The sequence below is a fragment of the Mesoplodon bidens genome, assembly GCF_964165515.1.
Source record: "Mesoplodon bidens genome assembly, chromosome: X".
Taxonomy (NCBI): domain Eukaryota; kingdom Metazoa; phylum Chordata; class Mammalia; order Artiodactyla; family Ziphiidae; genus Mesoplodon; species Mesoplodon bidens.
This window is the reverse complement of record NC_138163.1, coordinates 53,111,943-53,184,031: the sequence shown is the minus strand read 5'-3', so window position 1 is coordinate 53,184,031 and position 72,089 is coordinate 53,111,943. Positions and strand designations below refer to the sequence as shown.

The window sequence follows — 72,089 nt, the reverse complement described above, 5'->3', positions numbered from 1 at the left end:
CTTTCTATTCCCAGTTAGCTAAGTGTTATTTTTCTTGTTGTTTAATCTTGATTGGTTGTTGAATTTTATTGCATGCATTTTTTTTCTGGAATCTTTGTGATAATCATCCTTTTCTTGCTCCTTTATCGTATGAATGTGTTGAACTACGTTATGAATCTCCTAATGTTAAACCAACATTGCAAGTTTGGTATAAACACAACTTTGCCCTGATGTACTATCTGTTTTAGCCATTGCTGGATTAAGTTTGTCTTTATCTTATTTCTATTTTTTGCATTTTTATAACTAATTAAGGTTGACCAGTAATTTTGCCTTCTCATGCATGAAATGTCAAGAATAAGCTGAATATTTTGTTTCCCCAATATAATGTTCTTTTGTCTAGAAATTACCCATTCAGTGTTAATTTTCAAATTATCAGCATATCTTTTCCATAATATTATCTTTTAAAGCTTTACTGTAAATACAAGCAAGACACCTTCTTCGAAAGTGGCTTATCTGTGCCTTCTAATTTTCTTGACCCATACTGCCAAAGGTTTCCTTATTTTTTTATATTTTGAAAGCACTAACATCTAGCATTTGTATTCAACTCATCCATATCTGTTATCAATTTCATTAACTTGTGCTCTTATTTTTTTTTCTTGCCAATATGGAAATGCATGAGATGATTTTTATCAAGTATGTGACAAATCCACAGTCTTTTCATCTACCATCACGTTTTCTTTTATAATTGCTGTCCTCGAATAGCATGGATATCCAAATATCCAGTACATTTAATTACTTGGAAAAGACCTGTGGCTTACCAATGTGGGGGGTTTAACTAAATCCACTGTTGAAATATCAGATGATTAAGGGAGATGGAACTGCAGCATTGAAGCAAAAGAACTTCTATGATAAGTACATACGAACTTCACTGAAGAGGACAGCATACAATATAGAAAGGAGTAGGAACAGAAAGAGCGCGGATTTTGAAATCTTATATCCAGAATGTGCCCAGTCACTTACTGCGTATGTGATTTTACGCGAATATTTTACCTCTCTGAGCCTCAGTTCTATCATGCGGTAGTGCTGTTTGCCATGTGTTTCCATTTGTCCCTGTTCCGGGGACCTGGAAGAGCTGTACTTCTTCACCTCCTTGGTTTGGACAGGGCTGTGTATGTGACGGGTTCTGGCTAATGGGTTGTGAGTGACATGTGCTATTTCTGGGCCAGAACATATGGTTGTTGGATTGAGACCTTGCAGGGTCCTCTTCACCTCAGGCACAGGGACTGACAACTATCTAGATGATGGCTGCTCTGTCAGTTTGGGTCTCCAAGTCATTCCAGTAAGAATGGCTCAGACCCCCAAAGTCCACCATCCTGTGAGGGGCATGCGCCTGCCATGGACATGTCGTCGAAGTGAGGAATAAGCCCCTGAGATATGGGGACTGTCTATTACCACAGCATAATCTAGCCTATCTTGATTCTTGTATCTTATCTGTAAATTAAAATAACATCCTCTCAGGATTTTTCTGAGGTTTAAATGAGAAAACTGGTATGACAAGGTTGCCACAGTGCTTGATATATAACAGGAACTCAAAAATGGCAGCTATAATGATTAAATAATAATAGAAAACTAGTTTTGAAAAAGTGTGGAAAATTGCTATAAAATGAGAGCTATTTCATCCACTCCTCCTTACGGGTAAGTTGTATCTTCTTTTCAAGAGTGGGGCATTTTATTTTATTTTTAAGACTTCCTAATGACTAGCACTTATGCACTTATTTCTTGCCATCATGATATCAGAAACATAAATTGAGGTTATATGCAAAGAATGAAAAAGTGGAAAGATTAAGCAAAAGAGAGAATGACTAATGGCATAAGATAAAATGAGTTAGCAATAAGTAGTTTCTCAATGAGGAGAACAGATTATAATTATTAGTAAGCATACATTCTACTTAGTAAACAAAGGTACAAGGTATTAATGCGGCAGAAGAGATTTAGTTTGAACAGGCTTTCCCAAGATGTTTTCTGAGGAACACTAGTACTTCCAGTGGACTGTGGGAAAATGTTCCATCCCCATATAGCTTGAGGAAACTACCTACTACAGACTGACTGTTTACGTACCAACCTAGGCTCCAAGGTGACAGTATTTGCAGTTTGAGTCACTGGTAGGTGATTAGGTCATGAGGGAGGTGCCTTCATGAATGGGATTAGGGCCTTTATAAAAGAGGACCCAGAGAGCTCCCTTGCCCTTTCTGCCACGTGAAGACAGCCCTTTATGAACCAGGAAGCAGACTCTCACCAGACACTCAACCTGCTCGTGCCTTGATTTTGGACTTCACAGACTCCAGAACTGGGAAAAATAAACTCTTGTAAGTTACAAGCCACCCGGTCTATGGTGTTCTACTACAGCAGCCTGAACAAGCTAAGACACTACCCTTCTATTTGAGATTCAAGTGGTATATTATCTTAAAAATATGACATATAGAAATCCTTTTTACCTTCATTTTTGTATGTCCCATATTTCTTCAATGAATAAAAGCATTTTTGTTGTTGCTGTCTCTCAGACATAGTGTGTTGTAGAACAAACCTGCAAGTGCTGAAATGAGAGGAAAGAAATGGCTATTATATAATAAAAAAGTCACCCCTTTAACCATCTCTCAAACAATCTTTAAATCCCTCACAAATGTAAACACCATCTTTTACTTGCTGCATTTTACTCATTAAGAACCATCTACGTGATTTTTATGATATGTATCATCTATAATTTTACTTAATATGGTTTTCTTAAATAAATTCAATGTTTTTTCCCACATGAAGGAAAGGGGAGAACTTTCAAGGAATGTAACAAGGAATGGTTAGAAAATCAAGAGGAAAATCAGAAGCCAATAGTGGCTGGCTGGACTAATTTAAGCCGTTCAGAGAGTCCAAGCAGGAAAAGATTATGGCATCCCACCCCACACACACTTTGAAAAACTACTAATCGGCAAAGCATATACAGAAAACAAATTCTGAACCTGTTATAACGTGCTGGCTACTTTCACACTTTTACTGGAGAACTATCAAATTTAAAAAAAGTCTCTCTCCACAGAACAAATTAAGAGACAGAAACTCAGATCAGATTTGAAATCATCGATACGAACTGGCATCAAGGAGTTCTCTGCTGTTCCTAATAACAAACGTGGTCAGAGGAGCGCAGAGGACACCATCACATGGCAGGTACTGAATATGGATACGAAACAGAGATAAGCAGGAGTAGGGCTTTAATGTGGGGGTTGGGAAGGAAGAGGGAAGAGAGGGGTCCACCCAGTTTCCCGAGCCTAGCTGCCGAGAGCAGCCCATGAACGCCTGCCGCCCGCTGTTCCGCCGATTCTGAGTGAACCTCTAGTACTGGAGGGCGCCCCTCCTACCCGACTACTGCCTACCGTGTCAAAATATGAATGTCGATGGAAAGCTTGGCATCAGAGCCAGAGCCTCATCAAGTTCCCCCTCAGCCAGGACAAGTACCTTAAGTCTAAAGGTCTTCTTCACCTCTCGGTCTGACTCCTCAGAAGGCTAAGCCGAGCTACCCACCGTTCGGCAGGCTCTCCGCACGCTATAACGGCGCCTCCCTAGGTCACGACCTTACGGCGTCACGTGACTGCGGGAGCTACGTAACGTAACGCGCCGCTGTGGGGCCCTACCTGACTTCCAGGGGCTTGGCTGGCGGAGGCCACAGAGTAGAAGGATGCATGTGACGTCAGGATTCAGGAGCCCTCAATCGTGAAATGTGACTGAGAGAACTGAGCCTCAGGAGACCACAGCATGTCCCATGACCATAGAATATACACGACCAACAGCCGAAGGGAAGGTGCGGTGTTCACATGACGGCAGGCGCTTTGCCTGCCATGTGATGGTAGAGGCCACATTCCTGTTGACTCAGGGATCTGAAGATTCTGGTAGGCAGCAATCTTCACGAGATTAGAGATGGCTGAGCCTGATGTGTGACCAAGGGGGATATGTGACGGACCATAGCATCCATATGACTCTCAGAAGCAGGTCACCTTTGTGACTTGGAGGGCTGAGGCTGCCACATGCCACTAGCTCCTGAGGGCCACATGACAGGATGAATCCACATGATGGGCAGGTTTTAGGAGTCTGCCATGCTCTAGCGACTTGAAAAGCTGGATCTACCACATGATCATAGTGGCAATAGGTCCAGAGAGACTACACGAGCTCAGGGTTTAAGGGCTCATGGTGCTGACATGGCCAGTAGGTCTGGGCTTGCCACATAACTGTCTGGGCCTGCCACTTGATGGCCGCATCCGCGTGAACATAGCCATAGGAGCCCACGGTGCTCAAAAGCTGCGTCAGCCTCCTGAGTGTAGCATAGTGACAGTAGGGTTCTCCCGGCTGCGTGTTTCAGGAGGCCGTTCTCTTCACGGGAGCTGGAGATCTGAGATTGTCCACATTCCTGGGCTTCCCGTTGATGGTGGTGCCTCCGGACGTTCTTCCTCAGAACACAAGCTGGCTTCACCTGCCCCAACCCCTTTTTAATGTGCTAATGTGATTCGTTCGTGTGCTATTTTTTTTCCTAATAACACGTGAAATTTAATGCATAAATTAACACATAGCAATGGACTAGGTCCTCCCTAAATCCATAACCTTTACGATATTTTAGAGTCTACTTCAAAAACCTAAGCAGTGGGTACAGATAAGCTTTGTTGCCATAATTTCATGCAAGTCTAAGAGAAATTAAAGCAAACACAGTAAGTGAATTTTAGCTGCTAATTTGAAGAAAATGTATATAATGATTACTATGTGTCAGGCACGTTAAAACGTCAGCTCCTTTAATAGTGGCAATTCTATCAACTAGGTGTTACGATTATTATTCCAGTTTTCACATATGAGAAAGTGGAAGCGCAGATGTGTTAAGTCACTTGCCTAAGTGGTAACTGAACCTATAGGTGCCAAACCAGGGTTTACTCCCAGGCACCCTGGCTCCAGACTTTGTGTTTGGATCACCCACAAGAGCCTCCAAAGAAAAGTAAGAATAATTCAGTCTTCCTTATTCAGACTAAGCGGAAAGGCATCCGCAGTTACTGAAAAGATGAGATCATAGAGGACCTCTTTAAAGTGCCATTTAAATAATTTCCAGTACTACCAGTAATTAGAACTAATCGTAGCTGAAGCCAGTTAAGGCCCTTGGATTCTTTTTAAGGTATAAATATAAACTTATCCTTAATAAGTGAAGTATATGTGTATATAAAAGGTGGTATAAAATGCTAGACTTTAGTTGAAAACGTTTCCTTCTTTTATTTTTAAACACTCTAAAGAGAAATACTGCAGACTTTATGGCTCTTTTTCTCTAAAGAGAAATATTGCAGACTTTAAGGCTCTTTACACAGTTCCAAAAGTTAAAAGTAAGCATAATCTGAAATAGATATTACTGCACTTATATTTTGTTTGCATCTGCCTAGAAAGGACAGAGAAAGGGAAAGGAGAATATAAAATATAGTTTTGGTTTTTTTTTAATCGCAGTTTTACAAACACCTCTTCTGCTGATTTGTGTGGAAAAGTGAATATCTGTCTGTATATCCAAAAGAGATTTGAAGTGAACTTGCGTGTTTGCTGGCTTAGGCAAACTTAATGCTATACAAGCAGTGGGATTATTTTGCTGGCACCCTGCATCGTGGCATGGCTACATAAATAACCTGAAGAAACTATAACAGACCAAATTTTGCACCATGGTTAAATATGAATATACTAGTAAGGATAACAGACTGTTTGTAGTTGTAAGCCTATTGAAAGAAGTAGTGATTTTTTGGAGTGACTCTGTTTGGGCACATTGGTGTTACTTAGATAATTTTGGAAAATTATTTATGGGACAAATGTAAATGCAGGGTATGAAAATGGAGCCACGTGTTTACAATAGAGCCTATTATGAAACCTCAAGATGGAATTAGGAAGCATCTGTATACAATCACTGGATGGAATCCGCCATCAAGACCTGATGTCTGTCCCAACTGAAGCTTCTGTAATGGACAAATCCACTAATGGTGATTGAGGTCAACTTCTTTCACCAAAAGGCAAACCCTGGAGTTCTAATTATAATTTTCTTGCGAAAGGTTAGATATTCTCCTGTCAGAACTAATGGTCGTATCATTTATTCTTGCCCTGCGATGATTACCAGGAGCTATTTTAGGATTAAAAAATATATTTAGTTACACCAGTGGGTGCCTGTCAGGTCTTTCTTACATACATTGGGGAAGGGACGCTAAGGCTATGGATAAACACCTATATGAACACAGCTTATGGGAGCTAGGCAGTTTAGGCACTGCACGTATCAGTTTTTGTTTCTGTTTAGGTGAGGCAGGCTGATAAGCTATTCTTGAATGTTGTTTGGCAAGGTTTACTGGGAACAACTTTTACTTCTTTTATATTTCTCTTTTGGGGTGAACGTTTTGGAGGTCAGTGCTAGTGGCTTTGTTTAACACAGAGAAATGGGAAAGGAGAAGAGCAGACATTTGTGTTGCTGCTAAATTAAACACAAATACTCAAATGCTTTTGGTTCAAACACAAATATATACAACTCAAGTAGAGGTCCTAAGTGAATTTACTTTCACAAAGTAAAACTGACTTAATCTGGTAACATTATCCAAGAGAACTTATCAGATATTGCTGTACCTTTATAGAAATGGTAATCGAAACATGTTTTTCTTTGTTCCTTTAAGAAGCTCGTTAATTAACTAGAAGTGACTTTACTGTCAGTGTCAAGCAATGGGAAAGAAGAGAAACAATTGTCGATAGTGCTCCCTGTCAGAGTACTCAGTGTGCTTCCTTCCCCCAGCACAGTGTAAATTTTAACAGCTCTAGGTGATGAGCTCATTCTTGGGGACTACCACAGCGAGGAAACAAAAAATTACATCCACAGTGAAAACTTCTTTTGAGGCCAAAGGATGGAAAGGGTCGAGAAGGCAGGGATTCCTTTCACGGTTTTTGCTCATAAACTATGTCATTTGTGATGGTATGATTCTCTGGTACAGTTTGAAAATCCCTTCTGGGTGAAGACCATTTAAAAATGAAATAAGTGTGTTTCAAGGCTTTAAAAGTTATTAGACAGGGAGAATTGAAGTGGTCCTAGCTTGGCTCTTGTTATCCACTCATTGTAACTATTTTTTTGCCACAACCCCCAAGTAATTCTAAGTATAGTCTTTGAAAGTATTGTGATATGTGTTTTTACGTAAACAGCCACATTGTTTTCTTGTTACGATGTCACACTGCCATCTACTGCTGGTTGATATGTTCCCATATGATGTAAATGAGTGACATTTGCCAGCTTTCTTTAGGATAGAAGCAGGCTTTGAGGACTAAGTCATATCAATGAACTCTGCATTTTTATCACATCACCAGATGGTGTTTTAATTATCTAATTCATGTAGCCTGTTTGGATCCAAATATCATCTAAAATGTACATGATGCTCTACCTTTTTTCCCCCACAAAATCTGGAAAAACCTGGCATATCCTGTGCTCTCTAAAAACTGACAGGCACTTGCGATAGGTAACTATCACTGGATTCTGAAATTCTACTTTAGTCTAGTGTATCTGTTTTTATATGGGACACGTTGATGCAATTCAAAGTCTCCCAAATAGGGAGGAGTATCAAGATGGTGCAGTAGAAGGATGTGGAGCTCACCTCTCCCCACAAACACATTAAAAATACCCCTACATGTGAGGCAGTTCTCACAGAAAACCAACTGGAAACTGGCAGAAGATCTCCTACACAACCAAAGCTGCAAGGAATATCTCTACATATCCAGGAAGGACAGAAAAAATTTTAAAGGCATGAGGACGGTCCTGGCACTGCTGGGAGAGATCTGTAAAGGAGAAAAGGTACACATAGGCAGACCCTTGCCCCGGGGAGCCCCCTTGCCTGCTGGAAAAGACGCTGGGATAGATGGAGGGGCTGGAAAAGCCTAAATTCTGCTCACAAGGAGTGCATGCATGCTGGCTTGCTAACAATCAGGGCAGAGAGAGACTGGCACTGGCGGCTGCTGCCTTGCTGCACTTCCCAATCCAAAGCACACACAAGGTGGTGGGGCCACAGATGCCCACAGCAGCTGAGCATTGAATCTTAGGTAGACCGGTCCAGGGAGAGGACCTGATCTAGATGTGTGGATACAGACCACATGGCCTGGGGTATGGTCTGGGCCAAACCAAGGAGCCCATTGTCAGCCTGCACATAGTGGGGGCAGGTCCTGCCACAGTGCCCATTGTCAGTGTGCACACAGTGGGGGCAGGTCTGGCCATGGTGGACTTTGCCAACACGTGCGCCAGATGGCACCACGGAGGGCACAGCAGCTTGGCACTGCATCTCGGTTGGATGGGCACAGGGCAAGGGTATGCAGTTGTTCATTTCACGGTGGGAGCACACTGGCCCCGCTCACTCTACACCATAGCTAGGAGCCAGATCTGGAGCAGACAGGTCCTGGGAGAGGTCTGACACAGAGGCAGCCCAGGTTCCAGGCAGTGGCACAACCACCTCAATTCCTGCAGCCACAGGGCTCTAGCCCCCAGCACCAGCCTACTGCACACCACATCCCAGCACTAGGTCTGGGGTGAACACAACAGAGAAAGAGATGCAACCATGGGCTGCTTCTGGGCAGAGTCATGGATGCCTGCACTGGAGGCACATAGGTTTGCAGTGACCACACGGACCTCATTAGCTTCAGTGGTCACCTCCTTTGCATCAGGGCATGGGCTCAGGGGCAGTGGAACCTGACTGAACCTGACCCTCAGGGCTTCTACTCCAACAGCTGGGAATCAGACTCCAGCCCCAACAGGGCTGTGACAGCCATAATGCAAAGAGGAGGCCCCAGCCAACAACCAGTGCAGCCTCTGGTCAACACAACTACAAGCACACACCCTATCAAGGGAGCAAGGGCCAGCACACTTTAAGGAAATACGTGGCAAGCACCCACACCAAAACCAGCCCTTGCACCAAAACTATTGGACTCATACCGTCTACAGAGGGATCCTCCAACATAAAATCACCCCTTCAAGAACACAGTAGATTCATGCCTGTCCTAAATTCAGAGATGAAGAAAGTTAAGTAGAATGAAAAACAGTGGAAGTATTCCCAAAAAACAGAACAAGAGAAATCCCCTGAAGGAACAAATAATGAAGGAGACCTCACCAGTCTACTAGACCCCAGATTCAGAAAGGAGGTAGGGAAAAGGCTAAAGAAATTAAGGAAGATTATTGATAGAAATGCAGATCACTGCAACAAGGAAATAGAAACTATAAAGAGAAATCAATCAAAACTAGACAATTCAATTGCTGAGATAATAAACAAAATAAAAGCAATAAATAGCAGACTAACCAAAGCAGAAGAATAAATAAGTGATCTGGAAGACAGAATAATGGAAACCACCAAATCAGAACAGCAGACAGAAAGACAAATTTTTTAAAATGAAGAATACATATGAGATCTATAGGATAATATAAAGCATGCGTAATATGCATAATCATATGCATAATGGGCACAGTCATATGCATAATAGGGGTACCAGAAGAAGAGGAGAGAGAAAAGGGGATAGAAAATGTATTTGAAGAAATTATGGCTGAAAACTTCCCAAACCTAAAGAAGAAAACCGATATCCAGGTACAGGAAGCACAGAGGGTCCCACACAAGAAGAACCCAAATAGAGTGACAGCAAGACGTAGCATAATTAAAATGGCAAAAGTGAAAGATATAGAGAACTACAAAGTCAACTGGAAAACAGGGTTTAAAATGGCAGCAAGTACATACTTATCAATAATTACTTTAAATATCAGTGGACTAAATGCTCCCATCAAAAGACAGAGTAGCTGAATGGATAAAAAAAAAACACCAAGAACCTACAATATGCTGCCTATAAGAGACTACTTCAGGGCACAAGACACAGACAGATTGAAAGTGAGGAGATGGAAAGCTATTTCATGCAAATGGAAACAACAAGAAAGCAGGGTTAGCAATACACATATCAGAAAAAATAGACTTAAAACAAAGTCCATAAAGACAAAGAAGGACATTATGTAATGATAAAGGGATCAATAAAGAAGAGGATATTACACTTGTTAGCATATATACACCCAGTAGAGGAGCACCTAAATATATAAAACAGATACTTACAGACGTAAAGGGAGAAATTAACAGGAATGCTATAATACTAGGAGACTTTAACACCTCACTGACATCAATGGACACATCTTCCAGACAGAAAATCAGTACGGCAACAGAGGCCCTAAATGACACAATAGACCACTTGGACTTAATTTTTACCTACAGGACACTACATCCCCCAAATAAACAGAATACACATTCTTTTCAAGCTTGCAAGGCACGTTCTCTAGGAGAGGCCACATACTAGGACAGAAAACAAACCTCAACACATTTAAGAGGATAGAAATGACTTCAAGCATCATTTATTACCACAATGTTATGAAACTAGAAATCAAGCACAGAAAGAAAAATGGGGAAAGAACGAATACATGGAGACTGAACAACATGCTACCAAAAAACCAGTGGGTCAATGATGAAATCAAAGAAGAAATCAGGAAATACTTCAAGACAAATGACAATGAAAACACAACCTTCCAAAATCTATGTGATGCAGCAAAAGCAATTCTCAGAGGGAAGTAAAAAGCGATTCAGGCCTTCCTCAAGGAACAAGAAAAATCTCAAATAAACAAAAAGAGAAAAAGAATTCGAAAAAAAGAACGAAAAAATTCCCAAAGTCAGTTCTTTGGGAAAGATCAGATGGAAATAAATAAAATAGAGGTAAAAATAGAAAAGATCAATAAAACCAAGGGCTAGATTTTTGGAAAGACACACAAAATTGACAAACTTCTAGCCAGGCTCACCAAGAAAAAAAGAGAAAGGGCCCAAATAAGCAAAATAAGAAATGAAACAGAAGCAACAACTAATACCACAAAAATACAAAAAAATAAACTCACAAAAACCAAAACACATAAGAGAATACTATGAACAGTTATATGCCAGAAAATTAGACAACCAAGAAGAAATGGACAAGTTCCTAGAAATAAACAGCCTGCCAAATTTGAGTCAAGAAGAAACAGATAATGTGAACAGACCAATCACTGGAAGTGAAATAGAATCTGTAATTAAAACAAAACAAAAAAACCTCCCTGCAAACAAAAGTCCAGTACCAGACAGCTCTACCAGTGAATTGTACCAAACATACATAGAACTTATACCTATACTTCTCAAACTCTCCCAAAAGTTTGAAGAGGAGGGAACAGTCCCAAATTCATTCTATGAAGCCACCATCACCCTGATACCAGAAGCAGACAAAGACACTATCAAAAAAGATAATTACAGGCCAATGTCTGTGAAGAATATAGATGCAAAAATCCTCAACCACATATTAGCAAACCGAATCCAACGCTACATTAAACAGGATCATACACCGTGATCCAGCTGGATTCATTCCAGTTGCCCTGATAGCCTTATGGGAGTTCCCCTGTATGTTATTTGTTGCTTTTCCCTCGCTGCTTTTAATATTCTCTCTTTATCTTTAATTTTTGCCATTCTAACTCCAGTGTGTCTTGGTGTGGTCTCCTTTGGCTTGACCCTGTTTGGGACTCTCTGTGCTTACTAAACCTGGATATCTCTTTCCTTTCCCAGGTTAGGGATGTTTTCAGCTATCATGTCTTCACATATGTTCTCTGCCCCTTTCTCTTTCTCTTCTCCTTCTCAGACCCCTATAAATGCAAATGTTAGTACACTTGCTGTTGTCCCAGAGGTCTCTTAAACTGACCTATTTCTTTTTCTCTTTTTTCTTTCTTCTATTCTGCTTCAGTTATTTCTTCTACACCATCTTCCAGCTTGCTCGTCCATTCCTCTGCATCATTTCATTTACTGTTGATTCCATGTAGTTTATTTTTCATTTCCGATAGTGTTCTTCTCTGTGTGGTTCTTCCTCATATTTTCGAAATCTTTGTTAAAAACTTCTCACTCTGTTCATCCAATCTTCTCCTGAGTTCTTTGAACATCTTTATGTTCATTACCCTGAACTCTTTATCAGGTAGATCTCCTATCTCCATTTCACTTTGTTCTTCTTCTGGGGTTTTATCGTGTTCCTTTGTTTGGAATAGATTCCTCTGTTGCCTCATTTTGTCCAATTTTCTAATTTATTTCTCTGTATCTGGTAGGTTGGCTATATTTCCCAACCGTAGAGAAGTGGCTTTTTGTTGGAGACGTCCTTTGTGTCCCAGCCGAGCTCTCCCCTCTGGTCACCAGAGCTACATGCTCTAAGGGAGTCCCCTGTTAGGGCTGCGTGTGTCCTTCTGTTGTGAACGGCACACTACTGTGCATGGTGTGGTATGTGTGGCTGGCCCCTGTTCCACTGGGTTGCTAGGCCCTGCCTTGTGCAGTGGCTGGTGGCCACTGGTGAGTGAGGCTGGTTCATGAGGCTACTGGCTGCAGTGCATCAAGAAGTCCCAGGATTAGCGCTGGCCCACTGGTGGGTGGTTCTAGTCTATGCAGTGTGTGGTGGTGGGGCTAGAGGTCCTGTATGTAGTGTCAGCCTGCTGGTGGGCAGGGCCAGTTCCACATGGCTGGCTGCCGGGTTTTGGGGTGTCCAAAAGCTGGTGATGGCCCACTGTTGAGTGGGGCTGGATCCCAGGGCAGCTAGATGTGGGGACCAAGGTGTCTTGGAACTAGTGTTGGCCTGCTGGTGGGTGGGGCTGTGGCCCAGAGAGTCCTGGAGCTAGTGCTCGCTCGCTGGTGGGCACAGCCAGGTTCCTGGTCTACGGACTACTGGGCCTCGGAGTCCTGAATCTAGTGTCAATTTGTTGGTGTGTGGGGCCAGTTCCTGACATAGCTGGGTATGGGGTCTGGGGTGTCCCAAGGCTGGCTTCATCCCACTGGTGAGTGGGGCCAGATCAAGGAGCAGCTGGTTGAGGGGCCCAATGTGTCCCAGAGATTGTGCCAGCCTGTTGGTGTATGGGCTGGGTCCTGGTATGCCAGGCGGCAGGGCTGTGGTGGTTCTTGGGCTAGTATTCCGAGAGGAATATTCCTTTTTACATATTTACAAATATGTACACTAACAGAAGATGTTCTTTAATTTTATTACATTTTTATAAGACTGAATTTCTTCTAAAAGCTTGAAGATTTTTTTTCTTTTTTTCTTTTTTTGAGGTATGTGGGCCTCTCACTGTTGTGACCTCTCCTGTTGCGGAGCACAGGCTTCGGACGCGCAGGCTCAGTGGCCATGACTCACGCGCCCAGCCTCTCCGCGGCATGCGGCATCTTCCTTGACCCGGGCACGATACCATGCCCGTGCACCAGCAGGTGGACTCTCAACCACTGCACCACCAGGGAAGCCCAGCTTGAAGCATTTAAAGATATTCCATATTGAAATTTAATGGTGCTCTTTAAAGAAAATTGTTGCTGATCATAAATGTTGACAATTTTCTTGCTTCTCATCTTTCATATCTTTATGAACTCTGTGTTGTATACTACAGAATGGTAATACTTGATAAAATTGTAACTATAAAGAATCCATTCCCTTCTAGTCAAACTATCCTGACACAATAATATCAAGGTACGATAGTAAAGAAAAAGCTTTGACAAAAATTTGAGAAAGAAAATGAGATTTAAGTACGCTACCATGGATGACTTTGTGGTTCTTCCTAAACTTACTGCAGGGGTGAGAGCTCTAGTGCTTTCTAACTACCCATTCACTAATTCAATGTAGGTATTTCCTGAATAGAAGTATTTGTTACCTGGAAAGACATAGTAGTTGAAAGCCATTTGAGCTTGAGTACTGTGTGTATTATGCTCATATTGATAATTGTGCTTTCAAATGGTGCCTGAAGGTGACATTTTTGTTTACCTACGCAATATACACTCCTCATCTTCCTAACTGGTCTCAAATTTTCATTAGTGCATTTCCTCCCTCATACAGTCACATGTTTGGGGGGAATTTGACTGCTAGTTCCAAGGGTGAGACCAGAGTTACTCTAGATCTCACGCAATAATCCTATGTCCCTAGCCAGAGTCATTGGTTCAAGGTTGGGCCTGAGTCTTTATATCTTTGAGCCACTGGATCAACTAATCTAAAGTTTCCTTTACCTCTGGGCTCTCAGTTATATAAGCAAGTGTATTTCCTTATGGTATACACAAAAGTGGATTTTACTTTCTGTTACTTGTAACTTTGTTACTTACTGCTATATCCGTTTTTGAAGATATGTTATTAGGTGAATGTAAGTTCAGAATTTGTAATCTTAATACATTTTCTTTTATGGTTTGATAGCAACCTTCTTTGTTGCAATTGCTTGATGTCTATTTTGCCTGATAGTAATACAAATTAACCACGTTCCTTTCAGTTTTACTGATCATTGGTATTTTTTACCATCACTTTATTTTCATCCTTTCTGACAGTCTACTCTACCTGCTTCATAACCTACTGAAACATGTTCATAATGTCTGTATTAGACTGTGCACACTGTGACACAAAAATACCACAGACAAAGTGGCTTAACAACAGAAATTTGTTTCTCACAGTTCTGGAGGCTGGAAGTACAAGATCAAGGTGTGAGCAGGGTGATTTCTTCTAAGGCCTCTCTCCTTGGCTTGAAGATGGCCATCTTCTTGCTTCTTTTTCACGTGGTTGTCCCTCTGTGTATACACACTTCTGCTGTCTCTCTGTGTGTCCTAAACTCCTCTTCTTATAAGCACACCAGTCAGATGGGATTAAGGTATCCCCTAACAGCCTTAAATTAACTTAATCCCCTTTTAAAGGCCCTATCTCCAAATCCAGTCACGTTCTGAGGCACTGGTAATTAGGGCTTCAGGATATGAATTTTGGAAGAACACACTTCAGTCAATAACAAAACCTAATGTTAAGATGACGTTACCATAGAAAACAAGAGAGCAGAGGCAGGAGCAATGATGCGGAGCAGGCAGGAGGATGGCATGTTAGGCTTTCATTTTCCTGTAGCTTCTCCAGTTCCTACAATTCTCTAATGGCCAATGAATCCCAGGCCTTTGACTGGGAAACTTGCATTGCTACTACCTCAGCCTGGACCTAAAGGATGGGAACTAGTCATCCACACTAGTTAAGAGCTCACAGCTTAAAATCTAACACTTTCCTATTATCAGTAGATCTGCTGTTTTCTTCCAAGATACTTGACCCTTCTTAACCTCAGCTTATTAATTAGACACAGAGACAAAATAATTAGTCATACAACTCCAACTGTGAGAATTAAATGAAATTGAGATCTACTTCTGCACATCATCAGGGCTGTTTGCTGGGTGGAAGGTTTGGAAAGCTGTTTCCTCAGCCATTTATGCACAGCATGTTCAGGCTCATTCTATTCTAACAGCTCTATATTCTAGGTCATGCCACAGCATTGTCCATGAGACATGCAGAAGGGGAAGAGTTGCATCTGTACACTGGGGTTAGACCTTTTGGGGGCCCAATTATCTCAGCAAATACCTCCCTTACTATTTAGCAACCAGAGCCACTTGCAGTTCTCTATTTCGACTCCTAAACTTCAGGAAGACAGAGACATTGTCTGAATTTTTTCATGGTCCTATCTTCCCTTCTTAGCACAGAGCTTGACATGTGCTAGGTGCATGAATGAATGAATAGGTGGGTGAATGATAGTTATATTCCAGACATACATGTTCCTTCTCTGACACTTAGTAGCCCCTGGCAGGCCAGAGCCTTAGCCTTATAGCTAAGTCCAGTTGATAGGACTTGGTGCTCTCACTGCAAGGGGCCCATGTTCGATCCCCGGTTGGGGAAATAGGATCCTGCAAGCCGTGCAGAACAGCGAAAAAAAAATAAAAAGATGGATGCATTCTGTTGAAGGTAAATTATAACTCAGTGAAGTAGGTTTTTAATATGTCGTTGTATCCCTTCCAGAATCTAGACCTGCATCATGCTCATATGTGGAATCAACCTGTATTTTCAGATTGAACTGTACAGTTGGGTTTTTCGTTTGTTTTCTTGCATGCTTGTTCTTTTGTTTTATTTTGTTTGTTTTTTGTTTTTTTTGTTTTTGCCACAGCCAAGAATATTCTCATGATCTCCTGACTTATACATCCACCCACATGCTCCCCACCCAGATTTTTCACAGGCTCCTCAAATGACATGGTCAAAACAGAGCTGTCAGTTTCCTAGCATTGCACCGAAGCTGGTCCTCCGTTCATTTCCCCATCGAAGAAAACCGCCCTAACCCAGCTGCCAAAACCCACATTCCAAGAGACACACTTACTTCATCTCTATCCCTTACCACAAACATGGACTTCATCAACAAGTTCAGTACTTCCAAGATACATGTCATTTCAAACCCCATCTCACCCCTTCCATTGCTACGACTGTGGTCTACGTGACTGTAACTCTCACTCTCATGTGTATCGTAGCCTCCTAATCTTGTCTCTTGATCTTACAGTTGCTCTAGTTCAGTCTGTCCTCCAAGGAACATTTAGAATGAGCTTTAATAAAGTAGATTATAAAAATAATTTCCCTTCCTTTCAGAAAGCACCCAATGGCTCCATCATAATAAGATCAAAAGCCAGAGTTCTTACCATGGCCCACAGGACCTTCTGTTATTGGGCCCCTCCTACCATTCTCACCTCATTTTCTAACGCTGTCCTCCCAATACACACTGGCATACAAGCTGTTCCCTAAAACTGCCAAGCTTGCCCATATCTTAGGGCCGTTCGTCTTTCTCTTCCCTCTGCCTCGAGGGCTCAGCTCCGATATCTTCCCACTGCTGACTGTGTACTTCTTGTTATTTGAATATTAAATCTAAGTTACGCCTTCAGAAAATCCTTCCTTGCCTTCCCCACCCTAGTCATTCTCTGTCACATTTTCCCATATTATTTTCTTAATGGCTTTTAAATCTTGAGTGAATGAACCCCTGTAGAATGTGAGCTCCATGAGAACCATGACCCTGTCTGTCAGGTTCTCTGATTTATCTTCAGTGCCTATTACAGTGCTTCACATATCATTGGTAACCAATAAATATTTGTCGAATGAATGGATGAGTGAGTGAATGACGTAGATAAAGCACGCTAAGTTGTGAGGACTCAGGCATAGTCTGGGACATGGGATTTGGGCGGATGGGAGAGGGACCTCAGGTGTCTCTGAAGCAGCAGTTTTGTTTGAACCCATGAAAACTGTGGTTGGAAAACTGGGTAGAAAGGACATGATAATTGAGGTAGTGCTTCTAGCTGCCTTGGGTATGAAAGTGTAGCATATGTTCTATACCAATTCTCCTTCTTTCTTAATAAAAGAATCCCACATTTATTTGGTACAGTAATGTTTCCAGTAAAAGAACATATTTATAGCCTGCTTTGCAGGCAAGCATGGTCACATGACCAACTCCTACCTAATGAGGTGATGGCAGAAGTGTTGTATAGTAGTTCCAGGAAGGTAGCTAAAAGGGAGACGAATTTCTCAGACCAAGGTATTTCTCATACCATCTGTTGTGGACTGAACTGTGTCCTACTCAAATTCATATGTTGAAGCTTTAACCACCAGTACCTCAGAATGTGGCTGTGTTTGAAGATAGGGCCTTTAAAGAGGTGATTAAATTAAAATGAGGCCCTTAGGGTAGACACTAATCCAATATGATTGGTTTCCTTATAAGAGGACTTTAGGACGCATAAAGAGATACCAGGGTGTGTATGCACAGAGGGACAACCATGTGAAGAAGGACTAAGAAGGAGGCCATTTGCAAGCCAAGGAGAGAGGCCTCAGAAGAAACCAAAACTGTAGACACCTGGATCTTGGACTTCCAACCTTTAAAACTGTGAGAAATAAATTTGCGTTGTTTAAGCTACTCAGCCTGTGGTATCTTGTTATGGCAGCCATAGCAAACTAATACACCATCAGATAAGGTTTTCAATTTTGACATCTGATTAGAATCAACTGAGGTGAACCTTGAAGATACTGATGACTGGGCTTATCCCTAGAGGCTCTGATTCAGTTGGTTGAATCTGAGCATTAGAGGGGATCCTAATGGATATCCAGAGTTGAAAACCACATGTGTAGGAGAATAGTTTTGTGCACTCCATTGAGCAGGCTGAGAGTGATGAATCCAGCATCATTTAGAAGGCATCCCCCTGTATCTCCCTCCTTCCACTGTTCTTCCTCTCCCCCATATCCCCCTTCTTTTTCTGACCTATCCAGATCTCCACAGATGGACCCAGAGATGCCCCCACCTCTTAATCCTGTTCCATATCCAAGTTCAGTCCTAATTTGAGGAACATTTAATAGCTTCAGCCCCACTTCTGCCCTCCCTGTCAAGAAAAGTGAGTCTCGAGGGGCCTCACATTCTCTTACTCTGCCTGTTAGCCAGAGCCAGGGCAGCTCTCTAGAGGTAACTTCTTGCCTCTTAATACAATTATAAAATCGATGAAAGACATGACCAGAGGGCAAATAGGCTTAGGAAATGCTATTCAACATCTTTAGCCTTCATGCAAATGCAAATTAAAAGTACAAAGAAATGTTAAACCCACCTATCCAAATGGCTGAAAAAAACAGTGGCAAAACCAAATGCAGGCAACACTGGATAAACTGAGTCACTCATACATTGCCAAAGGGAATGCAAAATGGTATAGGCCATCTGGAAATCAATTTGGCAGGTTTTTCCAAACGATACATGCAATTACCATACGATACAGCAGTTGCACTCTGGGCAATTTGCCCAGAGCAATGAAAATTTATGTTTACACAAAAACCTTTACATGAAGTTCATCACGGTTTTACTCACAATACTTAAAAAGTGGACATAGCCCAGATGTCTTTCAATGGGGGAATGGCTGAACAAAGTGTGGTACATTCACACCATGGAATCCTATTCAGCAATAAAAAGGAACAGACGATAGACACACTTTACAACTTGGATGGATCTCAGGAGAGTTATGCTGAGTGAAAGAAATCCATTCCTACAGGTAATGTACTATAGGATTCCATTTCTATGACATTTAGGAAATTATAATAGTGTTTGACAGAGTTTAGGGATGTGGGATCAGGAAGAAGGTGGGTGTGGCTATAAAGGCTAACATGAGGGAAACGTGTGGTGATGAAACAGTTTTTGATCTTGTTTGTGGTGATTGTTAGAACACCTGCATAGCTGGTTAAAGTGCATGGAATTATATGTATGAGTATTATGCACAGGCGTTCTAACACACAAATGAGTGCATGTAGAACGGCAAAACCTGTCTTTAAAACTTTGAACTCAAGGCATACCAGAGAGAGATTTGCTTCCTTCATAAAGATATGTATATTCTCATTAGGAGAAAGAATGAAACACGCATTTCCACAGTGCCTGCCTTAGCCCAAAGGCTGAGCCAGGCCCTGCTACTGAGCCTTGACTTTGAAAGAGCCCTTGAAGTCCCACAGTATGCCATATACTTCGGGCAGGTTTTCTCAGTTTCTCCTTGGGATGGCTGTGGGACAAAAGGATCCTGAGTCCCATTTCACAGACAACGAAGCTGAGGCTCATAGAACTGGCAGCACCTCTTCAGATAAGTGGCAGGATTCAAATGAAGTTACATCCCTTGCCCTAAGAAGAGGACACAGAGCAGCCTCCCTTTGAGAAAATGAGCTTCCAAGGCTTGAGAAGTGAGCCTCTTACACTCCCCTGACATTGTGGCCCCATGGGTGCTCACCCAAAAATCCCTCTTGACGATGAAGATGATAGTGCACATACGTGTGCACATACATTCTTCACGTTATGAACATTCATTACATTCAATTTTATGGAAGAACAAAGTAGATTTTAAAATTGAATTGACACTGTGTGTATGTGTGTGTGTGTGTTTCTATATGTCCTATGGCTTGTACACTCCACGTCACAAGCTTTATCTTCATATCAGACCAGAGCTTGATTCCTATCTCAGATTTAGATATGGCAGAAAAATGGTAGATACAGAGAAATTGCCACCAGCAAGTGAACAATTCCGGAAAACACTGGCTAAAACCATTAACCCAGAGCCCAAACTTCGTCCTCACTCTCCTTTGCCAAGCTCCCTGGCCAGAGCCTCAGAGCAGCAATCCTGGATCTGGCCAGCAGGTGGCTTCCACCTCCATTTTTCTTTTACAAAGAAAATGAGCACATGACGCCAAGAATAAGAAGATCTTGGGATGTTTTGTTTACTAAGACACTAATTATGTTTGTGAAATTTATATGTATTACTAGAGCACTCCCATCTGCTGTTGACCCGAAAAGAACATCGAGTTCATTGAGGTATCTCCTTCCCTCCTAAGTGTAGTTTGAAGTGTCCACACTGCAGATGGGGGGTCCCTCCCAGAGAGTAGGGTGTTCACCCACCAGCCCCACCCAGCCCGTAGAGTCTGGCCAGAACTTGTCCCACTCCGTGTCTGTCATACCCTGTCCATGACACTGGACACAGCCGCCAAGACCCCGCTCTGGAGCCCCATTCTCTCTTCCACCTCCCACCAGTCCTGCAAAGCCCTTCAACAGCGGACCATTGCCAACACGCTACTGCCACCTGCTATTTCGTCTTCGTATTCAAGACCCGGAGTGTATGTTTTTACCCTCTGCTTTTACACCGAACAGGTTTTTCAGACAAAATTAGAAGCATTCTATACATAGGTTCATGGGCTGGGTTTTGAGGAAGAGGATGGAATTTTTTTGCTCTTTGAATGAAAGTCTTTGTGGAGAAGTTTGACCATCGAGGTAACATGGTGCCACCTCGTGACAGTGGACTGAACTGCAGCATGAACATCGCTGAGCCAGAAGGTGGGAGGGAAAGGCCTAAATCCAGAGAGCTTTCTGGAAGTCTGGGTGGAAAAGGGGCACAGTCCGGCTACAGGGATACTGAGGTATCTAGACAGAAAGTGCAGCTTCTTTCTATGCTGAATGGAAAGCTCTATGTGATTTCCACAGAAAGACCATTTTTATTTTTTATATTTTAACAGAAGGATTTTTTTAAGGACCTCTGGAAAAAGGGGTATACACCTATATAAGCAAATCTGGATCCCTGTCATTTATGATCATTGTAACCCACCTTGGCACTTATTGTGACCATATTTCCATGTAAATGAATTTCTGTGATAATATTTTCAGTTACTTGGCAATAAAATTTCACTTATTTTTTTATATTGACCTGTTGTTGCATCATATGGATGCTCCAGAATTCACTTTTCCAGTACTAGTGATGTAAATATAGTTCCTTGACCACGTTTTCTATTACAAACTATAGTGTGCTTAACATTCTTGTTCATATACATGCAGATATCTTAGTAAGCATTTTTATAAGTTCCTGAAGTATTCTTTCAAAACAATAAAAAACCTATTTTATTTGAACAAACTCTTACTATTTTATACTTCTAACAATACTATATGAAAATTCCTGTTTCTGCACACTTTAGAAATAATGTGAATCACTGCTAATCTGATAGGCCACAAATCCTCTCTTCTTGTCATCACTATAACTTGTTTTTGCTGCCTGACTAGAATTCCATCCTATGGATGTGACATAATGGAGTCTCACAACCTCGTGTCATTTAGAATTCAGTGTTCCTTATATTCCCCATTGTCATGGCTGTGTGGATGGCATTTAACTGTGCTGAAGGGCACAGCTCAGGATTCATGTGGCTATTTGCACATGAGCTGAATGTGTCCTCTTTGAGCACACATTGCACTCTCTGGTGAGAGTCCTAGGATTCAAAACGCAGCCTGGTCGATGCATGAATATATATGGTGTGAGTGTGGCAGTGTATGGGTGCATGTGTGTGTGTGTGCACACTGACAACCACATTTCCTTCTGTTTTGTTCAGCCCCTTCATGGCCTTGCTTCTCAGTCGTTCTCCCTTCCTAAATCCAGGTTCAGGAATGAAGGGAGGGAATTATCAGGATGGCAATCCTTATAACCAACTCCTATCACCATCCTTAACTGCGTCCATCCTGAATGTAATTTGCTTGTTATGGTGGTACAAAAGAAGACCAGGCCAACATCATATTTTACTTTTATTTTTTATTTTTTTAAATTCTAAACAGCTTTCTTTGGGTAAAATTTACAGGCAATAACGTTCACACATTTTAAGGGTACAGGGTGATGATTTTTAGTAAATGCACGCAACCATCACCATAACTGAATTTTAGGCATTTCTGTAGTTCCCAAAACTTCCATAATGCTTGAAAACACTGAAGCCCCATACCCATATTTAGTACCAGGCAAGCACTGATTTGCCGTCTGTCTCTATGGATTTGCCTATTTTGAACGTTCCCTATAAATTGAATCATATAGTATCTGGTCTTTTATGTTTGACTCTGTTCACTTAGCATAATGGTATCAAGGATCATATATGTTGTACATGTATCAGTGCTTCATTCATTTCATGGCTGAATAATAGTTTGTTGTATGGCTAGGCCAAATTTTACTTGTGCATTTATCAACTGATAGGCATTTGAGTTGTTTCCACTTTTTGGCTGTTATGAGTAATGGTACTATGAATATTTTTCCCCGAGTTTTTATGTAGACGTGTTTTTATTTCTCTTCAGTATGTAACTAGAAGTGGAACTGCTGGGCCATACGGCGCCTCAACACGTGAGACAACATTACAATTTCAGATGATTTCATTCCATAATTGGAAATACCTTGAGAAAAAAAAAAGAGAGACAGGTGAGACAGTCTCTAGTGAGACGACCCTAATAAACATGGTTATCCTGCTGTAGACCTATTTGTAAAATCCCTTTCAATGATGCAAAAGTATGAGACATGTGGGGGACATTTTCAACTTCATTTGAAAGCCTACTGTCTATAGCACACACTTCCCCATTATCTGACTTGGTCTCCATGGAAGGTGTTTTACCATTCTAGATTTCAGGTAACTGACAGTATCAGTTTGCAATGTAATCCTTGTCTGTAGACAAGCAACTTAATTGTATCCTGGCTAGGGAAACCTCTGTCTCCATTTGACCATGCATTTCAACACTCATGATGTATAAATGTGACAAAAAGGTGGTTGTTGACTTGGGCAAGATCAATTTCAGTGGAGGAGTGGAGGGACGTCCCCATTAGATGAGAGATGAAGACTGAGTTGGAGGGGAGGTCGGGGGATGTGAATTGAGTATCAAGAGTTCATTGTAGATCTTTGGTTGCAGAGTGCAGAATATATATGTAAAGAGGTCAGTAACCAGAGATGTGGACAGAGGTCCACAGCATTCAATGATGTTCTATAATCACCATTTATAAGATACTTGAGCAGCTTGAAATCTTAATGAGAAGGATCTGTCTCTTCTTAGATTTAACATCTGAATTTACCACACCAGCTTTCCCACACTTTATTTCCTTGTTTCCTTCCATTCAGGAGAAGCCTAAAACTTACTGAAGGGCTAGTGCAGAGTTTCTTCTTAATGTCTGTTAAACGTATGAACAGATGAATAGGTGGATGCACGACGTGTCAAAGATGTGCTAAGAATTTAAGGACTTTTATCCCTGAGTGCGGAGCTCCTCGTGCAGATGACTGAACCCATGGTGGTGGGTGGCTGAGAGGATGCAGCTTCTCAGGACTCTGCAACTGACAGCTGCAAGATGGGAGCCCTCAACTTCAGTGTTCAGAAGCACATATAGGCAGACTGCCACACCTTATGTCCTGGAGGGATCCATCCCTGACCTGAGCAGGTGAGTTCACAGACAGGCTTGCCTTCCATCTGGGGGAACGAGACTATTGTCTGCTCAGAAGCTTGCTGTGGTCCAACTCTTGTGCCATTTCGAAAGACTCCAGAACGAGCAGATCCAGCTCCTCTCTAAACTTGAACTCAACATATATCACAAAGAGATATTCTCAGTCTCTTTCTAGGGTTATACATTGTCCATAGGAGCCCCCAGAGGACACACACACAGACACACACACACACAGAGACACACACACACACACACACACAGCCTGGAGCCTTCATGCAGGCAGTAGCCCTAGGAGAACTTGCTGGCTTATAAGGCCGTCACTCATGGTTTGGTAGGTTGCAGAGGTCACTGGAACTTTTTGTATTAATAACTAATGCAAATGATGATTAGCAGAATAGTCTGCACACTAGGGATACTTTTAAATAACCTTACTTTCCAATTAATTTTGATGACAATAAGACAATTTCTATGTTCCTGTTTTTCAAGTGTAACAATAAACTACTGAGAATTTCTAGTGTGGGTGTGCATATGGGGACTCCTACAAAGTCTGATATTGCTGGTGGGGATTTCACTTAGTACGACTTTTTCACAGGTTGATTTATCAATATGCATTAATGAATCCAGGAAGTTTTGACCTTCTTGCATTTGGAGCCTGTTCCTTCAATTATTCATCCTCAGCATAACACCTGTCCCTCTATTATACTGTGCATATTCCTTATGTTGTCTGGGAATTCACTTTCAAACACTAATGACCTAATCACATTCACTTGTCTCCACAGAATAGGAAAATGAAGTACAACTTGCATAAATACAAGCAGGACTATCAGCCTGGCATCGGAAGTGAAGATAGATTTCAGAAGTGACACAGATCAGCAGGAGAGCAAGACTTATTTGAATACGGTGTCATGTGTGGCTGAGCATCATGCAGTCTGCACTTGGACATACAGGGTGTCAGTCTCTGCTTTTCCTCTTAAGAGAAGAATGACCCCCAGCCAAGTAGCGTAACCTCTGTACATTACTGTTTCTCCAGCTACAACATGATGTAAAGATATGTTATTCTCTGCCTTCCAGGAATGTTGTGGAAAATGCATGGGAGAGAAAAATGCATGCATTCACAATACATAAGGCCCTATGATTTTCTGGGTCAGAGGTCCTGCCCTAATATATAACTTTTCAGTTCCAACCATCCAAAGACTATTCACAAATGGCCGTTCAAGTACAAAGTAATGCAAGGACTTATGCCTATTGAATTCATTCAACACAGAGTATGATAATATCTGAAGTGTAGATTGGAAAGTAATTACGTAGAAATAATAGCTTCTTCCATCCCATCTAAGGTCTCAAAAGTGCTTTCCCAGATGGTATCTCATTAGCCTCTACATCTGAGAGGTTTTATCCAAAAAAATGGCCAGCATGGGGGAAACGATTTAGCCAAGAACCTATGATGTGCCTGAACCCCAGTGATTTACTGTAGTGTTCTTCTGAAAAGCCCATTCTTGCTGGGTTACAGTACATGTTATTCTTTTTTATTATTATTGAAGTATAGTTGATTTACAATATTGTGTCCATTTCTGCTGTACAGCAAAGTGATTCAGTTACACATATGTATTCCTTTTGACATTTTTTTCCATTATGGTTTATTAGAGGATATGGAATATAGTTTCCTGTGCTATACAGTAGGACCTTGTCGTTTATCCATTCTATGTATAATAGTTTGCATCGGATAATTCCAAACTCCCAATTCGTCCCTTCACCACCCCCTCTCCTCCTTGGCAACCACAAGTGTGTTCTCTGTCTGTGAGTCTGTTTCTGTTTCATAGATAAGTTCGTTTGAGTACACGTTATTCTTAAGAAATTAACATAATTATTAAAAGTGGAATGGGAAAGGATATGAAATAATGTGAAATGGACCAATGGTTTTCTTTCACACACCCAATGGAAATGTTGGAGTCAGGTTTCCTTTCTTCTAAATTATCTGAGAAATGACACCAGCACAGGGAAATGACACTGAAGTGAATACGTAATGAAAACTTATACATTTCCCTTCCATTTAATATTTCCACATTATTGTCTTATAATCATGCGGTTTGGATTGTATCAAGGGAATGTCCTTTAAAGCACGGTTAGGTATGAAATAAGACTGTTCTTCCCTATTCAGTACTATATGTATCATCTGCCTGATTGACCTTTTGCTCCTCACAGTAATTGTCTAATATGGATAGAATTGTTTCCATTTTACAAGTGAGGAAAGGCAAATTCAGAGATACTGTGACGCAGCTATTATAAAATTTCCCACCTGTTTTTCACATCCCTTTTTTTTTTTGCAGCCTCTAATGATCATTGCCTAGAGCTACATTTCATAAAAGGTTGCAAAAGCATGATGTACACATTCTTTAATTGCTTCTGCATGTATCGGCGGAAATTCTTTTATAAAAGAATTCTTCCCTCAACAACTATGCATAGGTATAACATGCACAGGCAAGGCAAGGTGTATATACAGTTCATTTGCAATATTTCCACTTTCAAAAATCAGGTGTTTCCCTAGGACTCTCAAAGGTGAGCAGTGAGTTGGTGTTGTTGGCTTTTTTTTTTTTAGAGTTGTCATAGATGTTTCTATATTTGACGTGTTTTAGTGCATGATAGTCATTAATGTTTTTGATGTTCAAATTGTTCTATCTTTGGCCAATGGGACGCTCTGAGGTTATGAGTCTTTTTGATATAATTTCTGGTATGAGACTTCAGTCCAGACTCACCTGGTACAATCCTCACCTAGACCAAAAATCAGGCATTTCTCCAAGGAAGCCTGGTTCCTTTTAGTGGGAAATTCAGGCTACGGACTACAGTTGATGATTACTACTGTGTTGGTCGTTGTTTCTTGCCCTTTCAGTGCATAGAGCCAGGAAACATAGGTTTCATATTTAAGAGAATCTACGTCATTGGCTTGCATCCTGGGCTGCTCTTCTGTCCCCTTATAGGTACGCATTTTAATCATCTTTGTATTAACTGTACAGTTCTTAACATATAAGAAAATATAACATACATTTGTTTTCTCCCCTTTCCTACGTAAAAGTTGTCATATTCTACACCAATGCTATCCAACAGAAACTTCTGTGGAGATGGGAATGTTCTGTATCTGTGCTGTTCAACACAGCAGTCATTAACTACCTGAGTTTTATTCAGGAATTGAACATTTAGCACCTAAAACATGGCAACTCTGACTGAGTAACTGATTTTTTAATTTCATGTAATTTTAATTTAATTTATTTTAAATAGCTACTTGAGGCTAGTGGCCGCCATATTGGACAGCAGCAACTCCACACACTTTTCTGCACTTGCCTTTTATCACTGAACAGTATATCCTGGAGATGACTCCACAGCAGTACATAGAAGGAGTCTTCATTGCTTTTTATAGTTGCACAGTCCTCTCAGATGTAGTTGGAGCACAGTTTATTCAACCAGCCTCTTTTTTTTTTTTTTTCTTTTTTTTGCGGTATGCGGGCCTCTCACTGTTGTGGCCTCTCCCGCTGCGGAGCACAGGCTCCGGACGCGCAGGCCCAGCGGCCATGGCTCACGGGCCCAGCCGCTCCGCGGCATATGGGATCCTCCCAGACCGGGGCACGAACCCGTATCCCCTGCATCGGCAGGCGGACTCTCAACCACTGCGCCACCAGGGAGGCCCCAACCAGCCTCTTACTGGTGGATATGTCTTGTTTCTTGCCTTCTTGCCTTCCGCTCTATGAACTGTTCTGGCAGGACTGGCTTTGTGTTTATGTCTTTTTGTCTTTTTACATTGTTACTTTGGGATAGATTCTTAGGAGAGACATTGCTGGTTCCAAGGGTAAGTACCCTGGTAATTTCATAACACCATATCAAATCCCCTGGCTAGAAGTTACACCACGTTACATTACCACCAGCAATGTACGTGATTGCTTATTTCTTCAGAGACTGTGTAAATGATGAGAAGAGGCATCTCGGCTTTTTCGTTTGTCTGTTTCTTTCTTTGCATCTCTTAATCCAGAGTTAGGTTTCACACTTTTTAACATGTTTAAGGAACATTTTACGGGGAAATCCATTTTGTATCTAGTGCCCTTTCTCCTTCAGAATGTTCTAATTTGCCTTTGCTTTTTCATAATCTTCCTACTACAAGGTAGATAACCTTTGTCATTGATGTAAGTTGTATGTTTCCCAATTTGTAATTTTTCAGTTTAATTTGCTTATGGGATGCTTTCTGCCTTACAATTTTTAATGAAATCAGGTGTACTATGGTTTTCCCTTATTGCTTCTGTATTTGAAGCCAAATTTAGAAAACTTTTCTTCACTACCAGCTTTTAGAGGAATTTATTATGGGTATATATTTGTGGACAGGAGAGAGAGAAAGGGATCATATTTGAGCGTCAGGTATAAGAGGAACCCAGAAAAGAAGTGACCATCATGTGAGAAATATGTGAAAACCATTTCACTAAGTCAAGAGAATTAGGCATTTGGACCAGAGTCTTGGTCCTGTGTTTGTCTTGATAGCTCGGTCTCTACTCTTTTCTGTCTCTTGTGGGTATGGATCCAGGCTCCCCCTGACTGGCAGAGAAGGTCTTCATGAAGCAGGAACTCCATGTCACCTCAAATGGACCTGTCAGATGACTAAATGGATAGAACCACCCTCTTAGGGATAAAACCTACAAAAGCAGTTCCAAAATGCACCACTCTGACAGAACACTAAGAGAAAGTAAAACCTCCAGCTGGAGCCTGTGAGGAGAAGCAAAACTGAAAGCAACACTATTCACCTCATCCTTGACTCTCTGAGTGATGTCCCGTCAGGAGAAGGTAATAGCCTATTCGTCCTATGCAAAAAGACGGGGGTTTGAGTTACAGGGTGCCACAGTTTTCCAAGTTATAGCCTCTCCCAGTAAGCTACATCATTTCCTGTTTCCATGCTGGTTTCCAGGACTCAGGGTCAATCTTGGACTAATCTTGCTTAGAATGGAGCCTGAGGTCATGCGGTTCCATGGGGTGGGCACTAACATCCATCTTGTTTCCTGGGGGCTTTTCCAGTTATGCGGGTCTGGAGATGAAGAGAGGGAGGTTGGGATGCAGATAAGGAATTGGACTGACAGTTCCTGCCACATAGTACACACACAGTACACATTAATAAATGAATGAGAAGCAGGGTAGAAACTACACATACGCCCTTTTAGTCTTTATATAAACATCTGAATGTTTCAAAGTAAGTTAAGATCACACTGTACTTGGTTTGTGTCCAATAGACTTTGATGAAACTTTTCACTTCTGTTTTAAAAATATATATTTTCCATTGAGGGGAAAAAGAAAAATGTGTAGAAAATGGAGAGCGATGCCACCTGGTGACCAGAGTCAGAACTGCAGGTGTAAAAGTCTGAACTGGGGGCTTGGTAAAGGATAGGGGATGGAAAGGTCTGTGGTGTTGGTGGGGAAGGGAGTGAATTTCATCCTAAAGGCAAGATTTCTAGACTTCACACTGGCAGCGATCCTTCTGTATTCATGCCCATGCTGGGATCTTCAAGCCCTGGGACTGGAAATCTGGCCCCTAAGTGAACTGAGTAGAAGGCTGCATGAGTTAGTATATGAATAATTGGTGTAAAGAAATTTGAGACAAAGAGAAATATACAAATACACACACACATACAAAAAACTGTCAAATCAATTGTTTGGATCGGCTTCCGAAGCCATGAATGTATGAATAGCGTATTGGTAATCAGTTTGCAATCTTTTGTATTTTCAACATTTTATTCAATGTTTCCATTCTGTTCACCCCTCCACCCACAAATTCTCCCCTCCAACATATCTAATTTACCATGGGAAAAGATTTGGAAGTTTTTGGGCACCTGCAGAAATGAGATCGTGTTAATTCCCTTTCCCATAGGTGGATTCACTAAGGTTATTTTATTTTTAACACATTCCACTGAAACAGTAAACCAGCAGATAATCATACTAGTGGCTTGTGGGGAGGGAGGATTATGGTAATTACACTGTTAGAAACCAGCTTCCTTTGGGTTGTAATGCTTAAGGTTCTCTAGGTTTGTGTGCTGTGCCTTTTGTACATTAACTATTCCATGTTGTCTCAGGGCACACATATGAGTAAAGATCCGTCCACTGCTGAGCACTCCACGATAGAGTGATTACGACCAGGCCTCAGATGAACTCCTCTGGGGAGCTGTTGCTTTCCCCGTGTGGCCCGCTGTCAGGGCAATCCTGCTACTCACAACCTTGGGACTTTCCTTGTGTGGCACTGGAAGTGAAAGTAAACACAGATAGGGCACTTGACCCACAAATGTCACTTGCTCAGTCCCCAAAACTCGGAGGGGGCATGGTGTGCTCTCTTTCTCCCACACTCCACATCCAACTGGTCAGGAAATTCTCTCGGCCCCTCTCTCAAAGTATGTCCAGAAGCCAGCCACTTCTCACCACCTCCATTACCCCCACCCTGGCCAAGACACCAACATCTACCTCCTGGACTGGACTGCTGTCCAGCTGGCCCCTCTGCTTTCATCCTGGCTCCCTTACCTGTGTGTTTTCAGCCCAGCAGCAGAGCGCAAGTCACATCATTTCAGTCCTCTGCTCAACACCACATCACAATGGTTTGAAGCCCACCAACATGCTCAAAAGCCAGGAGTTCATAATGACCCTCATCAACAATAACAACAACAAAGAGGAACCTTTTTGCTGACCTTTGGAGAATGCCGGGCAACCAACTCGTTTTCAGGGAAATCCAGCAATGAAAGGGAAAAGTTCACATTTTAAAGGGAGCAGTAAGGGCATGTGGTCTACATACGGTGTATAGGAAGAGTCAGAGTCATTTGCAAGAACCCACATTCCTTCCGAAATAACGTTGCCGAGGGGAAAGGGTAAAAGGGAGCTAGCTGACAGCTACCGCAGTCCCCTGGCTGACCAACTGCATCAGGTGCCTGAACAGGGCTAGAGACCTCCCTCAGCAAGGTGATTCAGACATTGGAATCTCAGGCATTGCCTTGTTTTGGAACTCTTCCAGGAGAGTGGGTATGTGATCAAAAGCCACAGAGGGGTCATCACACACACACGCACGCCCAAACACACACTCACACGCACACGCATACATTCACTTACTGAACTTTTGCAACTCAGTCTGATTCCTGTCTCACAGTCGTGCTGCCAGAATCAAAGTGATCACAGGAGTATCATAAAGCAACTAGTGCCTCCCGCTCAGGCTGCCTGGGTTGCCCCTCAGGCTCCACCGCTTATGAGCTGATCCTCCCACGAAGAAATAGTCATTAGTATCCTTTATGACATCATGTGTATTCATATGGCGACTTCCTGTGTCGTTTTGGAATTCTGCCTACATTATGGCTATGCCACTGAGTACATGGCAAAAGCATCCCCCCTATGGTAGTGAGAGAACAAGGTGAGAAGTAAGCCAACACTTGCCCAGCAGCAACCACTTGCCCAACAGCAACCAACTTGCTCAGTGTTGGGCAGACTCACTAGATTTCTTTGACCTCTTCACAAATACCCCATGACGATTGTATCCACAGTCCCTTTTCAGGCTCACAGGGGTTAGATGCAATAAACTTTCCAGGATTCTCAGCCAAGTATGTGGCAGAAGGGGGATTGTGTCCTCACCTATCAGTCTCCCTCCACATCCTAAGTGTTCCTCCAGCTACTGCACTGGTTCTCCTTTAATGGTGAGCTTTCAGGTCTTGGGGACAGATTTCTGTAAGCAGACCTGGGATGATGTTTTGTGACCAGGTGCTAGTCGCTCCTGCTTGGGTGGGTCCAGGTACCTCAGACCAAGTGGAGATATCTGTCTTGAAGTAGAGGAGAAATCTCTCTAGATCACAGAGTTTGCAGATTAGAAATCCCTTTGGACTGGCAATGCCTGGCATAGAATAACAACTAATTAACATCTGATAAATGAATGTGTGTAATGGCGACTTGGGATCATCAACAAAGCCACATTTGAGAATCCACAGATCTCAACCATTTCCACCCACATCTATTTATTTCAGACCAAAAAAAAAAAGTAAAGCTGGGCTGCAAAACTGTTTCATAACCTGCTTGTAAAACTAGCATGTGTTGATTCTTGCTTTGGCAAAATTAATATTTTTCATTCATGTACAGTTAGAAATAGAGCTAAGCCCCTCCCTGTTGACTAACACTAATACTACAGCTTTTCTCATCACAGGAAGGGAGGCTTTTGCAAACAGTGGGGACACAGAAACAAGGAGAAACTTTCCTTGAATCCAGCTGACACAACTTCTTCCAGGATGTCTGGTGGGTGGGGGAAGAAAGTTCCAGACCCACAGGCATGACTGTGGGTGCTCAGCTTTGTGACAGACAGTAAGCATGGCTTACTTCTCATAGGAAGAGAAAAGTGTGAGTGTGCATGGGTGTGTGTTAATATTTTGCATTATAAGCTTTTATAACTGGGTTACAGATACATATATTCCAAATAATGCTGGTAAATGCACTGCCCCCCAAACTGGATCCTACTCTACATTTTCTGGATCCCACTGTATTACATATGACCAGTATTTGCTCCTTGGTCTTAGTCTTAATATGATCTTTAATGATTTTTTCCATATTGGTTTTTGACTGATTTCTTTAAATTACGCAAGTACTGTGATAGAGTTCTGTGTACCAGAAAAAAAAAAAAAAGGAACAATACCCATGGGTTGACCAGGGTTATAGAGCAACCCCCGTGGTGGAGGCCAAAGAACCCAGTGGAGCACAGCTTGGGCTTCAGGGTAGGTCCAGGACTTGAGTCCCTGCTCTCCAGCTTCCTAGAAGATCCACACCAATATTTTTCAATGTAAGACATAGTTTTCTAAGGACGTGTGATGATCGTTACAGCAACATGCATTTCCGCTAACAGTGTATGACAGCCTAATTGCCTACAGTATGCTTAAACCATTCAGAAGTCATTCTTATACTTTGACCCAGACATTTCCCTTTTTGAATTTATCACACAAAATATTTCCTGCCTAAATATATACCTACAGCTACACGGCTGTGCTTTACCGGCTCTTTGGCACAGAAGGACGATGGGACCAGAGTGGCTGCTATTGTCAGAAGAGGGGTAGAAATGATTGTCATTGGAATCAAGCACAAGTGGAAAAGAAGGGACGTGAGTACCTGACATACAGAGTGTAAAGGCCAAGGGATGGATGTAGGGGCCGGAAAAATGAGGGTGAGCACTGGGAAGAGAATGAAACACAAATGAAAAAGCCTCTAAGGAGTGAATTCATCCTGGCCATATGCACACACCCGCTGGAAACCTTCCTTTCTTTCCATGTGTAGCTTGTCTGTCTCTGTTACTTCACCTTCAGTTGGAACACCAGAGAAAGAGTTCCCACACAGTCTGTGAAAGGAGAGACAGTACAGGGCAACAGCATGCAGCGATAGGCCTCTCAGACAGAAGGCTGGAGATCAGGGCACCTTGGTCCCACACCCCACACTCATCACTGCCTACCCGACTTTGTGAGTCCCATCCCAGTGCTCATTTCAGTCTGAACACAGAGTCACACATGAATGATTATGGGCAAAAGATTTGAGGTCAGATCGATCAGAGTTGGAATACTGGTGCTAAATTGTATGGTCCAAGGCAAGTAACTTTAACCTTATGGTGACTCAGTTCCACCGCCCCCCCTCCCCCACCAAAGTGAAGACAGTAATAGTTTCTACCTCATGTGAGAATTGAGTTGGTATATGGAAATACATAGAAAGCCCCTGGAGAAGTGCCTGTGACCTAATGAGCACTACAAATAAGTTAGCTATTCCTAGGTCGGGTACTTAATACAGTATCTGGTGTTCAGTAAGGGATGAATATGTATTAGTAGCATTTGCTGTTATGAAAAGGAAAATGGATGGTTGTACGGGGGCAGGATGCAGTGTCAGCTACTAATGTATCTTATAAAGTGGCAATAGTAAAACCGGGCAGCCCCAGTGGGAAGCAACCTGACATACTGTTTAAGGGGACCAAAATTAAAAGTTCAGAGCCTGAAACAGGCATGTGGAAGGATTAATTGGGGGGGGGGGCTGAAGTTCCCATTTCCAAACGCTGCTCAAAAAAAGAAATAGCATCATTGCTCAGGAAACAGTTTGGGTTTAAGTGGTAGATTACAAAAAGCAAGACAAAATATTCCTGACACCGCATGATACAATGTGAAAAAAAAAGGCAGGATATAAAACTGTATATTACAGTATGGTTCCTCAGAAGATATTAATGAATGTTAAAGTTTTTATGGTTCCTCAGAAGAAGATATTAATGAATGCTTATGTTTTTATGTGTAATAATTAACATTAAGAAGTCAAGGCAAAGGAACGCTTGAGAGTGTCAACTATGTTTATAAATGGGTGATTGGAATGAACAACTGTTATTTGTTGAGATCTATGCTTTGCTTGTATAAAAGGCTGTTTCTGTCAGGGTCAGCGTCTTCCCAGGTGCTTAGGGTGAAGCACTATACCTGTTGGCTCCTTACGCAGCATAACAAGGACAATTTATCATTGATAAGCAGATATGAGTATCTCCTCGCTGATTAATAAGCTGCAACACTTTACATGACTCACCCAACATTTCCTGATGCCCAGTTCCTTACATGTGAAAATCAGGGGTTAGGGCTAACCGCCAGCTTAATCAATATATAGAGCACATACCACACTCCCTAAAGGCTCCCAGTTAATCTCCTCTTCTTCCTCTGGCCCCATGCAAACTTTGATCTGCTTTCCATTTCCATATATTAGTTTTTCCTGCTCTAGAATTTCATATAAATGGAATCATACATCCTGTACTCCTTTGTGTCTGGCTTCTTTAACTTAGCATAATTTTTTTTTCTTGAGATCCACCCGTGTTCTTGCCTTTTTATTGCTGGGTAATATACCATTGTATTGATTTGTTTACCTTTATGTTGTTTTAATGAAGTTTCAGGAGGAAGTGAAACTCCACCCTTGTGTTCAATCAGCCATCTTCCTGGTCAGTGTTCTCTTCTTACACAATGGATATAATTTCAAACTTTACCACTCCTTTATCTCTCTAGGGAAATACTCTCTTTAGGTCTTTTCCAGGCTTTTCTCTTTTTCCTTTTCCCTCAGTGCCAATCACTCCATGTGTTGTGTTTGCTCTGTCCCTTCCACGCTTACCCTGGGTTGTGACCGTCTCCTGAAGAGAAGACTTCACTGTCGAGTCAGCCCTGGGCTCCTGGGTGCTTGGCTTTAACCCATACCTGGCTCTGGGCTCATCAGTGGTTTAGCCTTCCTCCCTGACCCTACCACTGGTGGCCCCTGCCTTACCTCTGTGCTTTCTCATTCCCTCCCTCCCTCGCTCGCTCCCTCCCTCCCTCGCTCGCTCCCTCCCTCCCTCGCTCCTTCCCTTCCTTCTTTCCTTCCTTGAAGAAGAGCATTCTCCGTTTATTACATGGGAATTCTTATTTCATACTTTCGAGCACGGTTATGTATTTATTATGATTGGAATATTCTATGTATTCATTATTGGAATATTATTATTCCAAAACCACAACTATAAGATTTTTAAACTAAATATTATAAAATACTTGCACTCTCATCATTTAAATTGTTTAGTCAGTTCTCAACCTTGTTTACACACTAGAGTCACTTGGGAAGATTGAAAATATCACTAGCGCCAGCCTACACCCACAACAATTAAAACAGATTTTGGGGCAGACCCAATCAATCACATTTTTAAAACTCTTCATGTGATTGCAGTGTGCAACCAAGGTTGAAAACCACTATGTTAAAAGGCATCAGCTTTGGGGTTATGCTTGGCAGAAGACCTTAGGAATGCCTGCCACCTCACTTTGCTGACTTTCCACTCAGTGCTCTTTTTGGAGACCTAGTGATTCCATTAGCTTACAGTGGGGATTGGGGAATTATGGCCCACGAGCCTGTTTCTCTATGACCTGCAAGCTAAGAATGTTTTACATAGTCGAATGGTTAAAAAAATCCAAAGAAGAATCGTATTTTCTGGCATGTGAAAATTATTTGAAATTCACATGTCCCTGTCCATATATAAAGTTTTATTGGAAAACAGCCATGCTGTGTCAGTGGCAGCTTTTGCTCTACAATGCAGATATGAATAGCACCATCGGAAACTGAAAGGCCTGCAAAGCCTCATATATTTGTCATCTGGCCCTTTCCAGGAAAAGTTTTTCGAGCTCTGGCTTAGAGCAAGTATCCTTAAAGCAAATGCACAGTAACAGCGGTAAGTTGATGACAGTTCCACTCGCTAAGCCTGGGAAGAAAAGTTACTGTAGTTACTTGCCACTTCACTGTAGGGTGCTTCCTCAGTAGTCCACTCATACATCATGCTCTTGGCCAAGTGTGAGAATTGACTAACCGACTACCATTCGCGATCACGATAGCTCAAGTCACCAGGCCTAGAGCTTGATTTATTTATTTTTATGTTCTTATATTTTATTATAAATCAATACTTATTAATATTTTATTTGTTTTTACACTGATCAAATGCAACTTTGGAATATGTTCAGATATTTCAAGATCCAAGGGATCTGTTGATCAATTACCTACCTTCAAAGATTGCTGTAGGTCAAACCAATGTGACTACCCTTCCAGCCTTGCTGCTTATTAAGGTAAACAGCACTCACCTTGAGGCAGGAGGTTAAGTGTTCCTACTGGGCATGCAACTCCAGGACCACAACATCCCCAGTGAAATGAGGGGATCTCCCATCTCATCTGTGGCCTACACAAGTCAGCCACTTCAGAACACTTCGAAGATGAAGATGCCCTCCGCACTAATGTGTTTCTCAGTGCTGTGGGGAAGGGAGCCTCCTCTGAGTCCCTAACAGCATCTGTTTGGACCACGGACACATTGACTTCAAAGGCATTTCATTCAAGTGACCACAGGCGACAACTCCTGCACTGTTTCACCATTGTGTGCCATGGGACACCAATATTTCATCCTCTAATGTCAGTTGGATCCTTACTGTCTTCAGATGCACCTAAGCCAAATAACTTTTCTCAGATTCCCACTTCCTCCAGGGCTCTTGGCTTGAACCAATTTTGGTGTCAAGGACTCTATCAATCAAAGTTCCCACTTGCCTATGCCAGCTATTCATTCTAATAGCTATTTCATAAAAATAAGATGTTGTTAATAAAATATATTACATAGCTGACAAAAACTCTGTGAGGGCCAGAAAAGCTGGCTTGGATGCTGTGCAGCCAGGGGAAGTCCACTCATGCTTTGGGACTGCTATAGCTGAAACACCACTGCTGCCTGTGTGCTAACTGACATGTATGCATTCCAGACACTCTGCTGTGACTGCTCCATAAGAACCAGAGACACCTCCCGTCATACACAGTTGACCATGTCACTGAGCCATACGTGGCTCCCATGTCATTCAGTTACGCCTCCAAGTCTCAGGCTGGTGCATATGCTTGACACAACCGAGATCCCATTTATAACCCGAGCTGTAAGGGGTTCTGGTTAATGTGTACACACACACACACACACACACACACACACACACACACACTGGTTTCATGTCTTTAGCTTTTTGTTCAATAAAGAACAGGAAAGCATATGTGTGTTCATGTATGTCTGAAGAGTTGCCAGTGGAATCCGTTTCATAGTTGGCTTTATAGAACATTAAAATTTTGGCTTCTGTAAATGATATATTCAGAATTAAAATGGTACTTTCTATTTGTTACAATTAATTTGTGTATATTAGTCTTATACTCAACAAACTTATTAATCTCTATCATTAATCTTAATTTCCTTAGCCTCTCTTGAATTTACATGAAGGTAACTATGTTATCTTGACAGCTTTATTTTCCCTTGTACACATTTATTAATTCACATGTGTATAAATGTATATATACATTCCGGCTCACTGTACTGCCTAAGAGATGTAGTATGATGCTAAAACAAAATGGTCATGTAAGTCATCTTTGTCTCCCTTCTGATTCTAAAGGGAATGCTTCCAATGTTTCGCTCTTAAGTATGATGTCTGATGCAGTTTACTCTTTTTTTAATATTTGTTGTCAGTCTAAAGAAACATCTTTCAATTTATGAGTTGCTGAGAATTCCCGTTATTGTCAGTTTTACTGCTGATTGGCTGTTTCAATTCTTGTAGGCCTTTTTTTTACTGAATATTTAGTGATAATCTTCCTTTCCTCCTTCCTTTATTTCACTAATGGGCTAAATTAACTTCACAGATCTCCTAATGTTAAACCAACGTGGCATGCTTGGGGTTAAACACGAGTTTGTCATCCTGTGTTTCCTGTCTTGGCCGTGGCAGGATTTAGCTTGCTATTAATTTATGTATACTTTTTGCATATGTGTAACTATCTGAGGTTGGCTAATAATTTTGCCTTCTCGTGTATTCTTTGTCAAGAATACTTTTAATAATATTAAGATTTTCTGTTTCTTTAGCATGGAAAATCGTGTTTTTCCCTGGGATTTGCCTGTTTTCTCTAAATTTTAAATTTATCAGCATATCTTTTCCATAACACTGTTGTATCTTTTGAATCTTTGCTGAAAGTTAAAGTGTGACAGCTTTTCTCATTTCAGAGTGGCTTCTCTGTGCCTTATCTCTAATTTTCTTGACCCTTGTTTCCAGATGTGTCCTTATTTTCTTATCTCTCTAAAGTGCTTGCAGCTAGCATTTTGTTGTTGTTGTTGAACTGTGTCATATCTCCTATCAGTTCCATTAATTTCTGTTCTTATTTTTATTATTTTTCCTTGACAAGAGTGGAAAGACATGAGATTAATTTTTATAAAGTAAATGATCCATGAACAGGCTTTTCATCTAACTCCAGGTTTTATTTTCTAATTTTTATGTTTGAATATAATGAACACTCATATACCCAATCCATTCATCTGTTTGGAGGAGCCCCAAAGCTTTGCAGTGCTGCCACTGCCACCACGTGTATTCAGTTCCACTCTTGGCACATCAGATGATTAAGGAAGAGGGAACTGGAGCACTGAAGTAATAGGATCTCTACTATAAGTACAGCTGACCCTGGAACAACAGGTTTTGAACTGCGTGGGTCTACTTTTACGTACATTTTCTTTCAACAAATGTATAAAAAATACACATGTAGATCATCATGTACAAGACAGGTATTGAACTGGATAGCCTATCCTTACACAGGCAGAAGATGTGTGATATTTAATAAAAAATTAATGATGTGTTAGTTTTCTTACTATTTTATAACTTTGCTTTCAAGGACTTACATACCCGTACCAGTACAGTACGTCTCTCTGTCTCTCTGTCTCTCTCTGTCTCTGTCTCTCTCATAATCGGAGAAACTGCACATCAAACTATCACCACCACAGGTATGTGTTTTTTTTTAGTATAACAATGTTTCCAATACTGTATTATGAATATGACTGTGATACTGTATGCCATAAAAGTTTTATAATGATTCATTCATTGGTGTATGGTTTGGCTACCATGAAGAAATGGTATCCATCACACTAGACAACCATAAAGCAATCATATTGCTGCTTCTTTGTTATCAATGCAAGAATCCCTATACCTGTTAAAAATATGAATTTCTTTTTCACACAGTCTTTCTAATTTTGCTGTCTAGTGTTAGTAGTACATATAACATCTACCATGTTTTGTATCATATAAGACAGTATTGATGTAGGTACTGATGGACAGATGATTCATTTTGTAATCAGATGATGCAAACTTTCGGTATCAATAATACAGTACAGTACTGTAAATGTATTTTCTCTCCCTTACGATTTTCTTAATAACATTTTCTTTCCTCTGGCTTACTTTATTGCAAAAATACACTATATAACACATATAACACACAAAATGTGTTAATCCACTGTTTATGTTATCAGGAAGGCTTCCAGTCAAGAGTAGGCTATTAGTAGTTATGTTTTGGGGGGACTCAAGACTTATCTGCAGAGTTTTGACTGTGCAGGGCGTCGGCGTCCCCAAACCCCGCGTTGTTCAGGGGTCAAGAATATATATATATTTCATTTAAGAGAATAGCATACAATATAGAAAAGAGTATGTAAACAACCTCGACTTTGAAAACATACCTGTCTGGATTCAAATCCTTCTCTGTCCCTTACTGCCCATGTGACTTTACACAAGTGCTCAATCTCTCTGCATTTCAGTTGTATCATGCAGCAGTCAGTGGTCCTGTTTGCCAAGTGTTTCCACTTCTCCCCTGTTCCAGGCCCCTGGCAGAACTGCACTTCTTGCTTTATCCCCTTTGTTTGGGCGGGGCCATAAATGTGACTAGCTCTGGCTAATGGGTTTGAGTGATATGTGAAATAATTCTGGGCCACAACATATGGTTGTTGGTGTGAGACCTCCCTCCAGGCACAGGGCCCTCTTTCCCTCAGGCACAGCGATCAACAACGTTCTACATGGTGGCTGCTCTGTCGGGTTCAGTCTCCACATCATTCCAGTAAGAAGAGATCAGATCTCTGACATCCACCATCCTGTGATGGACGTGCACCTGCCATGGACATGTAGTGAGAGTGAGGAATAAGCCAGTGAGATTTGGGGATTGTCTATGACCTAGCATAGCTCAGCGTCTGCTGACTCACGTATCTCGTCTGCCAACTGAAATAACACCCTCTCAGGATTTTTCTGAGGGTGAAATGACTTAACTTACATGATGAGGTTATCACAGTGCTTGACACATAATAGGGACTCAAAACATGACAGCTTTAATTATTACATCATAATAAAACTGTTTTGGAGAAGTGTGTGATATTTGTATAAAATGAGAGGTATTGTGTCTGCTCATCCTGACAGGTAAGTTGTACTTTGCTTTCCAGAGTACGGCACTATGTTTGTTGCTATAGATAAGACTGCTTAATGAATTGCACTTATGCCCTTGTCTTTGCCACCACGCTATCCGACATATGTATAGAAATTGAAGTTACCTCTGAAGATTAAAAAGTGAATAGATTTAAGCAGGAGAGAGCCTGGCTGATGAGATAAGATAAAATGCATTTCAGCGCAATAAGTAATTTCTTAAAGAGAAGAATAATAGATTATAATAATTATAAGCATACATTCTCTTGCTCTTAGTACGCAAAGGCACAAGCTTTTAAAGTGGTAGGAGATTTAGTGTGGACAGGTCCAAACAGAATATTTTCTGGGAATACTCGTTTCTCAGATGCTCTGTGGAAAAATGTATCATCCCCACATAAGTTGGGAAAACGATCCCTCTCTTTGACATTCATATTGTATATTAGCATATTATCTAAAAAACATCCTACGGTATGGAAATTCATTTACCTCTAGTCCTGTATGTTCCACACGTCTCTGAAGTAGAGTCCAATTTCGCTGTTGCTGTTTTTTTGTGGCCTTAGTGTTTTGCAGAACAAGCTTGGAAATGCTGAAGTGAGAGAAAAATAAAGTGGATTATTTAAGCATCATGTAATATAAATTATCACAAGTGACAATATTCTTGAGCCATGTATCAAGAAGTATTTCTCCCCCTTAAATGTATACACAATGTCGCTATCTGCTCAACTTGACTCATTCAATACCATTTTCATGACGGACCAGGACCCAGCTGATGAGAGATGACATCCAAGTCCATGAATCCCAGCCACCCCGTCCACGGCCACCCGACCCACCCAGGCCAGGCCATCCTCCTTTTCCACTTCACTCTCTACCAGCAGCTTCTCCCGTAAGTCCAGGTTCAGGTCGCATACACCCAGAGGCTTTCTCTGCCAGCTCTACAACAGTTAGGCCGTAGCCAGAAGCCCCCTCACGCCCCCCACCTCCGTCCAACCTCTCTCTCAGGCCCTCGGCTCTTTGCCGGACTTCGGTCTGACGTTGCTTGGGTGCCTCTAAAAGCCCAGTTCCCTGAGTAAACTTCTACCACTGGCGGGGGCACCTCCTTCCTGAGTACCACCCACCGCAGCAGGATATAAAGGTTGGTGGAAAGGTTGGGATGTGAGCCAGAGTCCCCTCAAAGTCCCGCCTCAGCCAGAGCACCCACCAGAGGTCTAAAGGTCTTCTGCACCTATGGGAGTGACACTTCTGGAGGTTAAGCCGAACTGCAGTTCAATAGACCCTCCCCACTCTTAAAGGCCAGACCCTCTTGCACGACTGTAGGTGATCACATGACTTCCGGGACCACCTGAACCACCGAACTGAGGAGCCCTCAATCTTCACGTGACTGAGGGGGCTGAGTCTCACATGATCACATGCTGGCACATGACCATAAGGTCCACTTGACCAACAGTGGTCTAGAAGCTTCAGAGCCCACATGAGTGGAAGAACCTTAGGTGCCACGTGTGGTAGGAGCCACACTGTTGCCCATACATGGATCTACAGCGTGTAGTAGCCCACAACCTTCACATGATGGAGATTGCTGAATGTGACATGTACCATACTGGGAAGGGTACCAGACCATAGCATCCACATAACCCTAAGCAGTAGGTCACATCAAGGGCTGAGGCTACCACATGCTGGTAGCTAGTCAGGGTCACATGAGAGAAGGAGCCACGTGACACACAGGGTTTAGGAGTCCACCATTCTCTAGTGACTTGTAGGGCTGGATCTACCACAGGGTCATGGTGACAACAGAGCCAAAGAGACCATATACCCTTTGGGTTTAAGAGCCCAGGATTCTGACCGGACAAGAAGGGCTGGGCCTCTCAGGTAAATATTGTCCACAGGATGGCAGCATCTACATGACCCTCACCCTTAGCAACCCACAGAGCTCATGTGCCTGGGAGGGCTGAGTCAGCTTTCTGACAGAAGGGTCCAATGACAGTAGGTTTCTACTTGATCTGCAAGTTTGAGGGGAACATTACCTTTGGGAGAACAGGAGATCTGAGATTGCCCACATTCCTCATCTCCTCCATGATGTTGGTGCCTCCGAGTGACCTTCTAAGCACACAAGCTTGGGCTTTACCTACACCCACCCCTCTCTAATGTGTTCATTTTATGTGCTTTTCTCCCCCCGTTAGCACATGAAATTTAACACATAACAAATTAACACATAAGGATGAAATAAGTCCTCCCCAAAACCACAATCCTGGACATGCTGTAGAAACTACTGTTAAGAGCCTAAGCAGTGGGTACAGGTAAGCGTTGTTGACTTCAGTTTCATGCAGGTCTAAAGGAAATTAAAGCAAATCTAATGAGTTGTAGTTTTTAATTTCAGAGGAAAAATGTATAGTGATGACTGCAGGCCACGCACTTGAGAAGGATAACTCATTTAAGAGAGGTAACTCTATAGATTACGTACTGTTACAGAATTTTACAGATGCGAACACTGAAGTCCAGAGGTATGAAATTGATCAGTTGACTAAGAGGTCATGGATATTGCAGGTGGCATACCAAGAGTGGCCCACAGGCCGTCTGACTCCACACTCTGTGTTCTGCTCACACACCAGGGTCCTCACCAGAAGGTAACATTGGGTTCAGCCTTACTAATTCACAAAATCTGGGAAATCAGCCCCAGTTACTGAAAAGTTGAGATCATGAAAGATCTCTTTGGGATGCCATGCTAATTAGACCCAGTCAAATTTGAGTCTATTTCATGGCCTCTATTTAAGGTTTGTGTATAGATATAAACGTATCTCTACTATGTGGAATATGTGTATATGAGTGGTTTATGAATTGCTTGATGATAGCTGAAAACATTTCCTTCTTTTAAATAAACACTGAAAAGGAAGTATCATAAACTTTGAACTACAACAATTACAAATGAGTGGAATCTGAATTCATTAGATTTTACAGTGTTCATTCTGTCTGTCTCTCTCCAGAAAGAAGAGAGAAAAGAGTAGGAGGATATATATTGTAGGGGTTTTTTATTGCAAATCCAGGAACACCTATTTTGCTGATTTGTGTGGGAAACTGCAGGATCATCATCAGTATGTCCAAGATAAGTGTGATCTGATATTTCTTGTTTGCTGGCCTTGGTAAACAATGCTTTATATTGTTCAGATTATTTTTCTAGGTTCCTGCAATGTGGCATGGCTGCATAAATGAGCTGAAGAAAATGCAACAAATCAAATTTTCCACTGTGGTTAGAGTTTAGGTATTTAGAAAAGACAAGAGACTCTGTGGTTCTAGGCCTACTGAAAAATGTCCTAGTTTGGGGTATAGAACAGTAAGAGAAGACAGTTATTCGTGCAGGTCACTGTGTCTCATGTAACTGTGGAGAATTATTTGTGGGACACATAAATTCAGGAGACAAAAAAGGAGGCATATCTTTATTTCAAATAGAGCCTATTATGAACCTTTAGGCTGGATTTAGGAAACATCTCCGTGTAGTCATAGGATGGAATCTGACACCAAGACCTGATATAGTTGTTATAATTAGATACAGATGAGCAGATCAACAGTGCAAGCTGCAGAACAATTTTATTGAGCCTAACTATGGTCACCTGATGGTGATTGGGGTCAACTTTTTTGACCAAAATACCAATTCTGTCCTCCTCATTATCTCTCTTACATCAGATTCTGCTCCTGTCAGACCTGATAACTCAAATCAATCATTCTTTCTCTGAGATGACAATCAGGAGCTCCTCAGGACCTTTTGAAAACGTTTAGTTATATCAGTGGGGCCCTGTCACCACCCTCTACTATATATCGCGGGGGCAGGGAAGAAACTCTATGGTTAAAGATCTGTGTATCTCGGGTCCAGTTTAGGCATTACGTTTATCAGGCACTGTGTTTAGGCAGCATGATAAACCATTTCTCATGCATGTGATTTAGCAGGATTTCACGGGAACAAATTTTCCTTCTTTTATCTTTTTTTGTTTTGAGGTGGCCACTTTGGAATTTGGTGCCAGTGGTTTTAGGAGGAGGAGTGGCTTTATCTAACACAGAGAAGTGGGAAAGGGGAGCAAGAGAACAGTTGTGATGCTGTTTCCCTAAAGGAAAATACTCAAATTCTTCTGGTTCTAACACACATATGTACAACTGAACTAGATGTCCTATGTGACTTTACTTTCAGAAAGCAAAGTTGACTTACCTAGCAACAGTACACAGGAGATAGCGTCAGATGGGGGTGTATCATTATGGAAATTGCATTCAGAACCTGTTTTTCTTTGTTCCTTTGTGAAATTCGTTGATATATGGAAATAAGTTTACTGTCAGTGTTTTTATGTTTTTTTGTTTTTTTTTTTACATCTTTATTGGAGCACAATTGCTTTACAATGGTGTGCCAGCCTCCACCCTACAACAAAGTGAACCAGCCACACATACACACAGGTTCCCCTATCTCCTCCCTCTTTTGTCTCCCTCCCTTCCACCCTCCCTATCCCACCCCTCCAGGCGTTGGCAAAGCACGGAGCTGATCCCCCCATGCTATTCGACTGCTTCCCACTAGCTATCTATTTTAGGTTTGGTAGTGTATATATGTCCATGCCACTCTCTCACTTTGTCACAGCTTACCCTTCCCCCTCCCCATATCTTCAAGTACATTCTCTAGTAGGTCTGTGTCTTTATTCCCGTCTTACCCCTAGTTCCTTCATGACCTATATTTTTTTCTTAGATTCCATATATATGTGTTAGCCGACGGTATTTGCTTTACTCTTTCTGGCTTACTTCACTCTGTGTGACAGATTCTAGGTCCATCCACCTCGAAAGAAGGAAAACGGTTGCAGTTACTGTCCCGTGGCGTAGAGTTGAATATCCCTACCCACCAACCATCACGATGTAAAATTCAACAGCCCTAGGTTGAATATAATAGGTAGAATAAAAGGCTCATCCTGTAAGGATTACTGTAGTATGGATTAAAGTTAATATTAAATTACAATTTCTTCCAGGCCAAGGATGCAGACAAGTGAGAAGATAGGGATTCTGTACAGAGTGTTTATTCATGAGCTGTGTCGTTTGTCATGATATGACTGTCCAGTACAATTTGGAAACCCCTTCCACGTAAAAACCATCGAAAATAAAATTGTGGTTCATAGATTTTCATAGTACTAGTCGGGAATGAACTTTTTCCTGGGCTGCTTCTTTTTATCCACTCAAACATTTTTCCATTCAAAACATAGTTCTAGAGTGTGATGTCAGGAAGTTGGCATAACAGGAGTCTCCAAATAAATATTTTGCCTAATCAGCATGGGCGAGAGTGTTTTTGTGGGAGCCCCAGTATCCAGTGATGAAGCCCCAACACCCTGATCCATTAGAAAAAAAAAATCCAAGAACAGACACGTTGAAGAGAGTAGGAAGAATAGCTTCACGCTACCAATATCAATCTTCCCCCAAGGCTACACATATCAATGCCTACATAGATGCACTAGGCCTGCAATTCCTCCCATGGGGGAAAGTGAGAGTGCGGTGAGCACCTGAATACCCAGTGGTGCTAGCCGCTGCCCAGGAATGCCACTTCTTTCTTGCCCAAACCCAGAACCCAGAGGCGATGAGCATGGCTGAATAGTCTTGGAATAGCAAGGAGAAGGGGAAAGGACAATGGCTCACAGCAAACAGGGCACCAAGCTCAACAAAGGGCTGCAGTTCTTCTAACTGTCTCACAGACTGTACCCTACAAACCTCATAGGACCCATCACCTACAGAAGCCTCAATTTGCCCATGAGCATATCCAGCACTCCATGTTCTTGACCCTCTCAGAACCGGCATTCCATGGACACCCCTGCAGAAGGTACACTCATGCCTCAACAGATCATGCACATGTGCATAAAGAGGACAGGCACCACTCTGCTGGATGGTGAGGACAGACATACCTTAAACACTTCAGGGTACCGAAATGGGGAAAATAAACTGGAGGGTGTCAGCATGTGCCCTGGCTTTGTGCAATTGAGAAAAGGCGTGTATCATCCAAACGCTTCCTTCACAAGTTGGAAGAAGAAGGGCAGAGCAGGTGAATCCACAGAAGAGGCCTCCGAGACCCCCCAGTATCCCTAGCTTGGCTGAGTGGTGCGGGTGTTTCTCTCCTGAAAAAAGTCAGTAAAGTCTGATGGAGGAGATTGCTTCCTTAAATGTGAAGACACCAACACGAGATATTCAGGGGCAGGAAAAATCTAGGAAGCCCAACTCCCCACCAATGAAACAAGATAATTTCCCAGTAACTGACCCCATAAAAATGGAGGTCCATGAATTGCCTGACAAGGAATTCAACATGATTGTTTTAAATATGCCCAGTCAGCTGCAAGGCAACTCAATGAAATCAGAAAAGAAATACCTGTACAGAATGAAAAAGTCAACAAGGAGATAGAAATCATAAAAAGGAGCCAAAGAGAAATGATGGAGCTGAAGAATACAATGGATGAATATTGAAATATAATAGAGAGCTATAACAGCAGACTTCATCAAGCAGAATAAAGAATTTATGAACTCAGAAAGCAGTAGTTTGAAGTTACCTAATCAGAGGAGAAGAAAAAAGAATGAAAAAGAGTGGGGAAAATCTATGGGATTTTTAAAACACCATTAAATGGACTCATATATGAATGATGGGAGACCCTGGAGGAGGAGTAGTGGAGAGAGATAGAGAGCAAGAGAGAGAGAGAGAGAGAGAGGTGGTGGTGGAGATTTTATTTATAGAAATAATGGATGAAAACCACCCAACTTGTGGGAGCAACATGGACCCCTATGTTCACGAAACTCAAAAGTCCTCGAACAGTATCATCTCATAGAAAGTTATATGAAGACACAATATAATAAAAATATCAAAAGTCAAAGACAAGGAAAGAACTGTTTTTCTTTTCTTAAATGTCTTTATATTTTACTTATTTATTTTGAATACTTACAACAATCTAGAATTTTAGTCAACTCTATTAAAAATTAATTTTTATTGGAGTATAGTTGCTTTACAATGCTGTGTTAGTTTCTGCTCTACAGCAAAGTGAATCAGCAATATATATATATATATCCCCTCTCTTGTGGATGCCCTTCCCGTTTGGGTCACCACAGAGCATTAAGTAGAGTTCCCTGTGCTATACATGTGGGTTCTCATTCGTTATCTATTTTATATATAGTAGTGTATATATGTCAATCCCAATCTCCCAATTCAACCCACCCCCCCCTTCCCGCCCTGGTATCCATATGTCTGTCCTCTACATCCGTGTCTCTATTTCTGCTTTGCAAATAAGTTCATCTGTATCATTTTTCTAGATTCCACATATAAGTTATAGGATATGATATTTGTTTTTCTCTTTCTGAATTACTTCACTCTGTATGACAGTCTCTAGGTCCATCCACGTCTGTGCAAATGACACAATTTCCTTCCTTTTTATGTCTGAATAATGTTCCATTGTATATGTGTACCACACCTTCTTTATCCATTCCTCTGTTGATGGACATTTAGGTTGCTTCCATGTCCTGGCTATGCAATGAACATTGGGGTGCATGTATTTTTTTGAATTATTGTTTTCTCAGTGTATATGCCCAGGTGTGGGTTTGCTGGGTCATATGGTAGTTCTATTTTTAGTTTTTTAAGGAACTTCCATACTTTTCTCCATAGTGGCTGTATCAATTTACATTCCCACCAACAGTGTAAGAGGGTTCCCTTTGCAAGGAGAGAATTGTTAAGTCTGTGAGAGAAATGCCACTTGTCATATACAAGGGAACAGCATAAGGCTATCAGGAGATTTCTGAAAAGAAACCTTGCAGTCCAGGAGATAGTGGGATGATATATTCAAAGTGCTGAAAGAAAACAACCAACAACCAAGAATACTCTATTCACAAAAGCCGTCCTCCAGAAATGAAAGATAGATGATGACATTCCCAGACAAACAAAAGCTGAGGGAGTTATTCACCACTCGAACTGCCTTACAAAAAATGCTAAAGGGAGTTCTTTGAGTGGAAACAAAAAATTAACAACATGAAAACCTATGAAAGCATATAACTCATAAGTAAAAGTAAGCATATAGTCAAATTCAAACACTCCAACATTGTAATGGTGGTGGGTAAAACACTTTTAACTTTAGTATAAAAATGGAAAGACCAAAATATTAATAATAAATACAGTTGCAGTAATTCATTAGTGCTCACAATATAAAAGATACAAACTGGGACATCAATAACATGTAATGAGGTGGGAAGAGGTAAAAGTATACAGATTTTGCATATGATCAAAGTTAAGCTGTTATCATCTTAAAGCAGACTGGCATAACTAAAGATGTTTTATGTAAGCATGGTGCTAACCACCATGGTTAATTAATTTTAGTTTTCTTTTTTTTTGGTAAGTCTTTGAAATGCAGTGCATTTTCTCAATATGTAAGCAATATGAACAGATTATTAAATAATTTTGCATTCTTTCTCTTCTTTTAATTGAAATATAGTTGATTTACAATATTATATTAGTTTTAGGTGTACAGCAGAGTGATCCAGCATTTTTTCAGATTATACTCCACTACAAGTTATTATCAGATAATGCCTATAATTCCCTGTGCTATACAGTACATCATTGCTGCTTTCCCATTTTATACATAGTAGTTGTACCTCTTAATCCCATGCCCCTGATTTGTCCCTCCTACCTTCCCTCTCCCTTTTGGTAACCAAAAATTTGTTTTCTGTATCTGTGAGTCTGTTTCCATTGTGCATATGCATTCATTTGTATTATTTTTTAGATTCCACATATAAGTGGTATCATACAGTATTTGTCTTTCTATACCTGACATTTCACTAAGCATAATATTGTCTAGGTCCATCCATGTTGCAGCAAATAGCAGAATTTCATTCTTTTTATGGCTGAGTAATATTCCATTGTGTGTGTATATATGCCACATTTTTCTATCAATTCGTCTGTTGATGGCCACTTGGGTTGCTTCCATATCTTTGTTATTGTAAATAGTGCTGCTATGAACCTTGGGGTGCATGTATTTTTTCAAACCAGTGCTTTTGTTATTTTTCTGTATATGTATCCAGAAGTGGAATTGCTGGATCATATGATAGTTTTATTTTTAGTTTTTGAGGGAGCTCCATATTGTTTTCCATAGTGACTGCACCAATTTACATTCCCACCAACAGCATATAAGGATTCCCTTTTCTCCACATCCTGTCCAGTATTTGCGATTTGTAGACTTTTTGATGATAGCCATTCTGACAGGTGCGAGATGATATGTGATTGTTGTTGTGATTTGCATTTCTCTAAATATTAGTGATGCTGAGCATCTTTTCATGTGCCTGTTGACCATGTGTACATCTTCTTTGGAAAAGTGTCTATTCAGGTCTTCTGCCCATTTATCATTGGGATGTTTGTTCTCTTGATATTGAGTTATATGAGCTGTTTATATATTTTACATATTAACCCCTTGTCCGTCACATCATTTGCAAATATTTTATCCCAATACTTAGGTTTTATTTTCATTTTTGTTGATGTTTTCCTTTCCTTGCAAAAGCTTTTAAGTTTAATGAGGTCTCGTTAGATTATTTTTGTTTTTATTCCTTTTGCCTTAGGAGGTTTATCCAAAGGAATATTGGTATGATTTTTGTCAAAGAGTGTTCTGCTTATGTTCTCTTCTAGGACTTTTATGTTTTGAGGTCTTGCATGTAGGTCTTTAAACCATTTTATTTTTGTATATGGTGTGAGGGAATTTTCTAATCTTTGTTTTACATGTAGATGACCAGATTTCCCAACACCACTGACTGAGGAAACTGCCTTTTCTCCATTGCATATTCTTGCCTCCTTTTCGGTAGATTAATTTACCATATGTGCATAGGTTTATTTCTGGACTGTCTATTCTATTCCATTGATCGATGTGTCTGTTTTTGTACCAGGCCCGTGCTGATTTTTTGGTGTTTTTTTTTTTTCTTTTTTCTGCGGTATGCGGGCCTCTCACTGTTGTGGCCTCTCCCGTTGCGGAGCACAGGTTCCGGATGTGTAGGCTCAGTGGCCATGTCTCATGGGCCCAGCCGCTCCGCGGCATGTGGGATCTTCCCAGACCGGGGCACAATCCCTTGTCCCCAGCACTGGCAGGCGGACTCTCAACCAGTGCACCACCAGGGAAGCCCAAGGCTCATGCTGTTTTGATTAGCTTTGTTGCATAGTCCGAAATCTGGGAGGGTTATACCTCCAGCTTTATTCCTTTTTTTTCTCAAGATTGCTTTGGCAATTTGGGGTCTTTTGTGGTTCCATAGGAGTTTTTGGATTCTTCGTTCTAGTTCTGTGAAAAACGGCATGGGTATATGATAGGGATTGCATTAAATCTGTAGATTACTTTGGGAAGTATGGACATTTTAACAATATTAATTCTTCCAATCCAACAGCATGGGATATCTTTCCATTTCTTTGTTCATCTTCAGTTTCCTGTATCAGTGTATCATAGATTTCAGATAGGGCTTTCTCCTCCCTGGTTAGGTTTACTCTTAGGTGTTTTATTCTTTTCACTGAGATTTTAAACAGAGTTTAAAAACAACTTTCTTTTGTGATATTTCATTATTAGTGTATAGAAATGCAACAGTTTTCTGTATGTTAATCTTGGATCCTGAAAGTTTGCTGAATTCATTCATTAGTTCTAATAGTTTTGGGGTGGAGGCTTTAGAACTTTCTATACAAAGTATGTCATCTGCAAAGAGTAACGGTTTTACCTTTTCCCTTCCAGTGTGGGTACCTTTTATTTCTTTTTTCGTCTGATTGCTGTGGTTAGGACTTCCAATACTATGTTAAATATAACTGGTGAGAGTGGGCATCCTTGCCTTGCTCCTGAATTTAGTGGAAAGTCTTTCAGCTTTTCGCCATTCACTATGATGTTGGCTGTGGGTTTATCGTAAATACCCTTATCATGTTGCAACATGTTCCCTCTATACACACTTTGTTGAGAGTTGTTGTCATGAATGGATGTTCAATTGTGTCAAAAGCTTTTCCTGCGTCTACTGAGATAATCATGTGATTTTTATCTTTCAATTTGTTGCTGTGGTGTCTCACACTGATTGATTTGCAAGTGTTGAATCATCCTTGTGACCCTGGAATAAATCCTAAGTGATTTATGGTGTATGGTCCTTTTGATGTATTGTTGGATTTGTTTCGCTAATATTTTGTCCAGGACTTTTTCATTTATATTCATCAAAGATATTGCCTTCTCATTTCCTTTTTCTGTAGTGTCTTTGTCTGGCTTTGGTGTCAGGGTATTGGTGGCCTTGTTGCATTCTTATTTTATGATGTCTTTGAAATGCCATGTGTTATCATTTCAGCAAAGCAACAACATATACAATTCATTTAACATGTTTGTCTTTCTAAGTCAGAAATGCAGTAGCAAACTGGAGGTAAGAACAAGTTATTAACTATTTTTATTAAGTATTAATTAAATTTTACATCATTTTCTCTGTTTTTGAAATGCAGTTTATCACTTCAACATGTAAGCAACAAGAAAAAATAATTGTAAAAAATCTTTTACTGAGTCTTTAAAATGTGTGTGTTATCATTTCAACAAGGAAACAATGTAAACATCATTCATTACTTGTACATTCTTGTTTCTTACTAAGTTTTTAAAGTGCAATCTGTTTTCATTTCAACAAGGAAAATGCAATCTGTTTCCATTTCAACCAGGAAACACTATACACAAAATACTAATTATTTTTCCATTCTTTTCTGTTATCAGATCTTTGACATTTTCTATGTTACCATTTCAACATACAAATATTAGGAACAACCTATTAATTAACTTTATTTTCTATCAATTAGTCTTTGGAATGCAATGTTTTATCACGTTGACATATAAACATATAACCAGGTAATTATAACATTTTTCTTGCTAAGTCTTTGAAATAAAATGCTATCATTTTAACACGTAAGGATATAAAGAATTTAATTTACATTCTTTTACCTTTACTGTCTTTGATATGCAGTATGTTATCATTTCAACATGTAAACAATACATGTAAATTAGCAATTAGTTATTCTACATCCTTAGTTTCTTGCTAATCTTGGATACACAGTGTGCATTCAACACCTAGGGTACATCACATTTGAGAGTAGCCAAATTTCTAGAGTTCAAAAGCCACATACGGTTAGTGTGCACCATACTCAGCAGTGAAACTCTAGTGGAAGAGCAGAGGGAGCAAATACATATGCAACAATGTGTACCATGAAGGAAATAGACATGGTACCTTAAGAAAAAGCAGCAAAAGAATAAGTCTACTTAAATGGGGAAGTAAGAGAAAACCTATCTGAGGAGGTAACATTTAAGCCATGACCTGAGGCCTGAGAAGCTATCCAAGAGGATAAATAGGCCAATATCATTTGAGCAGACTATGTAAGGGGAAAAAGTGAAAAAAATACTGTGTTGTGAGGGAATAAATAATTTCCCCAGTCCTCTAAGAAAGACTAGAGAAACTGATAAATCGTAGGAATGTCTACACTCTGAGTGAGATCAGGGACTTTATCTTTCTTAGCACCTGGAAAAGTACCTAAATCATAACAGATGCTTGGTGAATGTGTGTGGAATAAGGAATAACTGAGCCAGGGGTCTGAGACCCGGGAAATCAGGCAGCAATATGCTGATGTAGATACCAGTAGGTAGTGGGCATAGTTTGTTTGTTTCCTTTTAGTTGCATATGGTTTCTCGTAAGACACCTGAGGTAATCAGAAACACAAGAAGTTTGCAGGTGCCTAGATGGTAAAATTATTCAACATCTATCACCTCTAGGAAGAGTTTCAATTGATCTGACTTGCGTCAAGTGCCCATAAATGGATAAGTGAACCAATCAGTGTGGATAAGGAAATGATGTACCATGACTGGGTCAGCTTATGTCACATACCCAACACTGTGGTTAGTAACCAGAAGATGTAGAGGGCAGTCAAGAGACCCAGCGGACCTTTCAAATTCCTCTATTTCCTTTTTAAAGTTCCTCTTTTATAGAGATCAGGTTACCTATCCAGTGTTCTGAACCCCAGTTTCGTAGAATAGTAGAACTTTACATATGTGTCTCTACAAACTTGGGTTTCAGGCAAAAAAAAAAAAAAAAGTGAACGCTTTCATGGCCACACATCAGTGTTGAAACTCCTCCTTGTACTGTGGAAATCACAAGTGACCCATTTCATGTCGTCCCGCTGTGCCCCGTGCAGCATCGCCTCCAAATGAGCCTGAACTTCAGCAAGTTTCTGTCGGTCCAAACTGTCATGAAAATTCCCTTCTTCGTAGCAATGGAGAGGGACAGGATAAATCACATACTTCAGCTTCATCAAGGATGTCAAGTGCTGCAGAAGGCTCTTGAGCACAAGCATCGTAATGGGATTGAAGGCAAAGCTAAGGAAATTGAGGTGGGTACAGTGGCTCAGGGCTGGGAGGACGGCAGAGAGAGTAGAATCAGTTATCATACAATTGTCTATCTCCAGATGTTGCAAGGTGCTTGAGACCTTCTCCAACAGAGTCTGGAGGGGCTCATAAACTTCGGAGAAGAAATGGTTGTTACTGAGACTCAATACCCTTAGGTGGGTGGCCTGAGAGCTCTCGGACAGGACAGTGACATCTCTGTTAAAAAGGCTACAGTAAGGTAGATACAGTGTATCCAACTGACGTGGCACAACTCTATAGAGAGAAAAACATAAGGTTATTTCAGAAGAATGAGGGCAATGAGCCCCAAATTATAGGTACCTAAGGCTCTAGAATAAAGTACTGTGTTCACGGTTTGCAACAGGTGGTTAACATTGTGGACTTTGGGATCAGACTTTATACATTTGTGACCCTGAGAAAGTTACTTTACAACTCTGAGGTACAGGGATTTAATCTTGAAAACGTGCACAGTAGTAATTATTATAAAGAACTGCGGGAAAGATTAAGTGAAGAAATTGCATGCACTTAGTATATACAACATAATCAGTGTTGCATCTGATTCACTTATTTGGCGAGGATGGGTCTGGGAAAGCAGCCAACTGAGGGTTTCCTTTGACTAGTTCCCAGATGACAAGCTCTCCATTCAAGGTCTAAGGCTTGCGGGAAATACAGGAGCAAAATTATCTGGCAGTGTTAACTATTGGGGCCCATCCATGGGCATGTGCATTAGTACTATAGCTTAATGTTTCTCCATCTGAATGCCTCCTCTTCTGCTCTAGAGAGCTGTAAAGTCCAATAGGAGAAGGACTGAGTCTTTTTCACCAATATATTTACAGACTTCTTTTAGGGTCCGCCCACAGCCACTGAATGAATGAATGAATGTATGAGCACAGCTTCCTTTTCTAACCTCATCTGCTGCTCACCATAAGGTACCCCTCTCTCCCCCGGCTAGATTCAAAATCCCAGCAGTGCCTACACTGAGGTAAAAAGAGAAATGGGTTACAAGGAGCTTAGGAAGATCCAAGCATGGTCTCTTCTGTCTTAACAATTAGGTGTTCGGGGAACCCAGGTTCCTACCCACCCCCTTACCTGAGCAGTTTGTGCAGTTGATTGGTGAGGCAGACGAAAGGCAAGCTGAGCTCCTGGAGGTTGTCCAGCCGCCCAAGGCAGAGGAGAAAAGATATGAACTTCCTTCTCGGATAAGAGTTAAAGGGGATGTTACACAGAGTAAGGCTGTTTAGGTGGATCACCCGAGGCAAAATGGTGAGGACTTCACTCAGATCAGTCTCATCCATTTCCAGGTGATCAATGCACCCCAGAACAAGAGACTGCAGGATACATTTGTGGGCAGGCATTCTATCGATTTGCAAATCTCTGCAGCAGATGTGCAAGGACCCAAAGTCCTGCTGAATTTTACTACAAAGGAAAGAGAGGAATTGCTCTGTTCTCAAGGTACCATTGAGGGAAATATCCACTAGTAATTCCATGGGTTCCTGAGCTGACTGAGGCGCAGACCCAGAATTACCAATCCCGAGGCGCCTGACACTATGCTGAGCTTCTTCTATCTTAAGGATAGAGCGCTGAGAGTATTTGCATGACTTAAAACAGAAAGGGAATGTGGTCCGAATCTCAGAGCATATTGTCTTACAGTCCGGGTCACGCCTTAAATCTAGGATCCTCAGTCTGGGCCCCCTGTAAGGAAAGGAAGAGACAGAACACATGAGAGATAGCTGATTTTAATATAACCCAGCAAGATCAATGATGAGAAGCAGGGACAGTGCACTTTAACCCTGGTTTGCGCTTCATTGCCATTCACCAAGAAGTTCTTTCCACACAAATGCAGCGTCTTTCATCCTTTTCCCACCCCCTCCTTCACCTCCAGGCTTTCCCTGTCTCAATGCCCATATTCCGCTTGTGTGTAATCACACTCAAATCCATTCATAGTATCCTCAAGCACTTCTATTCTATAATCAACTCTATAAGGCAATAGAGTCCCGAAGGTGACCCCAAGTGCTGACCGACAGCTCTGCAAAGACTGCAGTATTCACCATTGGCTACTGTTGGGAGACGGTTAGGTATTCCCCTGCCCCAGGCTACAGCATACCCTCCTGCTGACTCCCTGTGTCTCCACTCATCATAGTCTTACCAAGAGGTTGAGTTCTGGGCAGGGAGCATCTGCAGACCATCAATCATGGCTTCCAAGATGGCATAGTATGACTCCCTTGTGTTCAATGACCCAATGTGGAGACAGCGAAAAGGCCAAACCCTCACCATTGCCGTTAGCATCGTCTTATGCCCACCCAAGAAGGCAACGTTGAACAATGGAACAAAGAGGTCTCTTGGGATTTCGTCCACGGCATGGATAGCTGCAGGCTCATTATTCAGCAGACTCTTTGCAGCAAGCTCAAGGAGGGTGACTGTTGTCTTTTGGTCCATCTTCAAAAACCTGCTTCAGAGTGGAGAATATTTAGAAATCCTGAGAAGATATCTATAGTCACTTGTTTGCTTCCAGGGTTAGCTATGGACAAAATACTTACTGAATAAGTATGTGGTGAATCATAGGGCCAATTCAAGTGACCTCTACTATGGGAATAGAATGAAAATGGACTTGTGTGTATATTTAATTATATATGTGTACAAACACGCGCGCACACACACACAAAGAATTACATGAGATAAAATGCCATTAGAAATCAGAGGTATGTTAGCAGAAGACAATGCTGACCACCAAGCTGCCCTCCTCAAATTATTTCCTCCTGAGCAGCTTCACGATAGCAGAAGAGTAAGACGTGGAGATCACCTTGCTGTCCACAAATACATCAGAAATTCATCTACACGTGGAACAACTCCTACAGAACACCTACTGAACGCTGGCAGATGTCCTCAGACCTCCCAAAAGGCAAGAAACTCCCCACGGACCTGGGTATGGTAAAAGAAAAAAGGAAAAACAAAGACAACAGAATAGGGACGGGACCTGCACCAGTGGGAGGGAGCTGTGAAGGAGGAAAGGTTTCCACACACTAGGAAGCCCCTTCGTGGGAGGAGACTGTGGGTGGCGGAGGGAGAAGCTTCAGAGCTATGGAGGAGAGCGCAGCAACAGGGGTGCGGAGGGCAAAGCAGAGAGATTCCCACAAAGTGGATCGGTGCTGACCAGCACTCACCAGCTTGAGAGGCTTGTCTGCTCACCCGCCGAGGCGGGCAGTGGCTGGGAGCTGAGGCTCGGGCTTCGGAGGTCGGATCCCAGGAAGAGGACTGGGGTTGACTGCATGAACACAGCCTGAAGGGGGCTACTGTGCCACGGCTAGCTGAGAGGGACTCCAGTAAAAAGTCTGGAGCTGCCGAAGAGACGAGACTTTTTCTTGCCTCTTTGTTTCCTGGTGTGCCAGGAGAGGGGATTAAGAGCGTTGCTTAAAGGAGCTCCAGAGAAGGACGCAAGAAAATAGTTAATCAAGTCCAGGAAGCACAGACAGTGCCATACAGAATAAATCCAAGGAGAAACACGCCAAGACACATATTATTCAAACTATCAAAAATTAAATACAAAGAACAAATATTAAAAGCAGCAAGGGAAAACAAATAGCATACAAAGGAATCCCCATAAGTTTAACAGCCGATCATTCAACAGAAACTCTGCAAGCCAGAAGGGAGTGGCAGGATATATTTAAAGGGATGAAAGAAAAAACCTACAACCAAGATTATTCTATGCAGCAATATCTCATTCAGATTTGATGGAGAAATTAAAAGCTTTACAGACAAGCAAAAGCTAAGAGAATTCAGCACCACCAAACCAGCTTTACAACAAATGCTAAAGGAACTTCTCTAGTCAGGAAACACAAGAGAACGTAAACACTTACAGTAATAAACCCAAAACAATTAAGAAAATGGGAATAGGGCCATACATATCGATAATTATCTTAAATGTAAATGGATTAAATGCTCCAACCAAAAACATAGACTGGCTGAATGGATACAAAAACAAACCCCATATATATGCTGTCTAAAACAGACCCATTTCAGACCTAGAGACAAGTACAGACTGAAAGTGAGGGGATGGAAAAAGATATCCCATGAAAATGGAAATCAAAATAAAGCTGGAGAAGCAATACTCATATCAGACAAAATAGACTTTAAAACAAAGACTATTGAAAGAGACAAAGAAGGAGACTAGATAATGATCAAGGGATCAATCCAAGAAGAAGATATAACAATTCTAAATATTTATGCACCCAACAAAGAAGCACCTCAATACATAAGCAAACACTAACAGCCATAAAAGGTGAAATCGACAGTAACACAATCATAGTAGGGGACTTTAACACCCCACTTTCATCAATGGACAGATCATCCAAAATGAAAATAAATAAGGAAACACAGGCTTTAAATGATACATTAAAGAAGATGGACTTAATCAATACTTATAGGACATTCCATCCAAAAACAACAGAATACACATTCTTCTCAACTGCTCATGGAACATTCTCCAGGAGAGATCATATCTAGGGTCATAAATCAAGCCTTGGTAAATTTAAGAAAATAGAAATCGTATGAAGTATCTTTTCTGACCAGACGCTATGAGACTAGATATCAATTACAGGAAAAAAATCTGTAAGAAATACAAACACATGGAGGCTAAAAAGCACACTAACCAAGAGGCCACTGAAGATATCAAAGTGGAAAGCAAACATACATAGAAACAAATGACAATGAAAACACAATGACCAATAACCTATGGGATGCAGCAAAAGAAATTCTAAGAGGGAAGTTTATAGCTGTACTAGCCTACCTTAAGAAACAAAAAACATCTCTAATAAACAACCTAACCTTACACCTAAAGCAATTAGAGAAAGAAGAACAAAAACCCCCCAAAGTTAACAGTAAGAAAGAAACCATAAACATCACATCAGAAAGAAATGAAAAATAAATGAAGGAAACAACAGCAAAGATCAATAAAACTAAAAGCTGGTTCTTTGAGAAGATAAACAAAATTGATAAACCATTAGCCAGACTTATCAACAAAAAAAGGGACAAGACTCAAATCAATAGAATTAGAAATGAAAAAGGAGAAGTAACAACTGACCCTGCAGAAATACAAAGGATCATCAGAGATTACTACAAGCAACTATATGCCAATAAAATGGACAACCTGGAAGAACTGGACAAATACTTAGAAATGCACAACCTTCCGAGACTGAATCAGGAAGAAATACAAAATATGAACAGACCATTCAGAAGCACTGAAATTGAAACTGTGATTAAAAATCTTCCAACAAACAAAAGCCCAGGAACAGATGGCTTCACAGGTGAATTCTATCAAACATTTCAAGATGAGATAACACCTATTCTTCTCAAACTCTTCCAAAATATAGCAGAGGAGGGAAGACTCCCAAACTTACTCTACGAGGCCACCACCACGATGATAACAAACCAGACAAATATGTCACAAGGAAAAAAAAAACTACAGGCCACTATCACTGATGAACATAGATACAAAAATCCTCAACAAAATACTAGCAAACAGAATCCAACAGCACATTAAAAGGCTCATACACTATGATCAAGTGGGGTTTATCCCAAGAATGCAAGGATTCTTCCATATATGCAAATCAATCAATGTGATACACCATATTAACAAATTGAAGGGGAAAAACCATATGATAATCTCAATAGATGCAGAGAAAGCTTTTGACAAAATTTAACACCGATTTATGATAAATGCCCTCCAGATAGTATGCATAGAGGAAACTTTATTCAACATAATAAAGGTCATATATGACAAACGCACAGCCAACATCATCCTCAATGGTGAAAAACTGAAACCATTTCCACTAAGATCAGGAACAAGACAAGGTTGCCCACTCTCACCACTATTATTCAACATAGTTATGGAAGTTTTAGCCACAACAATCAGAGAAAAAAAAGAAATAAAAAGAATCCAAATTGGATAAGAAGAAGTAAAGCTGTCACTGTTTGCAGATGACATGATACTATACATAGAGAATCCTAAAGATGCTACCAGAAAACTATTAGAGGTAATCAATGAGTTTGGTAAAGTATCAGGATACAAAATGAATGCGCAGAAATCTCTTGCATTCCTATACACTAATGATGAAAAATCTGAAAGCTGAATTAAGAAAACACTCCCATTTACCACTGCAACAAAAAGAATAAAATATCTCGGAATAAACCTACCTAAGGAGACAAGAGACCTGTATGCAGAAAATTATATGACAGTGATGAAAGAAATTAAAGATGATACGAATAGATGGAGAGATATACCATGTCCTTGGATTGGAAGAATCAAAGTGGTGGAAATGACTCTACTACCTAAAGCAATCTACAGATTCAATGCAATCCCTACCAAACTACCACTGGCATTTTCCACAGAACTAGAACAAAAAATTTCACAATTTGTATGGAAACACAAAAGACCCTGAATAGCCAAAGCAATCTTGAGAAAGAAAAAGAGAGCTGGAAGAATCAGGCTCCCTGACTTCAGGCTATACTACAAAGCTACAGTAATCAAGACAGTATGTTAGTGGCACAAAAACAGAAATATAGATAAATGGAACAGGATAGAAAGCCCAGAGACAAACCCATGCACATATTGTCACCTTATCTTTGATAAAGGAGGCAAGAATATACAGTGGAGAAAAGACAGCCTCTTCAATAAGTGGTGCTGGGAAAACTGGACAGGTACATGTAAAAGTATGAGATTAGAACACTCCCTAACACCATACACAAAAATAAGCTCAAAAATGGATTAAACACCTAAATGTAAGGCCAGAAACTATCAAACTCATAGAAGAAAACGTAGGATTAAGAGCGCTGCTTGAAGGGGCTCCACAGACGGGCGCGAGTCGCGACTGAAAGCGCGGAGCCCAGTGACGGGCGTGGGACGCTGGGGCTGCTGCTGCCGCCGCGAAGAAGCCTGTGTGCGAGCGCAGGTCACTGCCCACACCGCCCTTCCGGGAGCCTGTGCGGCCCGCCACTGCCGGGGTCCCGGGATCCAGGGGCGGCTTCCCTGGGAGAACGCACGGTGCGCCTCGGGCTGGTGCAACGTCACGCCGACTTCTGCCGCTGCAGGCTCGCCCCGCACTCCGTGCCCCTCCCTCACGCCCGGCCTGAGTGAGCCAGAGTCCCCGAAGAGGCTGCTCCTTTAACCCTGTCCTGTCTGAGCGAAGAACAGACGCCCTCCGGCGACCTACACGCAGAGGCGGGGCCAAATCCAAAGCTGAGACCCAGGAGCTGTGAGAACAAAGAAGAGAAAGGGAAACCTCTCCCAGCAGCCTCAGAAGCAGCGGATTAAAGCTCCACAATCAACTTGATGTACCCTGCATCTGTGGAATACATGAATAGACAACACATCATCCCAAATTGAGGATCCCGGAGTCAGTGCTGTGCCTCTGAGGTGGGAGAGCCAACTTCAGGACACTGGTCCACAAGAGACCTCCCAGCTCCACATAATATCAAACGGCAAAAATCTTCCAGAGATCTCCATCTCAACACCAGCACCCAGCTTCACTCAACGACCAGCAAGCTACAGTGCTGGACACCCTAAGCCAAACAACTAGCAAGACAGGAACACAACGCCACCCATTAGCAGAGAGGTGGCCTAAAATCATAAAAAGTCCGCAGACACCCCAAAACACACCACCAGACGTGGACCTGCCCACCAGAAAGACAAGATCCAGCCTCATCCACCAGAACACAGGCACTAGTCCCCTCTACCAGGAAGCCTACACAACCCGCTAAACCAACCTTAGCCACTGGGGACAGACACCAAAAACAACGGGAACTACGAACCTGCAGCCTGCAAAAAGGAGACCCCAAACACAGTAACATAAGCAAAATGAGAAGACAGAAAAACACACAGCAGGAGAAGGAGCAAGATAAAAACCCACCAGATCTAACAAATGAAGAGGTAATAGGCAGTCTACCTGAAAAAGAATTCAGAATAATGATGGTAAAGATGATCCAAGATTCTATTTCCCAGATCCAAAATCTTGTAAATAGAATAGACAAAATGCAAGAAACAGTTAACAAGGACCTAGAAGAACTAAAGATGAATCAAGCATCGATTAAAAACACAATAAATGAAATGAAAAATACTCTAGATGGGATCAATAGCAGAATAACTGAGGCAGAAGAACGGATAAGTGAGGTGGAAGATAAAATAGTGGAAATAACTGCTGCAGAGCAAAATAAAGAAAAAAGAATGAAAAGAACAGAGGACAGTCTCAGAGACCTCTGGGACAACATTAAACGCACCAACATTCGAATTATAGGGGTTCCAGAAGAAGAAGAGAAAAAGAAAGGGACTGAGAAAATATTTGAAGAGATTATAGTTGAAAACTTCCCTAATATGGGAAAGGAAATAGTTAATCAAGTCCAGGAGGCACAGAGAGTCCCATACAGAATAAATCCAAGGAGAAATACGCCAAGACACATATTAATCAAACTGTCAAAAATTAAACACAAAGAAATCATATTAAAAGCAGCAAGGCAAAAACAACAAGTAACACACAAGGGAATCCCCATCAGGATAACAGCTGATCTCTCAGCAGAAACTCTACAAGCCAGAAGGGAGTGGCAGGACATAATTAAAGTGATGAAGGAGAAAAACCTGCAACCAAGATTACTCTACCCAGCAAGGATCTCATTCAGATTTGATGGAGAAATTAAAACGTTTACAGACAAGCAAAAGCGGAGAGAGTTCAGCACCACCAAACCAGCTTTACAACAAATGCTAAAGGAACTTCTCTAGGCAAGAAACACAACAGAAGTAAAAGACCTACAATAACGAACCCAAAACAATTAAGAAAATGGGAACAGGAACATACATATCGATAATTACCTTAAATGTAAATGGACTAAATGCTCCCACCAAAAGATACAGATTGGCTGAATGGATACAAAAACAAGACCCATATATATGCTGTCTACAAGAGACCCACTTCAGACCTAGAGACACATACAGACTGAAAGTAAGGGGATGGAAAAAGATATTCCATGCAAATGGAAACCAAAAGAAAGCTGGAGTAGCAATTCTCATATCAGACAAAATAGACTTTAAAATAAAGACTACTAGAAGAGACAAAGAAGGACACTACCTAATGATCAAGGGATCGATCCAAGAAGAAGATATAACAATGGTAAATATTTATGCACCCAACATAGGAGCACCTCAATACATAAGGCAAATACTAACAGCCATAAAAGGAGAAATCGACAGTAACACACTCATAGTAGGGGACTTTAACACCGCACTTTCACCAATGGACAGATCATCCAAAATGAAAATAAATAAGGAAACACAAGCTTTAAATGATACATTAAACAAGATGGACTTAATTGATATTTATAGGACATTCCATCCAAAAACAACAGAATTCACATTTTTCTCAAGTGCTCATGGAACCTTCTCCAGGATAGATCATATCTTGGGTCACAAATCAAGCCTTGGTAAATTTAAGAAAATTGAAATTGTATCAAGTATCTTTTCCGACCACAATGCTATGAGACTAGATATCAATTACAGGAAAAGAGCTGTAAAAAATACAAACACATGGAGGCTAAACAATACACTACTTAATAACGAAGTGATCACTGAAGAAATCAAAGAGGAAATTAAAAAATACCTAGAAACAAATGACAATGGAGACACGACGACCCAAAACCTATGGGATGCAGCAAAAGCAGTTCTAAGAGGGAAGTTTATAGCAATACAATCCCACCTTAAGAAACAGGAAACATCACGAATAAACAACCTAACCTTGCACCTAAAGCAATTAGAGAAAGAAGAACAAAAACATCCCAAAGTTAGCAGAAGAAAAGAAATCATAAAAATCAGATCAGAAATAAATGAAAAAGAAATGAAGGAAATGATAACAAAGATCAATAAAACTAAAAGCTGGTTCTTTGAGAAGATAAACAAAATTGATAAACCATTAGCCAGACTCATCAAGAAAAAAAGGGAGAAGACTCAAATCAATAGAATTAGAAATGAAAAAGGAGAAGTAACAACTGACACTACAGAAATACAAAAGATCATGAGAGATTACTATAAGAAACTCTATGCCAATAAAATGGACAACCTGGAAGAGATGGACAAATTCTTAGAAATGCACAACCTGCCAAGACTGAATCAGGAAGAAATAGAAAATATGAACAGACCAATCACAAGCACTGAAATTGAAACTGTGATAAAAAATCTTCCAACAAACAAAAGCCCAGGACCAGATGGCTTCACAGGCGAATTCTATCAAGCATTTAGAGAAGAGCTAACACCTATCCTTCTGAAACTCTTCCAAAATATAGCAGAGGGAGGAACACTCCCAAACTCATTCTACGAGGCCACCATCACCTTGATACCAAAACCAGACAAGGATGTCACAAAGAAAGAAAACTACAGGCCAATATCACTGAGGAACATAGATGCAAAAATCCTCAACAAAATACTAGCAAACAGAATCCAACAGCACATTAAAAGGATCATACACCATGATCAAGTGGGGTTTATTCCAGGAATGCAAGGATTCTTCAATATAAGCAAATCAATCAACGTGATACACCATATTAACAAATTGAAGGAGAAAAACCATATGATCATCTCAATAGATGCAGAGAAAGCTTTCGACAAAATTCAACACCCATTTATGATAAAAACCCTGCAGAAAGTAGGCATAGAGGGAACTTTCCTCAACATAATAAAGGCCATATATGACAAACCCACAGCCAGCATCGTCCTCAATGGTGAAAAACTGAAACCATTTCCACTAAGATCAGGAACAAGACAAGGTTGCCCACTCTCACCACTCTTATTCAACCTAGTTTTGGAAGTTTTAGCCACAGCAATCAGAGAAGAAAAGGAAATAAAAGGAATCCAAATTGGAAAAGAAGAAGTAAAGCTGTCACTGTTTGCAGATGACATGATACTATACATAGAGAATCCTAAAGATGCTACCAGAAAACTACTAGAGTTAATCAATGAATTTGGTAAAGTTGCAGGATACAAAATTAATGCACAGAAATCTCTGGCATTCCTATATACTAATGATGAAAAATCTGAAAGTGAAATCAAGGAAACACTCCCATTTACCATTCCAACAAAAAGAATAAAATATCTAGGAATAAGCCTACCTAAGGAGACAAAAGACCTGTATGCAGAAAATTATAAGACACTGATGAAAGAAATTAAAGATGATACAAATAGATGGAGAGATGTACCATGTTCTTGGATTGGAAGAATCAACATTGTGAAAATGACTCTACTACCCAAAGCAATCTACAGATTCAATGCAATCCCTATCAAACTACCACTGGCATTTTTCACAGAACTAGAACAAAAAATTTCACAATTTGTATGGAAACACAAAAGACCCCGAATAGCCAAAGCAATCTTGAGAACGAAAAATGGAGCTGGAGGAATCAGGCTCCCTGACTTCAGACTATACTACAAAGCTACAGTAATCAAGACAGTGTGGTACTGGCACAAAAACAGAAAGATAGATCAATGGAACATGATAGAAAGCCCAGAGTTAAACCCACGGACATATGGTCACCTTATCTTTGATAAAGGAGGCAGGAATGTACAGTGGAGAAAGGACAGTCTCTTCAATAAGTGGTGCTGGGAAAACTGGATAGGGACATGTAAAAGTATGAGATTAGATCACTCCCTAACACCATACACAAAAATAAGCTCAAAATGGATTAAAGACCTAAATGTAAGGCCAGACACTATCAAACTCTTAGAGGAAAACATAGGCAGAACACTCTATGACATAAATCACAGCAAGATCCTTTTTGACCCACCTCCTAGAGAAATGGAAATAAAGACAAAAATAAACACATGGGACCTAATGAAACTTAAAAGCTTTTGCACAGCAAAGGAACCATAAACAAGACCAAAAGACAACCCTCAGAATGGGAGAAAATATTTGCAAATGAAGCAACTGACAAAGGATTAATCTCCAAAATTTATAAGCAGCTCATGCAGCTCAATAACAAAAAAACAAACAACCCAATCCAAAAATGGGCAGAAGACCTAAATAGACATTTCTCCACAGAAGATATACAGACTGCCAACAAACACATGAAAGGATGCTCAACATCTTTACTCATTAGAGAAATGCAAATCAAAACTACAATGAGATATCATCTCACACCAGTCAGAATGGCCATCATCAAAAAATCTAGAAACAATAAATGCTGGAGAGGGTGTCGAAAAAAGGGAACACTCTTGCACTGCTGGTGGGAATGTGAATTGGTACAGCCGCTATGGACAACGGTATGGAGGTTCCTTAAAAAACTACAAATAGAACTACCATATGACCCAGCAATCCCACTACTGGGCATATACCCTGAGAAAACCATAATTCAAAAAGAGACATAGGGCCTCCCTGGTGGCGCAGTGGTTGAGAGTCCGCCTGCCGATGCAGGGGATACGGGTTCGTGCCCCGGTCTGGGAGGATCCCATATGCCGCGGAGCGGCTGGGCCCGTGAGCCATGGCCGCTGGGCCTGCGCATCCGGAGCCTGTGCTCCGCAACGGGAGAGGCCACAAGAGTGAGAGGCCCGCATACCGCAAAAAGAAAAAAAAAAAAAAAAAAAAAAAAAAAAGAGACATGTACCAAAATATTCATTGCAGCTCTACTTACAATAGCCAGGACATGGAAGCAACCTAGGTATCCATCAACAGATGAATGGATAACGAAGATGTGGCACATATATACAATGGAATATTACTCAGCCATAAAAAGAAATGAAATTGAGCTATTTGTAGTGAGGTGGATAGATCTAGAGTCTGTCATACAGAGTGAAGTAAGTCAGAAAGAGAAAGACAAATACTGTATGCTAACACATATATATGGAATTTAAGAAAAAAAATGTCATGAAGAACATAGGGGTAAGACAGGAATAAAGACACAGACCTACTAGAAAAAAAAAAAAAGAAAAAAGAAAACGTAGGCAGAACACTCTATGACAGAAATCACAGCAAGATCCTTTTTGACCCTCCTCCTAGAGAAATGGAAATAAAAACAAAAATAAACAAATGGAACCCAATGAAACTTAAAAGCTTTTACACAGCAAAGGAAACCATAAACAAGATGAAAACACAGCCGTCAGAATGGGAGAAAGTATTTGCAAATGAAGCAACTGACTGAAGATTAATCTCCAAAATTTACAAGCAGCTCATGCAGCTCAATATCAAAAAAACAAACAACCCAATCCAAAAATGGGCAGAAGACTTAAATAGACATTTCTCCAAAGAAGATATACAGAGTGCCAACAAACACATGAAAGAATGCTCAACATCATTAATCATTAGAGAAATGCAAATCAAAACTACAATGAGATATCATCTCACACCTGTCAGAATAGCCATCATGAAAAAATCTAGAAACAATAAATGCTGGAGCTGGTGTGGAGAAAAGGGAACCCTCTTGCACTGTTGGTGGGAATGTAAATTGATACAGCCACTGTGGAGAACAGTATGGAGGTTCCTTAAATAAATAAAAATAGAAATACCATACAACCCTTCAATCCCAGTACCTGGCATATACCCTGAGAAAACCATAATTCAAAAAGAGTTATGTACCAAAATATTCATTGCAGCTCTACTTACAATAGCCAGGACATGGAAGCAACCTAGGTATCCATCAACAGATGAATGGATAAAGAAGATGTGGCACATATATACAATGGAGTATTACTCAGCCATAAAAAGGATCGAAATTGAGTTATTTGTAGTGAGATGGATGGACCTAGAGTCTGTCATACAGAGTGAAGTAAGTCAGAAAGAGAAAAACAGATACCATATGCTAACACATATATATGGAATGTAAGAAAAAAAAGGTCATGAAGAACCTAGGGGGTATGAAGGGAATAAAGACACAGACCTATTAGCGAATGGACTTGAGGATATGGGGAGGGGGAAGGGTAAGCTGTGACGAAGTGAGAGAGTGGCATGGACATATATACACTACCAAACGTAAAATAGATAGCTAGTGGGAAGCAGCCGCATAGCACAGGGAGATCAGCTCGGTGGTTTGTGACCACCTAGAGGGGTAGGATAGGGAGGGTGAGAGGGAGGGAGACACAAGAGGGGAGAGATATGGAAACATATGTATATGTAAAACTGATTCACTTTGTTATAAAGCAGAAAGTAACACACCATTTTAAAGCAATTATACTCCAACAAAGATGTTAAAAAAAAGAAAAAGGGGAGCAACCGAAAACAACACTTTGGCTAAGTAACTAGAAAATATTAATACCTTTTACAGAAAAGAGATAGACACTAAAATAAGAAAAAGTTGTGTGTGGGGGCAAACCAACAAGCCAAAATAAAGAATTCAGACTGAAAGCTCTCATGGTCAGGAAGAAAAAAACAATAGAAGATGTGGCACATGTATACAATGGAATATTACTCAGCCATGAAAAGGAATGAAACTGAGTTATTTGTAGTGAGGTGGATGGACCTAGAGAACGTCATACAGAGTGAAGTAAGTCAGAAAGAGAAAAACAAATACCATATGCTAACACATGTATATGGAATGTAAAAAAAAAGAAAAAGAAAATGGTCAGAAGAACCTAGGAGCAAGACGGGAATAAAGATACAGACCTACTAGAGCATGGACTTGAGGATACGGGGAGGGGGAAGAGCGAAGATGCAAGAGCGAAGAGATATGGGGCCATATGTATATGTACAGCTTATTCACTTTGTTATAAAGCAGAAACTGACCACCATTGTAAAGCAATTATACTCCTATAAAGATGTTTAAAAAAAGACATATTAATCAAGCTATCAAAAATTAAATACAAAGAAAAAATATTAAAAGCAGCAAGGGAAAAGCAACAAATATCACACAAGGAAATCCCAATAAGCATAACAGCTGACTTTTCTGCAGAAACTCTGCAAGCCAGAAGGGAGTTGTAGGACATATTTAAAGTGATGAAAGAGAAAAAACTACAACCAAGATTACTCTATCCAGCAAGGATCCTATTCAGATTTGACAGAGAAATTAAAACCTTTACAGACTAGCTAAAGCTGAGAGAATTCAGCACCACCAAACCAGCTTTACGAGTGTTAAAGGAACTTCTCTAGGCAGGAAACACAGAGAAGGAAAAGACCTACAATAACAAACCCAAAATAATTAAGAAAATGGTAATAGGTACATACATATAGAAAACTACCTTAAATGTAAATGGATTAAGTGCTCCAACCAAAAGACATAGACTGTCTGATTGGTTACAAAAACAAGACCAATATATATGCTGTCAACAAGAGTCCACTTCAGCCCTAGGGTCACATACAGACTGAAAATGCAGGGATGGAGAAAGATATTCCATGCAAATGGAAATCAAAAGAAAGCTAGAGTAGAAATACTCATATCAGGAAGAAAAGATAGTTTAGTTTGATAGGGATTACATTGAATCTGTAGATTGCTTTGGGTAGTAGAGTCATTTTCACTATGTTGATTCCTCCAATCCAAGAACATGGTATTTCTCTCCAACTGTTTGTATCATCTTTAATTTCTTTCATCAGTGTCTTATAGCTTTCTGCATACAGGTCTTTTGCCTCCTTAGGTAGGTTTATTCCTAGGTATTTTATCATTTTTGTTGCAATGGTAAATGGGAGTGTTTCCTTAATTTTTTCTTTAATTTCTTTTTCAGATTTTTCATCACTAGTGTATAGCAAAACAAGAGGTTTCTGTGCATTAATTTTGTATCCTGCTACTTTAGCAAATTCATTGAATAGCTCTAGTAGTTTTCTCGTAGCATCTTTATGATTCTCCATTAATAGTATCATGTCATCTGCAAACAGTGACAATTTTACTTCTTTTTTTCTGATTTGGATTCCCTTTCCTTCTCTGATTGCTGTGGCTGTAACTTTCAAAACTATGTTGAATAATAGTGGTGTGAGTGGTCAACCTTATCTTGTTCCTGATCTTAGGGAAAATGGTTTCAGTTTTTCACCATTGAGAACTTCGTTGGCTATGGGTTTGTCATATATGGCCTTTATTGTGTTGGGGTAGGTTCCCTCTATGCCTACTTTCTGGAGAGTTTTTATCATAAATTTGTGTTGAATTTTGTCAAAAGCTTTTTTGGCATCTACTGAAATGGTCATACGGATTTTATTCTTCAGTTTGTTAATATGGTGTATCACATTGGTTGATTTGTGTATATTGAAGAATCCTTGTATTCCTGGGATAAATCCCACTTGATCATTGTTTATGATCCCTTTAATGTGCTGCTGGATTTTGTTTGCTAGCATTTTCTTGAGGATTTTTGCGTGTATGTTCATCAGTGATATTGGCCTGTAGTTTTCTTTCTTTGTGACATCATTGTCTGGTTTTGGTATCAAGGTGATGGTGGCCTCATAGAATGAGTTTGGGAGTGCTCCTCCCTCTGCTGTATTTTGGAAGAGTTTGAGAAGGATGGGTGTTAGCTCTTCTCTAAATGTTTGAGAGAATTCGCCTGTGAAGCCATCTGGTCCTGGACTTTTGTTTGTTGGAAGATTTTTAATCACAGTTTGAAATTAAATGTTTGTGATTGGTCTGTTTATATTTTCTATTTCTCCCTGGTTCAGTCTCGGAAGGTTGTGCTTTTCTAAGACTGTGTCCATTTCTTCCAGGTTGTCCATTTTATTGGCATAGAGTTGCTTGTAGTAACCTCTCATGATCCTTTGTATTTCTTCAGTGTCAGTTGTTACTTCTCCTTTTTCATTTCTAATTCTATTGATTTGAGTCTTCTCCCTTTTTTTCTTGATGAGTCTGGCTAACGTTTTATCAATTTTGTTTATCTTCTCAAAGAACCAGGTTTTAGTTTTATTGATCTTTGCTATCGTTTCCTTCATTTCTTTTTCATTTATTTCTGATCTGATCTTTATGATTCATTTCCTTCTGCTAAGTGTGTGGGGTTTTTTGTTCTTCTTTCTCTAATTGCTTTATGTGTAAGGTTAGGTTGTTTATTTGAGATCTTCCTTGTTTCTTGAGGTAGGATTGTATTGCTCTAAGCTTCCCTCCTAGAACTTCTTTTGCTGCATCCCATAGGTTTTGGGTCATTGTGTTTTCATTGTCATTTGTTTCTAGGTATATTGTGATTTCCTCTTTGATTTCTTCAGTGATCTCTTGGTTATTTAGTAGTGTATTGTTTAGCCTCCATGTGTTTGTACTTTTACAGGTTTTTTTCCTGTAATTTATATGTAGTCTCATGGCACTGTGGTTGGAAAAGACACTTGATACAATTTCAATTTTCTTAAATTTACCAAGGCTTGGTTTTTGACCCAAGATGTGATCTCTCCTGGAGAATGTTCCATGAGCACTTGAGAAGAAAATGAAGTCTTTTGTTTTTGGATGGAATGTCCTTTAAATATCAATTGAGTCCATATTATTTAATGTATCATTTAAAGCTTGTTTTTCCTTATTTATTTTCATTTTGGATGATCTGTCCATTAGTGAAAGTGGGCTGTTCAAGTCCCCTACTATGATTCTCTTACTGTCGATTTCCCCCTTTATGGCTATTAGCATTTGCCTTATGTCCTGAGGTTCTCCTATGTTGGGTGCATAAATATTTACAATTGTCATATCTCCTTCTTGGATTGATTCCTTGACCATTATGTAGTGTCCTTCTTTGCCTCTTGCAATAGTCTTTATTTTAAAGTCTATTTTGTCTGATATGAGTATTGCTACTCCAGCTTTCTTATGATTTCCATTTATATGGAATAATTTTTTCCATCTCATCACTTTTAGTCTGTATGTTTCCCTAGGTCTGAAGTGGGTCTCTTGTAGACAGCATATATACGGGTCTTGTTTTTGTATGCATTCAGCCAGTCTATGTCTTTTGGTTGGAGCATTTAATCCATTTACATTTAAGGTAATTTTCGATATGTATGGTCCTATTCCCATTTTCTTAATTGTTTTGGATGTCTTATTGTAGGTCTTTTCCTTCTCTTGTGCTTCCTGCCTGTAGAAGTTCCTTTAGCATTTGTTGTAAAGCTGGTTTGGTGGGGCTGAATTTTCTTACCTTTTGCTTATCTCACAAGGTTTTAAATTCTTTGTCAAATCTGAATTAGATCCTTGCTGGGATCTTGGTTGTAGGTTTTTCCCTTTCATCAGTTTATATATATCTTGCCACTCCCTTCTGGCTTGAAGAGTTTTTGCTGAAAGTTCAGCTGTTAACCTTTTATGGATTCCCTTGTATGTTATTTGTTGCTTTTCCCTTGGTGCTTTTAATACTTTTTCTTTGTATTTAATTTTTGATAGTTTGATTAATATGTGTCTTGGCATGTTTC

At 40.7% G+C, this 72,089-nt stretch overlaps 1 protein-coding gene across 1 annotated transcript; it reads right to left on the bottom strand.

Annotated features, from left to right (window-relative positions):
• Positions 1 to 53,217: 53,217 nt before the first annotated feature.
• LOC308608902 (melanoma antigen preferentially expressed in tumors-like) lies at positions 53,218 to 56,235 on the bottom strand (the record flags this gene model as incomplete). Its single annotated transcript, XM_081222250.1, has 3 exons — positions 53,218 to 54,054; positions 54,889 to 55,491; positions 55,946 to 56,235. 3 exons carry the CDS (start codon positions 56,233 to 56,235, stop codon positions 53,502 to 53,504), a joined length of 1,446 nt encoding a protein of 481 aa, XP_081078376.1. The 3' UTR covers positions 53,218 to 53,501.
• Positions 56,236 to 72,089: the final 15,854 nt, after the last annotated feature.